This window comes from Triticum urartu, chromosome 5A, assembly GCF_056163025.1.
Source record: "Triticum urartu cultivar PI428250 chromosome 5A, HENAU_Tu73, whole genome shotgun sequence".
NCBI classification, from domain to species: domain Eukaryota; kingdom Viridiplantae; phylum Streptophyta; class Magnoliopsida; order Poales; family Poaceae; genus Triticum; species Triticum urartu.
This window is the reverse complement of record NC_141877.1, coordinates 305,730,362-305,802,450: the sequence shown is the minus strand read 5'-3', so window position 1 is coordinate 305,802,450 and position 72,089 is coordinate 305,730,362. Positions and strand designations below refer to the sequence as shown.

Here is a 72,089-nt window from a genome sequence, read left to right as displayed (position 1 = left end):
GACCCCTAAAAATGTATGAAGACATTGAAGTCAGAGGTGGTATGTGAAGACATTCACATTAAAGACTATGACAAGAGAAGACATCATGTGAAGACTATGGAGCGCGAAGACTTAGCAGTTTCGTCGTTCTGTGTTTTTCTTTGTTGAGTCATAGGAACCACCGTACTGTTAAGTGGGGTCCAAGAGAACCAGTCAGAATGACTGAAGTGATGCTTAACCAAAATCCTATGTCTTAGAGTGAAGACTATGAGAGAAAATCTTGTCCAGAGTTGGATAAGTCAGCCTTGCTTGTAGCCCAAGTAAAGTTGCCATGTGTGTTTGAAATCTGACCATTGGAACACGTGTCAGTTCCTTAGTGACCCAGGGTCATTTCAGACAAATCAGGTCGGGTTGCCTAGTGGCTATAAATAGCCCACCCCCTACAACCATAAACGGTTGGTTTCTCAGAGTTAGAGTACGGCTTTTGTCGTTTGAGAGAAAAACACCTCGAAGCCTTTGAGAGAGAATTCCTTGCGAGGATAAAGCCCTAAACACCCAGAGCCAAAGAGTGTTAGGCATCACTTAAGTCTTCCCGTCTGTGTGATCTGAAGACTTATTACACTTGAGGACTGTGAATCCTCCAGCCGGTTAGGTGTCGCGTTCTGAGCATCCAAGAGTCATTGTGGATCACCGGTGAACGAAGTCTGTGAAGGTTTGGAAGTCTACCTTGAAGACTTACCAAAGTGATTGGGCGAGGACTGGGTGTCCTTAGCTCAAGGGGAATAAGGTGAAGACGAGGTCTTTTGAGTTGAATCTCAGCCTCCCTAACCAGACGTACAGTTGTCACAGCAACTGGAACTGGTCCAACAAATCATTGTCTTCAACGAGTCACTGGTTTCATCCTTCCCTTCCCTTTGCTTACTGTTGGTTCTTGTGAAGTCATTGTATGATTGCATTATCTTTTGTCTTCACTGAGTGACTACTTGTTCTGATTGGCTTCACAATATCTTCCTACCTGATCTTTACTGCCTAGCTGCTATTAGTCATTATGCTTTCACTTCATTGAATACTTGACTATGGTTTGCCTAGTGTAGTCTACCTTCCGCTGTATGGTAATAGGTTTATTTCTATCGTTTGTCTTCGAAACTTCCATGTTTTGAAGACTTCCATAAAAATCGCCTATTCACCCCCCCCCCCTCTAGTCAATCACTAGCACTTTCAATTGGTATTAGAGCAAGGTACTCCCTTGTTCTGTGTGATTCGGTTTAACCACCTAGAGTTTTAGCTATGTCGACTGCAGGGATAATTAAAGTCTCCGCTGCTTGCCCCGTCTTCGATGGAACTAAATATCCCTACTGGAAAAATAAGATGCGCATGCATCTTGAAGCCATTGATGTCGACCTATGGTATGTCGTCAAGAACGGCGTTCCCAAGGCTGGTGAAGGTGTCACCGCTGCTGATGTCAAGAAGTTTGTTCAACTGGACTCCACTGCCAAGAACATCATTTGTGGTCATCTGACCAAAGGACAGTATGGCCGCGTGAGTGCTTTGGAAACATCTAAGCTAGTCTGGGACTGGCTCTCCAAGGTCAATGAAGGCGTCCCAACCCAGAGAGATCAGAGAATCAGTGTCCTTCGCAACCTCTTCAACCGCTTCAAGAGAAATGACAATGAGAACGTCCAGCTTACGTTTGATCGACTCACTGACATCACAAATGAGCTTCAAGCTCTCGGCGCCACTGAGATCACCAAGATGAAGTCGTCAAGACACTCCTGAGATCACTTGACAGCTCGTTTGACACCCTAGCCCTGATGCTTCAAGAACGTCCTGATTTCAAGACACTCGATCCGTCTGACATACTTGAGAGGCTCAACACACATGAGTTTCAGCTTTCTGAGAAAAGAGACATCTACGGTCCCAACTATGGGCAAACTCGTGCCTTGAAGGCAAAAGCTGTCTCCTCATCTGAAGAAGAATCTGACAGCAGTTCTGATGATCTTGAAGACATTGGAAAGGAGCTTGCTATGCTTGTGAATAAGTTCCAAAAAATCACCTTGAAGAAAGGCTTCAGAAAGTCTTCACGATCAAGCTCAAGGAATGATGAAGCTTCTGCTCATGACTACAAGAAGAGAACATGCCACAAGTGCAAGAAACCTGGCCACTACATCTCTGAGTGTCCGCAGTGGGACAATGAGAACAACAAGAAGAAGAAGAGCAAGGAATATGAGTCTGACGACAGGAAGAAGAAGAAATACTCAAAGTCTTCTTCCAAGTCTTCCTCAAAGTCTTGATCACACAAGAAGAGCTCATCTAGCAAGGCACATGCGTTTGTTGGCAAGGAAATGGATTCAGAGGAGGAGTCCGCTTCTGAGGAGGCGGAGGTGGAGTCTAAGGAGGAGTCCGATTCTGGCGTTGCAAGTCTGGCTACAGCATACGTTGCCAAGTCCATCTTCAACACTGATGACAATGACTTCATCACCGACACCGATGCAAATGACAAGGACTACTCCGCTCCTACCTACTGCTTCATGGCACGCGGTGCCAAGGTAAACACACGCACTACTCACTATCAAACATCTAGTGAAGATGACTCTGATTGTGGTTCAAAACCCAGCTACAAAACACTTGCTAAAATTGCAACTGAACAACAGAAAGCTATGGAACATATTCAAAAACTGTTAGACAAAAGCGATGATCTCTTAGACGCTGAAATGGCGATCTCAGTCCTTAATTGAAGACATAAAAAATCTTCACGTTAAGTATGAGGAACTTGAAAGTCGTCATGAAATGCTCTCAACAACTCATGAAAAGCTTTCCTATGATTATCTTCAAAGGAAGCAAGATCTTGAGAAATTGAGAGCGGCTCATGAAGATCTTCAAAAGGAAAACGAGTCACTTCGCGCCGAACAGATCAGTTCCACTCAGGAAGGATTTGAACCACCATGTCTTAAATGCATCGAGCATGACAACGCTACTTCTGTTGCTGAGTGTTGTACTGCTGCTACTGTTGCAATATCTTCAACTGTTGATGTGGTAACTAACCCCTCTACTGAGGATACCACTGCTATTGCTGATGAGAATGCTAGGTTGAAGACATTGCTGGAAACAGGGATGTACAAAAGTCTCAAAGGGCATCAGACACTATGTGATGTCCTCAAAAAGCAGATCCTGAACCGAAACCCTAGGAAAGAGGGTGTTGGGTTCAAAAGGAAAATGAATGCTGATGGCTCTTACTGGAAACCTGAGCAGTACCCCAAAACCACATGGGTTGCTGCAAAGGAACCTTCAGTGGATCCATCCACTCTATCTGGCTTCACTTGTGCTAATCCCATTGTTATTGATGAATCCTTTGATGCAAACTATAAACTGTTTAAGAATCAGAATGGTGAAGTGTTTGCCAGATATATTGGTACTAATTGCAGGAATGGACCGCCTATGAAGAAGGTCTGGGTGCCGAAAAGGTGTTTGGAGAATCTTCCTGTGAATGTCATCATGACACCACAGGTGAAGAAGACAAACCACAGACCACAGGCTTCATATGGTCCAAAGGCTTCATACAGACAGAGGACTCACCTGAGTCGCACTAACGCAAATGTTTTGCAGGGAAACCGTACTCAGGCCTGTGAATATGAGCGCGTTTCATCAAACCACCATGTTCATAAGACCAAGAACTATTCTACTTATTCTTATGAGTACTATTGTCCACCTGCAAGACTTTTTGCTAGGGCCCCAAAGCCAAAGTTCTCAGATGCTGCACTTAGACTCATTGCTTCGAAGCCACCCTTGAAGATGTGGGTGGCTAAGAAATCTTAACTCTCTTTTGCAGGGAAAGGTCTCCAGCCGAAAACCAAAATCGTCTGACGCTACTGCTGGGGACCTTAAACTTCTTGTAGGGCGCAAGATCAAATGCCCAAATGGTCTTATTATGTACTTTGTTCCTGAATCGCTTGCTACTTGCCCTATCAGTCCAAATCTCGATCTAAGCTTTCATAATCCACTGGTTCGTCAAATGTTTTTGCTTCACAATTCTCTTCGTGAAGCCTATCCCCCTAACTGCACTATAGGGTACGACACCAGCTGCTTCAGAATGGATTATTGATAGTGGGTGTACCAATCACATGACTGGCAAGCGAAGCCTTCTTATGGACTCAACACTACGTCCATATGACAAAAGTCACATCACATTTGCTGACACTGGTAAAAGCAAGGTATTGGGTCTAGGTAGAGTTGCAATCTCAAAGGATCAACACATGGATAAAGTCATGCTTGTTGAATCCCTTGGTTTCAACTTAATGTCTGTTTCAATGCTTTGCGATTTAAACATGATTGTGATATTTGGAAAACATCGTTGCCTTGTACTAATGGAATCTGACAAGTCTCTAGTGTTTGAAGGGTATCGGAAAGATGATTTGTACATGGTAGATTTCTCAGCAGGACCACAACTTCCCGTATGTCTTCTAGCAAAAGCTTCTGAATGCTGGCTCTGGCATCAGAGGCTAGGGCATGCTGGCATGAGGAACCTCCACACCCTTGCAAGGAAGAAGCATGTCATAGGCATCGAGGGCGTCAAGTTCAAGAAGGATCACTTATGCGGTGCCTGTGAAGCAGGAAAGATGACGAGGGCCAAGCATCCCTCGAAGACAATCATGACAACGACTCAACCCTTCGAACTGCTCCACATGGATCTTTTCGGTCCCACTCATTACTTAACTCTTACTACTACTGCTTGTCTCTATGGCTTTGTCATTGTTGATGATTATTCAAGATATACTTGGGTGCATATAATCCTCTACAAGACTGAAGTGCAGGATGTCTTCGGACGCTTCGCGAACAACTATGGCGTCAAGATCAAGCACATCAGAAGTGATAACGGCACTGAATTCAAGAACACTGGTCTAGACACTTATCTTGATACTTTGGGCATTACACATGAATTCTCAGCTCCGTACACACCACAGCAGAATGGCGTCATGGAACGCAAGAACAGAACACTTATTGAGATGGCCCGGACGATGCTTGATGAATACAAGACTCCAAGAAAGTTCTGGCCTGAAGCCATTGATACTGCATGCCATATCATCAACCGTGTTTATCTTCACAAACTTCTCAACAAGACATCCTATGAGCTCCTTACTGGAAAGAAGCCAAATGTCAGTTACTTCAGAGTATTTGGTGCCAGGTGCTGGATCAAGGATCCACATCACACCTCAAAATTTGCACCAAAAACACATGAAGGTTTTATGCTTGGATATGGAAAGGATTCGCACTCCTACAGAGTCTTCAACCTCTTTCATTATAAAGTGGTTGAAACAGTGGATGTGCGGTTCGATGAGACTAACGGCTCACAGACAGAGCACCTGCCAAATGTGCTAGATGAAGTTCCATCCAGTGAATCAATCAAACTTATGGGAACTGGAGAAATCATACCTTCTAAAGCTCAGCCTGAAGAGGAAATTATCATCTCCGCACCTGATCAACCTGAAGACAATGCTCAGCCTGAATACTATCCTTCTAACGATGACAATGATCAACAAGAGCAAAATCTTTGTCCTGTACATCCTCGTGTCGCAAATGAAGTACAGATTGAGAGAATAATTGATAGCATCAATGCACCAGGTCCACTCACTCGTTCAAGGGCAACACAGCTAGCAAATTTCTGTGGGCACTTCGCATTTGTCTCAATATCTGAACCCAAGAAAGTTGAAGAAGCCTTCTTGGAACCTGAATGGATTCAAGCTATGCAAGAAGAGCTTCAACAGTTTGAGCTGAATAATGTATGGGAACTGGTTAAGCGTCCTGATCCTCACAAGCACAATATAATAGGCACCAAATGGATATATCGCAACAAGCAAGATGAGCATGGTCAAGTTGTCAGAAACAAAGCTCGTCTCGTTGCTCAAGGGCACACTCAAGTTGAAGGGATTGACTTTGATGAAACATTTGCTCATGTGGCTAGACTTGAAGCCATACGCATACTACTGGCCTATGGAAATCATCATAACATTCTTCTGTATCAAATGGATGTGAAGAGCGCTTTTCTCAATGGCAAGATTGAAGAAGAAGTGTATGTTGCACAACCGCCTAGCTTTGAAGATCCAAAACATCCTGACATGGTGTACAAGCTCAACAAGGCACTGTATGGCCTCAAACAAGCCCCTCGGGCTTGGTATGACACACTCAAATACTTCTTGAAGAGCAAAGGCTTCAAACCTGGTTCCCTCGACCCCACTCTCTTCACGAAGACATATGATGGTGAACTATTTGTGTGCCAAATATATGTGGATGACATTATCTTCGGCTGCACCAATCAGAAATACACTGACGAGTTTGGATATATGATGCAAGAGCAATATCAGATGTCCATGATGGGTGAGCTGAAGTTCTTCCTTGGTCTTCAAATACGTCAGCAACGCAACGGAATCTTCATATCTCAAGAGAAGTATCTCAAAGATTTCCTGAAGAAATTTGGGATGCAAGACTGCAAAGGCTTCACGACGCCAATGCCCGCCAAACATCATCTGGGTCCCGGCGACAATGGTAAAGAGTTCGATCAAAAGGTATACCGCTCCATGATTGGTTCTTTACTGTATCTATGTGCATCTAGGCCAGATATTATGCTTAGTGTTTGCATGTGTGCTCGATTCCAAGTGGCACCAAAGGAATCGCATCACTTAGCTGTGAAGCGAATTCTTCGATATTTGGCTCACACCCCAACACTAGGATTATGGTATCCAAAGGGCTCAGAGTTTGATCTAGTTGGATTCTCGGATGCTGATTATGCTGGTGACAAGGTGGATCGCAAGTCTACATCAGGCACATGTCATTTTCTGGGACGATCACTTGTATGTTGGTCTTCAAAGAAGCAGAACTGTGTATCTCTCTCCACTGCTGAATCTGAATACATTGCTGCTGGATCTTGCTGCGCTCAGCTTCTATGGATGAAGCAAACACTCAAAGACTATGGCATTCATCTGAAGCAAGTGCCACTCTACTGCGACAACGAAAGCGCCATCAATATTGCCAACAACCCAGTTCAGCACTCGAAGACAAAGCACATTGAAATTCGTCATCACTTTCTCAGAGATCATGTTGTGAAGGAAGATATTGATATCATACACGTCAACACTGAAGAGCAATTGGCAGATATCTTCACCAAGCCCATGGATGAGAAGAGATTTTGCAAGTTACGGTGTGAGCTAAATATCTTGGAATCCTCAAATGTCCTGTGATCAGGCACACATCCTAACACTTCTGCATATTGATGACTTAGATGTGCAACACATGAAGTAAATTATATCTTCAATCGATGAAGACTTACATTCTAAGTGTGAATACATTAATGTGGAATTTGACTTCGGAGCGCCACGATAATTGTGCACCGTGTCTGGGTCTAATACTTCCTATACGGTGGGTAACGCCACCACAAAATTTTTCTGTTTGAAGTGTTTCACTCATGGCGTTACGTTTGGTATGTCTTCACATTTGGTTTGGTTTCAATCTCAACCTGTCTTCATGATTATCTTCACTATGTTGATTATATATATACTAGTGTTCTGTCCTCTACAGCATTCACTTATAGCTATGTCTTCTTGTTGAATCTTTTGAACTAAGTGAATGTGATCGGACCCTAACCTCTCTATGGTTTCTATCTCAAACTCTATCTCTCCAAACCATATGCATTCTATTGAAACTGTCGAATATCTTCTCTGTGTCCTTGTCAACAGAAGATACAGAGACAAACATTAAGTCCGTTTTCAATGCTAATTCCTTCACCTGAAACCCGGAGAAGTGGGAACGACCACCCGACAATCCAGGCGTGCGTGGGAACGTGGAACAACCTCCGATATGTTGCATGATGGCCACGTGTCCTTCAGATGTGAATCGCCAGGGGCACCTGTGTAATAACACTGTGCCGTCCCTGTCTCTATAAATACACGCCTCACCACAGTCATTATCCTTTCTTCCACTCTCACACAAACCCTAGCACCACCGCTCACCCTCGACGACGCCGGCGACGAAGCGCTTAGTTTCCGCGACCTCACCGACGCCGTCTTCACGCCGGCCGCGGACATCGTCTTCTCTGCCGTCGCCGTAGGTGTCCTCCGTCGCCAAGTTAGGGCACGGACAATCGATCTGCTCGGCCTCCTCTCCCACTCCGTCTAGCAGTTCTTCAAGTGGTAAATAAAACTTCTTTTTTACGGCCCCTTTGATTCTATAGATCCATCACTTTCTACCACAAGCAGTTTCTGTTCACACAAGTTGGATCTATTTCATACTGCATCTCATAATATGCCTAGTATGTTCACTTATGCTTCACAAAGTAGTTAGATTCCTCACTTGTACTTATTCGTGGATTCGTACAAATCTGGAACCAACTCCCTATCTATGAGTGAATGTCTTCGCACTATGAGGTCAATGTCTTCTAAACTGATTTATCTTCAAAATCTTCTGAGAATGCATATGACCTCTTCCCCTTCCTTCGCACCTTAATGCTGTCATAGGTACATGTCCGTGGGAGAATCCCTTGGTTCTCATAGTCTGCATTCATTTGCAGAATTCTTACAGCATCATATAAATTCTTCCGAAGCCAGTTCCTGTTTGACCAGCAAGTGGAAGCCTTTGAAATCTTTGAACGTGTTGAAGCCATTCAGTTTGAAGATCATGGCTACAGAAAAATCAGCAAGGAAGGGTGGCCGACAGCATCGATGTCACAGCCCTAGAGTACCTGAGTGAAATTGTTGCATCTGCACTCATGCATCATGTCTAAAATTTCTGAAAGTTGAATCGAGGTTTGTTGAAACCCTCAGATACCAGTTCAAAAATAATCAACATTAAAATGTCTTCAAAGAAGTCCAAGAAAATGTTCCTCTTAGTCTTTGAAAATATTGGCAAGAGGTAAAATTCAAACCAATGTTTTTGGTATCTCAGAAACATTTATTTTAGGCCTTTGAATTAATTCAATAACTATTTGCATTGGATATATATTCTTTATATAATTAATATATGTCCAATAATTCTAGAACATTTTATGTGGTTTTGGATATTTTAGTTCTAGCCACATAATTATTTTCAGGATTTCATAAAATGGTTTGGTGTTAAAACTAAACCCAAAACAATTGCAGAAAAATAGAAAACAGAAACAATTTAGAAAACAGAGAAGAGAGAGAGCTTACCTGGGCCACTGCTGGCCCGACACTGTGCCGGCCCAGCCGACTGGCTAGCGCCAGTCACCCCCTACCTCGCGCCAGAAGGCAGGGTCGCATGCTCTCCGCGCGCCGGCCACGCGCCGGCCACCTCCTGCCTCCCTGCCTGCCTCCTCGTCGCTCTGGCCCTCCCTCGCGACGCCACGCATCCCCCGACCTCTCTCGCACTCTCCCTCGCCCTCATCCCCTCCTCTGTCTCTCTCTCCCGCGCACGACCGAACACAGCCGTCGCCGCTGACGAGCTCCCCCACGGTCAGAGCCACCTCCGAGCCTCTCCGACGCGTCCCCGAGCTCCGCTGTGACGCCCCGGTCCTTTCCGCCGAGCCACATGACGCCGGACGCCTCGAAGCACCATCCCCGACCCCTTCATCCTCCTCGGGTCGCCAGAGATTCGCCTCGCCGCCTCGCTCGCTCTGACACCTCCCCGGCCCCGCCGTCTGCACCGGAAGACTCAACGTAAGCCCCTGCCCCTAACCCCCCTCCTCTACGCCTCGGTTGCGCCCCCTAGCCACCATCTCCACCGAGCCCGAGCACTCGGCTCCGCCGGCGACGCCGTCGTCGTGGCCACAGCCACGCGGGCTCGAAACCGAGCGCGTCACCGCGTTTGCCACACTCCCAGGAGGCCGTAGCCCCTCTCCACGCCCCTGTTGTGTATCCCAGCGCCGAACCCGAGCACGCCCGAGCTCCGGCCGCCGCGGCCGAGCTCCCCGCCGTCGCCTCCGGCCGCCCCAGGCCCGGCTGGCGCCACCATCCGACGCGCGCTGGTTTGGGCTCTCAAACGAGGCCAACCACGCTGCGAACGGGGCCCCAGAGCCCGTTCCCGTGGCCCTCCGCCACGTCTGGTCATCGCCAGCGGCTAAACGCCGGTGGTTTAGCCCCGGTTGACCAGGGGTTTGACCTCCCCTGACGTGTGGGCCCAGGCGCCTGCTTAATTAGTGTTAGGTTTAGTTAGTGTTAATTAACTTAGCTAATTAGATGAGCCACTGACATGCGGGCCCCGCCCGGCTAACTAAGTTAGTTAGGGCTAATCCTATTTAGGTTAGTTAGGTTAGTCGCTGACCAGTGGGCCCAACCCAGTTAGTTAGGGCTAACTAACTTGGTTAGTTGACTGGGTCACTGACCAGTGGGTCCCACTGGTCAGATTTGACCTGGCCGACCAGTTGACCCTCTAACATCACCCTTGCGCAATGCTGACACAGTAAAGCTTTTCTGGGATTTTAAATAAATCAGAAATGATTTATTTATTTCAGAAAATAGCTAAAACTTCTAAAAATCATAGAAAATAATCTATAACTCCAAATGCAATAAATTATATATGTAAAATTATCAGAAAAATCCAAGGAATCTGATTATGGCATTTTCATGCATGTTTGAACAACTTAACCTCACTGTTTAGTCCAAAACATGATAATGCACTATTTGAATTCATAGTTTGAATTTGATTTTGAACCTAGTGTTCAAACCAACTCCATTTAACTTGTTGCTAGTTGCATTAGCTCAATCAACAGCATATTGCCATGTCATGATCATGCATCATATTGTTGCATCGCATTGATTGTGTTCTTCCTTGTTTGCCGGTGATTGTCCCCTGTCGGTAGACGCTGCTCCGATGCTGTGATCGTTGACACTGATGAAGACTCAATGTTATCTTCAGAAGTGCCAGGCAAGCAAAACCCCCTTGTTCATTCCGATACAATCCCACTCTCTCGCTCCTGCTCTCTTTTACTGCATTAGGACAACAACGATTCATCTGTTACTTGTTGCGGTAGCTGAATCCCTTTATACTTTGCATGACCTGTCATTGCCACAGTAAATAGATGAAACCCACTAGCATGAGTAGGAGTTGTTTGAGCCCTGATGTGCCTACTCATTCATGCTTGTTGTCATGCCTGCTACTGCTTAGAGTTCAGTCAGGTCTGATTCATCGGGGATGAATTGGAACAGTGATGAACATGTCCTACTGTGTGTGAGCTAAGTGTGTGAACACGATTTGGTAAAGGTAGCGGTGAGAGGCCATGTAGGAGTACATGGTGGGCTGTCTCATTGAAACCGTCCTTAGGAACTGAGTTCTGTGTTTGTGATCCATGAAACAGTTACTACCACGCATTGGGCCCGAAACCAATGGACCCTCTCGGCTTCTTGATCACCCTTGTCCCCTGTCCAGGAGTTGCAACTAGTTTCTGGTGTTTATAGGATATGTGTTGGTGGCCGTGCGTAACGCTGACCCTAGGGGTGGGCTATGATGTGGTAGATACACCGTGGCCGGGCATGCCGCGCGCCCGTTCGGTGTCTCGGAACCCTGTACACATCGTCCGGGGCCGTATGTGGAAACCTCGGCTGCACTCCCTGCGGATGGAACCTGGATAGGCGATAAACCTGGACTAGAGACTTGAGTGTTTAGGTAGGCTGTGGCCGACACCCTCGTTGGGCCTCCGGTTGAAGGTTGCCGAGTACATGTCGTGTAAACGGCGGTAAGTGGTGAGAGCGTGTGTGAAGAAGTACACCCTTGCAGGGTTAACATCATCTATTCGAATAGCCGTGTCCGCGGTAATGGACTTCTGGGTTGCCTATAACAGTTCATAGACGAGTGAAAGTGGATACTCTAAAACTCGCAAGATAAGTGTGAGTGCTATGGATGGCCTTCTCGTAGGGAGACGAGAGCGGATCCATAGTGGTGTATTGAATGGTGAACATGTGGACTCGTGTGCGCCACCTCAAAAGAGTTGCTTGCATTCGTAGTTCAGGATAGCCACCGAGTCAAAGCTGGCTTGCTGCAGTTAAACTCCACCACCCCTTTGTTGATACCGATGCATATGTAGTTAGTTCTGATGTAAGTCTTGCTAGGTACATTTGTACTCATGTTTGCCTATTTTATGTTTTGCAGAGAGACGTCAGTCTCGCTAGTAGTTCCGCGTGGACTTCGACGTTTAGCTTGATACCTCAACTACGATCTTGTGCCCTCGGCAGGATCTGGTAGATAGTCAGGCTTCTTAGCCTTTTTCATTTGTAGATGTCTGTACTCAGACATGTTAAGCTTCCGCATGTGCTTTGACTTGTATGCTATGATTGTTGGGTCATGAGACCCATGTTTGTAATATCTCGCTCCTCGGAGCCTAATGGATAAATACTTGAGTTGTAGGGTTATGTTGTGATGCCATGTTGTATTTACACATATCGAGCATATTGTGTGTATGATTGAAATGCTTGGTATGTGTGGGATCCGACAATCTAGTTGTTTATCCTTGGCAGTCTCTCTTATGGGGAAATGTAGTCTAGTGCTTCCATGAGCCATAGTAGTCCGCTACAGCCCGGTTCACCGGAGTCCTATTAGCCCAGCACTACTGCTCGGGACACTTGACTGGCCGGCATGTGTTTCACTTCGTTCCTGTGTCTGTCCCTTCAGGGAAATGTCACGCGGTGACATCCGGAGTCCTGCCTAGCCTGCTACAGCCCGGGTTCCCGGAGTCCTGTTAGCCCAGTGCTACAACCCGGATTCACACGCTGCTGACCGACACGCTCGATGTGATTCATGTATGCCTGTCCCCATAGGTTAGTGCCGCTTTGGGTTCACGACTAGCCATGTCGGCCCGGGTTCCCTGTCATATGGATGCTAGCGACACTATCATATACGTGAGCCAAAAGGCGCAAACGGTCCCGGACCATGGTAAGGCGACACCCGTGGGAATATCGTGCGTGAGGCCGCAAAGTGATATGAAGTGTTACCGGCTAGATCGATGTGACTTGGAATCGGGGTCCTGACAGCATTGGTATCAGAGCCTGACTGCCTGTAGGATTGCCAAGCCAAACGGGTCGAAGTTGTGTCTAGAAATGCTTTAGTTATATAAGGGAATTGATTGTGGAAGGGAACATAAGGCTCTTTTTACTCCTTATACCTCATGCCCTCTGATCTGAGTCATCCTCTTCCTTCCTACGGGGATTAAGAACTAGGCCTTCTCATCTATCTATTAGGATGACGAATTGCTATGATAGAGACTTATAAGATTGTTGGATTCAAGCCTCAGTTCAGTTCCTATTATTTTGTATGTTGACCATTGATCTCGGAACCTTGTTATTGTGATGTTGAGTGGTTATGCCACCATTTTGCAGGATGTCTTAAATCTTTTGAGCATTTACAGCCGTTATGCTGTCCGAGTCATCCCAGGTTTCTAAATAATCTGATGCATTTGCAAATCCTTCCTCCCAGTTCCGGATGTCCTTTTGGGCCAGTTTAACCACACTAATCGGTGAGTTGAGGTACTCTGTTGCCTCGACATATATGTTGGAACTATTATTATGGCCATAGGTGTCTTAGGGAATCACCCAGTAATCTAGCAATGCTTTATATTCCTAGCGTGATGATTCTGGCCATTCTTCTCGAAAGCATCCCGTGATGTTATTAGTTAGTAGGTATTCTACTCCTGGGTTCTTGACCCAAGATTCACTCTACTTACCTCGTGTTGATAGTGTTGCTCGTACCTTTAGGATATTAGTAACCTTTGCGATAGTCCTCAAGATCCATGGTATTTCCTTCTTCCAAATACCATGAACCATTAAGGCAGAAGTTCTTTGAACCAAAAGATCACCATTAGAGTACTCCTGAGGAGTTCTCCATTCATAATTGTGTCTCCGCCAGTCCTACCTCTCAGCATGGGTCATCCGGAAGAAATATGTTGAACTTGTTCGACATACTAACCTATGCATCCACAACTCAGAAAGATATATGTTCCTTGAGTTGTCCCTCTGTAGTTGTATTCCGATCCTTGTCTATTAGTTGATAGCCAAGTTTATGTCGTGCATTCGTGTTATCAATGCCTAGTATTCTTGTGGTTCGTCAACCCGTTCTATTTCAGAATGACTAGGAGAAACAAACTCCAGTACCTCATCCATATCCAGGATTGGGTCAAAGCAGTTGTATTCCGTAGATCAAATGCAATCAAGCTTTGATTCTGTTCTACCCTGAAGTATTACCCACTTTTATGTCAGGAACGTCATGAGAATTGCACCTTATCTTATGAATTCTTGATGCAGTGATACTCTAGCCATCATCGTTCATTCCTTGGTCCCGTGTTGCCATAACCGGAATGCCGACAAGTGAACTGTAATGTGTGAAATCAATACTCCTAGCAACCTCGATACTTGGTAGTTAATGGACAATATTCTCATTCTTAGCGTGTTGGTTATTGAATCATCATTCTAAGATTGATTGTGCTACCTAGTCCATTTCCCTGGTGCACTCTTCGATCAAGAGTTGGGACTGTGTCTATCCTTGCTTATTTGATCATATTGTCTTGCCCTGACAAGCAAGATTTTTCTTGAGCTTAATAACATATCGGTGGTTCGTGATTTCCGAAGATCTTCTCGGAAGTATTACCTGGTTGTCACCTGACCGGTATGTTGAGTTCGTGATTAAATGGGTTTTCTTATAAATCACCCCTTCTCCAAGAATCTGTGTTGGATATCCCTGAGCTAGTTGGTTGAGCTAAACAACAACTTGGAGAGTTGGAAGATAAAGCTTGTCCGACTTAGTTCATGTTAAGGGATATCTTTTTGTGTGTGTGCGTGTTGAAGAAAGATGATATCTCCATCAATTGGTCCTCGTGATCAGTTGTTGGATCTATTGCCTTGTCAAAACCTTGACTTGAGTATGGGCTATCGTCAAGTCAAATCAGAACCAATGATGTTCGTAATGTTGTCTTACTCGTGGTTGATCCCTCGAGCATACATCATTACATCTTCTAGTCTGACCAATACTATCACCGTGTTCACATGATGGTGGAAGTCCAGTGATATGGAAATTCAGATGAGTTGCTGTTGAGCCCATTAGCAACATTCTGTCTTCCCCCATGACTCATGTTGAACATCAACCTAGTGTTGGAAACTTGTGTAAGCATTTCTTCGTGTTTCGTTCATGAAGCATATGTTTGGATGAAAGAAGCGACTTTCTCTGATTCATGTGCATTTGGTGCAAGTTGCCGCTATAAATTCGAGAAAGCTTGTTTTTGCTCCCTCTGGAATCATCCCAAGTTAGTCATGCCTATGTGCGAAGTACTCTATGGTATGATAGGTTGGCCGCCTCCATTCTGTATGTGTTCCTAGCACACCAAGCCACTGATTGATTTGTTCAAGGAGAAGAAGTTCCTTCTTAAGAGCTAATGATGACTTATGCAAGGACTTTGTTATCCTTGATGATGGTTCCCCACCTGAACTCGGTAGTGTTTTATTATAAGACTACCATGTGGTCATGCTTGTCTGGAACAGTGTGTTCACAGGTTTGTAGCAGAACCAGATCATGTTTTGGAGCCTGCTATCGCAGTTCATTCCCCGAGAATCTCACAACGTCATCTCGTCAAATTGTGTTGCAAACCTTCATTTTCCTTTCTAGACTCGATGAGTCTGGAATATCCTAACACCAACCAGATCTGAATCTCAGGCAGATATGATGGTTGGAGCATTTTCCAAGAACTATAATATCGGTCTCTCAATAACCGGTAAAGTGGATGTTGTGGCCAACACACCCAGTCGGAAGATCTATTATTGTAGTATCTTGATTGAAGAAGTTGGCCACCTCTCTATAAGGATTTCGTAGGATTTTCTCCAGAAGTTGTTCCTTATGGATCCTTTGTATTCCGAAGTCCGACCACTACTTGATGGCTATGTTGATGCTTTAAAGCATGACCATGGTAACCAGTACATCAAGGGGAACATTAGAAGCGGAGTGCTAAATGTCTCTCGGTCGATTATCCAGATTTTATCCCCTTGGCCTCGCTAAGGTGAAATCTGAGAAAGTGTTATCTTCCTTTGCATCCGCATCCTCCACCAATATCCATCATGGTAGTATGTTGTGTTGCCAGGATCCTTGTCACGGATATTGGTAAAACCTTGATGAATATGGAAATGCTCAAGTTCTTGAGAGCACGTGCAAGCACTAGGATTTATCTTCGGCATTAATTGGGATCCGTTCTCAGTTTCTTCGATTATGCCATAACCTTTCAAACAGTGGAATCTCTCTCTACTGTTGGGTTCCTCCCCAGTTACTAGAATCATTCCCAGCATTTGCATTTTGTTCCCAGCTTGCACCTCCATTGTGTCCTCCTACTACGGACTACCCTTCTCAGTAATTACTGATCAGGATCATCTTCAAAGTGGTCCTACCACGGGTTCCATCCATTTCCGGTGATAAGCAAAAATCATCCATTGCGTTGTCTTCAACAAGGTAGTCCACATCATCCATCCTAGTCCAAGTATGCCATCTCTTCGAGCTATCTCAAACGATCAATTGTAAATTTCCTTAAGCCAGTATGAAGAGTTTCAATGATCTCTGATTCAAAAGTAATTCTTTTTGCCACTTAAGGGAATATTTCTGCGAGTCACCTTCCTTAAGATGTCTCGTTATGGTATCATGGCAATTATCTCCTCACTACCTTGAAAACCATGCACCATCCTACTCCAGCATGGAATTATCGCCTACCAATTTGAACCTTTGTCATATGTTTCTCTTCCATCATCTCCGATGCATGTTTTGCCTCTCAGCTCCAGAGATGTTTCTATGTCTCATTCCATGAGTTGATCTTGTGATCATTAATATGTTGCTCGAACCTCAAGAAGATGTTTCTTCTTAAATTCTCCCTTTCTACTCGTTGTCATGTTGGATGTAGTTCTCAAAGCAAGACGTCGAGATCAAGATGATGCAATAAATCAACATCCTCGAGAAGACATCTGGATCATGAAGATTTTGTTAGCTTGTGTTTCCCCCTTCACCTTACCCTACGCTTGAATCTCGGGATGAGATTCTTGTTTAGTAGGCGTGAGTTGTCACAGCCCTAGAGTACCTGAGTGAAATTGTTGCATCTGCACTCATGCATCATGTCTAAAAATTCTGAAAGTTGAATTGAGGTTTGTTGAAACCCTCAGAAACCAGTTCAAAAATAATCAACATTAAAATGTCTTCAAAGAAGTCCAAGAAAATGTTCCTCTTAGTCTCTGAAAATATTGGCAAGAGGTAAAATTCAAACCAATGTTTTTGGTATCTCAGAAACATTTATTTTGGGCCTTTGAATTAATTCAATAACTATTTGCATTGGATATATATTCTTTATATAATTAATATATGTCCAATAATTCTGGAACATTTTATGTGGTTTTGGATATTTTAGTTCTAGCCACATAATTATTTTCGGGATTTCATAAAATGGTTTGGTGTTAAAACTAAACCCAAAACAATTGCAGAAAAATAGAAAACAGAAACAATTTAGAAAACAGAGAAGAGAGAGAGCTTACCTGGGCCACTGCTGGCCCGACACTGTGCTGGCCCAGCTGACTGGCCAGCGCCAGTCACCCCCTACCTCGCACCAGAAGGCAGGGGCGCATGCTCGCCACGCGCCGGCCACGCGCCGGCCACCTCCTGCCTCCCTGCCTGCCTCCTCGTCGCTCTGGCCCTCCCTCGCGACGCCACGCATCCCCCGACCTCTCTCGCACTCTCCCTCGCCCTCATCCCCTCCTCTGTCTCTCTCTCACGCGCGCGACCGAACACAGCCATCGCCGCCGACGAGCTCCCCCACGGCCAGAGCCACCTCCGAGCCTCTCCGACGCGTCCCCGAGCTCCGCCGTGACGCCCCGGTCCTTTCCGCTGAGCCACATGACGCCGGACGCCTCGAAGCACCATCCCCGACCCCTTCATCCTCCTCGGGTCACCCAAGATTCGCCTTGCCGCCCTGCTCGCTCCGACACCTCCCCGGCCCCGCCGTCTGCACCGGAAGACTCAACGTAAGCCCCTGCCCCTAACCCCCCTCCTCTACGCCTCGGTTGCGCCCCCTAGCCGCCATCTCCACCGAGCCCGAGCACTCGGCTCCGCCGGCGACGCCGTCGTCGTGGCCACAGCCACGCGGGCTCGAAACCGAGCGCGTCACCGCGTTTGCCACACTCCCAGGAGGCCGTAGCCCCTCTCCACGCCCCTGTTGTGTATCCCAGCGCCGAACCCGAGCACGCCCGAGCTCCGGCCGCCACGGCCGAGCTCCCCGCCGTCGCCTCCGGCCGCCCCAGGCCCGGCTGGCGCCACCATCCGACGCGCGCTGGTTTGGGCTCTTGAACGAGCCCAACCACGCTGTGAACGGGGCCCTAGAGCCCGTTCCCGCGGCCCTCCGCCGCGTCTGGTCATCGCCGGCGGCTAAACGCCGGTTGTTTAGCCCCGGTTGACCAGGGGTTTGACCTCCCCTGACGTGTGGGCCCAGGCGCCTGCTTAATTAGTGTTAGGTTTAGTTAGTGTTAATTAACTTAGCTAATTAGATGAGCCACTGACATGCGGGCCCCGCCCGGCTAACTAAGTTAGTTAGAGCTAATCCTATTTAGGTTAGTTAGGTTAGTCGCTGACCAGTGGGCCCAACCCAGTTAGTTAGGGCTAACTAACTTGGTTAGTTGACTGGGTCACTGACCAGTGGGTCCCACTGGTCAGGTTTGACCTGGCCGACCAGTTGACCCGTTGACATCACCCTTGCGCAATGCTGACGCAGTAAAGCTTTTTTGGGATTTTAAATAAATCAGAAATGATTTATTTATTTCAGAAAATAGCTAAAACTTCTAAAAATCATAGAAAATAATCTATAACTCCAAATGCAATAAATTATATATGTAAAATTATCAGAAAAATCCAAGGAATCTGATTATGGCATTTTCATGCATGTTTGAACAACTTAACCTCACTGTTTAGTCCAAAACATGATAATGCACTATTTGAATTCCTAGTTTGAATTTGATTTTGAACCTAGTGTTCAAACCAACTCCATTTATCTTGTTTCTAGTTGCATTAGCTCAATCAACAACATATTGCCATGTCATGATCATGCATCATATTGTTGCATCGCATTGATTGTGTTCTTCCTTGTTTGTCGGTGATTGTCCCCTGTCGGTAGACGCTGCTCCGACGCTGTGATCGTTGACACTGATGAAGACTCAACGTTATCTTCAGAAGTGCCAGGCAAGCAAAACCCCCTTGTTCATTCCGATACAATCCCACTCTCTCGCTCCTGCTCTCTTTTACTGCATTAGGACAACAACGATTCATCTGTTACTTGTTGCGGTAGCTGAACCCCTTTATCCTTTGCATGACCTGTCATTGCCACAGTAAATAGATGAAACCCACTAGCATGAGTAGGAGTTGTTTGAGCCCTGATGTGCCTACTCATTCATGCTTGTTGTCATGCCTGCTACTGCTTAGAGTTGAGTCAGGTCTGATTCATCGGGGATGAATTGGAACAGTGATGAACATGTCCTACTGTGTGTGAGCTAAGTGTGTGAACACGATTTGGTAAAGGTAGCGGTGAGAGGCCATGTAGGAGTACATGGTGGGTTGTCTCATTGAAACCGTCCTTAGGAAATGAGTTCTGTGTTTGTGATCCATGAAACAGTTACTACCACGCATTGGGCCCGAAACCAATGGACCCTCTCGGCTTCTTGATCACCCTTGTCCTCTGTCCAGGAGTTGCAACTAGTTTCTGGTGTTTATAGGATATGTGTTGGCGGCCGTGCGTAGCGCTGACCCTAGGGGTGGGCTATGATGCGGTAGATACACCATGGCCGGGCATGCCGGGCGCCCGTTTGGTGTCTCGGAACCCTGTACACATCGTCCGGGGCCGTATGTGGAAACCTCGGCCGGACTCCCTGCGGATGGAACCTGGATAGGCGATAAACCTGGACTAGAGACTTGAGTGTTTAGGTAGGCTGTGGCCGACACCCTCATTGGGCTTCCGCTTGAAGGTTGCCGAGTACATGTCGTGTAAACGGGGTAAGTGGTGAGAGCGTGTGTGAAGAAGTACACCCCTGCAGGGTTAACATCATCTATTCGAATAGCCGTGTCCGCGGTAATGGACTTCTGGGTTGCCTATAATAGTTCATAGACGAGTGAAAGTGGATACTCTAAAACTCGCAAGATAAGTGTGAGTGCTATGGATGGCCTTCTCGTAGGGAGACGAGAGCGGATCCATAGTGGTGTATTGAATGGTGAACATGTGGACTCATGTGCGCCACCTCAAAAGAGTTGCTTGCAGTCGTAGTTCAGGATAGCCACCGAGTCAAAGTTGGCTTGCTGTAGTTAAACTCCACCACCCCTTTGTTGATACCGATGCATATGTAGTTAGTTCTGATGTAAGTCTTGCTGGGTACATTTGTACTCACGTTTGCCTATTTTATGTTTTGCAGAGAGACGTCAGTCTCGCTAGTAGTTCCGCGTGGACTTCGACGTTTAGCTTGATACCTCAGCTACGATCTTGTGCCCTCGGCAGGATCTGGTAGATAGTCAGGCTTCTCATCCTTTTTCATTTGTAGATGTCTGTACTCAGACATGTTAAGCTTCCACATGTGCTTTGACTTGTATGCTATGATTGTTGGGTCATGAGACCCATGTTTGTAATATCTCGCTCCTCGGAGCCTAATGGATAAATACTTGAGTTGTAGGGTTATGTTGTGATGCCATGTTGTATTTACACATATCAAGCATATTGTGTGTATGATTGAAATGCTTGGTATGTGTGGGGTACGACAATCTAGTTGTTTATCCTTAGTAGTCTATCTTATGGGGAAATGTAGTCTAGTGCTTCCATGAGCCATAGTAGTCTGCTGCAGCCCGGTTCACCGGAGTCCTGTTAGCCCAGCACTACTGCTCAGGACACTTGACTGGCCGGCATGTGTTTCACTTCGTTCCTGTGTCTGTCCCTTCGGGGAAATGTCACGCGGTGACATCCGGAGTCCTGCCTAGCCTGCTAGAGCCCGGGTTCCCGGAGTCCTGTTAGACCAGTGCTACAGCCCGGATTCACACGCTGCTGACCGACACGCTCGATGTGATTCATGTATGCCTGTCCCCATAGGTTAGTGCCGCTTTGGGTTCACGACTAGCCATGTCGGCCCGGGTTCCCTGTCATATGGATGCTAGCGACACTATCATATACGTGAGCCAAAAGGCGCAAACGGTCCCGGGCCATGGTAAGGCGACACCCGTGGGAATACCGTGCGTGAGGCCGCAAAGTGATATGAAGTGTTACCGGCTAGATCGATGTGACTTGGAATCGGGGTCCTGACAGTTGAGGGGGAACATCAAGAGATTTGCCTGATGACCTCTCAGAGTTGTACAAGACAGACCTAGAAGAGGATTACAATCAGCGCAAGACACGAATCCAATGGATTCGAAGGTACTGGGCTGAGCAATGGTTCAAGTACAGATTTGTGACCCAGGAATATGCAGAGAAGAATGCCATCAAGCGACCATGGGGAGACATCCTATACAGAAATCTTCAACCCAGGTCCAGAGATGAAGCCATTGAACAAGGCTTCTATCCCTGCATGGTCCATGGACCACAACCTGCAGATGCTGATCCATCGTCATTGCTATGGTGTCGTGATGACAATCTGTTCAAGCGCAACTTCCAGTTTGCCAAGAACTTGGCTAAGCAAAACAAGAAGACATTGGGACTAGACTTCAACCCTGGTCCTTCTGCTCCCCGTGCCGATGGCACCCGCGAAGCTGAACCCAATCTTGTTGGGCCTTCTACAACCTGGAAGGTCTCATCACTCATATCATGGTTCAAGGGACAGCCGTGGATGAGCCTGCAGATGACGCTGAATCTGATGAAGCGCCTGTACCACCGAAGCCAAAGAAACTGAAGAAGCCTAAAGCTTCAAAGCCTGCTCCTGCACCAAAGGTCTTACATGCGAAGCCACTGGCTACTGCACCTCCTGAAGACAGTGTGCAGTCTGAAGATCTATCACATATCTCCAAGAAGACTGAGATGAGAAGGAGTACTGATCAGGCACTGACTGCTGCTGCTATTCTGCGCAATGACGCCATTGATCTCTCCAGCGATGAAGATCTTGCAGATGACGCTCTTGAGCAACTGACCAAGAGCAAGGAAGAAGCAGAGATATTCAATGATCTGCCTCTATTTGATGTGGCAATCCTCCATAACTTCATTGATGAGTGGTTTGACACGCCCAACCTCAGCTTTGAAGATCTGCAACTTCCAATTGGCCTCACTGTCTCCTTCACTGGCGCCATTGCTTCTGAGCTATCTCTAGCTCAGCGCATCGTTGAACTGAAGCAAAAGATCGACTATGAGAAAGCTCAGTTCAAGAAGCACATGGCTAAGCTTAGCGTGCAAGATGTGAAAAACTTCAAGATTATGCTGCACGAGCTCAAGGAAGCCTTTCTCAAAAAGCGTGAAGAAGCTCAAGGTTCTCGTGAACACATGAAGAGCCTGGCTGACAAGTGTGTGCAAGCCTACAATGAGGCTGAGAAGCGCAAGGCTCTTGGTCGTCCTGGCATCGACCCAAGAATGGCTGCAAAGAATAAGAAGCCCTCAACTGACCAATCTGCACCTTCAAGGCAGGAAGAACCTCGCATAGTCTTCCCAAGCAGCATGACTGGCTCGAAGCCCAAGGTCAGGTCAACCGCTTCAGAACTGAAGAAGACGAGGACTGCCAAGGCTGAAGCCAGAAAAAGGAAAAATCCTGAAGCTTCTAATGTCGCTCCCTCTATGAAGAAGCGCAAGACCAAAAAGGATCGGGCTGCTCCCACAAAGCCCTTAGTTGTTGAACCCATCTCAATGGTTCTCCCTGCATCTGAACACCATGAGCGCCAACTGGTTGTTCATGAGCCTGCTTCCACAGAGGCTCATGATGCTGAAGACATTCCAGCAGTTGATCCCACCGCTGCTGAAGACATTGGTCACCATGACAATGTTGAAGATGATGAATTCCTTCCTCAGATCAAGCACCAACTGGTATCATCACCTGTGCTCACGCACAACAAACTCATCAGCATTGGCCGTCCTCTGACGCCAACTGCTCAGGATGCATCGTGGGCTGATCACGCACAGAGACAAGACACTCCATGCTCTCCCCAACCGCAAGCAACCCCATCAGTGCAAGAAGAAGATGACTTTGAGGCCCAGCCAACTCCATCTCCACAGGCGTCTCCAGCGCTACGCAGGCTTCGCAAAGGACCAAGGCCTCAAGTCCCTCTTTCGAGCGTTCCAGAAGGAGAAGTGCCCCACCAATCTGTTGCACGTCAAGTGTTTCCAGATGCCACTCCTACTATGAATGTCTCCGAGTCTGAGGCTAAAGCTGCTGAAGACATTCCGGCTGCATCAGCCGACGACAGACAAGAAGAAGAATGTGTCCCTACTCCCCCCCATTATTGAAGAAGCTGTTCTCGAGGAGAACGTGTCTGTGCCCGACCCTTCAGCTCATCAAGTGGAGGTTGAGAATCTTGATGCTGCCACCACCAACACAAATGAAGCCAATGACGTAGTCATGGCTGAAGCAAATGTGGAGCCTGCACCAACCAATGTGCCAGAAGTCAATGAAGCCAATGATGCAACTGCTCCTGAAGCCTCTGCTGTGCAGCCTAACACCTCTGTTAATGCCACTGCTCCTGTTCCGCCACCTCGGCCACACACTATCAAGCAAGCATTCAACTATGGCCAACTTGTCACTGTCAAATGGCCTTTCCTGACTCCTCCACCTGCTGCTGGTCCTCAATTTGACTATCACGTTGAGCACAGGCCTCAGGTTCAGAAGCCAATACCGAGGTTGCCCAGGTTTCTAGGCACTGCATCTGCACTCGGATCATTCAATATCAATGGCTTCAAGGCACACAACACCTTCTTCAATAGCGCCAAGAACCCCTACTCAAAGGCAAGAATATCTTCTGGTCGGTTCTGGAGCTATCAGCAGTGAAGTTATTACTCATGCATTCTGTACAATCAAGGTCGCATTTTCCCACATATGCGTCTTCACACTGAAGCCATAACTGGTCTGCCCTGTTTGGAAGAAGCTCTGGATTGCTTCAGAGAGTCAGGCTTGCTGCAGTTCGTCACTGATAAGGAGCACTGAAATGAAGAATTGTTGCTCCAATTCTATGCCACTTTTCATATCTGTGGCTATAACAGGGATCCGAAGACTTGGGTCCTTGAGTGGATGACAGGCAATGTTCATCATGAAGCCAAAGCCTTTGATATCATTGAGCTTACTGGCTTGCCCACTCCAGGAGATCTGTATGAACCTGGTTGTCAGCTTCATAGTGCTGCTATGGAAAGCATCTTCCACAAGCCTGAGCCCAATATGAGTCAGATGCTTAGCATGATGAAGTCTTTGCCTCCAGATGCTGAATATCCTAAGGAGTTCTATGTTGAAGACCTTGAGTATCTGCCACGTACCATCTATCACATCATAAGGTGAACTCTCTGGCCCATCAAAGGACATTCTCCCCATGCCAAGCTCGAAGGCGCAATGAAGACATTGGTCTTTCATATTCTTCATGGCAAAAGCTTCAATGCACAAGACTTCTTTATTCGCCAGCTTGCTGCATCAGGATCTGACATTTTTGGCTTGAAGTTTTACGCTCCATGGATAATGCGGCTGATCAAACTACACTCAGCTGTCACCTATCAGTCCTCTGCTTGCAATCATCGGATCTTTCTGCCTGACGTCGATATGTCAGTTGAAGCCATCTATCTAGAGCCTGCCAAGGAGCCTCTTAGTCTTCAGAATGCTGAGAATCAAAGCTCCTCTCAAAACATTGAAGGAGTTCAACCAGTCTCTCATGTTTATCCTCTGGCTGGCACTACACGTGCACCTCACCGTGCCCTCACTGAAGCCACTGACAGCACCATTGCCCAACGGCCCAAGAAGCGATCCCGTGTTCTCAATGATCGAGAGCTTCTGGTTGCCCTTCATCAGAAATAGGATAAGCATCATGACTGGCTGAAGCGCCAAATGCAAAGCCTCATGGTGGACGTAAACAGGATTCGCAATCTTGCCACCAAGAATGCCTTTGTTTCCCATGAAACTTGTCGGCATACATGGAAAGGGCTGACGCTTATGTGTTTTGAAGATGATCTTCAAGAGGACGGCTTCTCTGAACGCTTCAAGTTTGACTCAACACCTTCAAGAAGGACTGTGCTGCGACGAACTCCGTCTCTTGAAGACTCTGAGTTCTCCTCCTCTGCTGCAACCGTGAATGCCAGAGTGATCGATGATGAAGACGATGCTACTTCACCGCCCCCTACTTCTGCATGCATCGACACTGCCCCAAGTTCGTCTGCACCGCCTAACAACACCGACGACCCTGCTGCTTCACCTACTCCTCATGGGAACGAGTAGGTGCTCTATGTCTTCAAACCTTTTTGGTCCTTACTGAAAAAAGGGGGAGAAGCAGATGAGTTTGATAGTCTTCAAGCGGGTTCATATGGGCGGTAGTTTTATATTTTGCCTAGTGTTTACAACTCTTGCGTTTTGATACATTTGGTTCTTTGAGTTGTAACACTCAAACTCGATGGTCGTCTGCTACTTATTTGCTTTACTGTGATGCGATGATAAATTCCGCATGTGCGACGATAAATTCCGCACTTAGATCATTTTGCAGACGTCCATTTTTCATTATGCATGTCATTATCTTCACATACTTTTCATGCATGATGAATTGTCATCATAAGTTGAAGAGGATCTCCACAAGTACAACCTGCCATGTGCATTTGCATACCAAAAGCAAATTACTTATATGCACATCTTCAGGGGGAGCCTTTGCCACTTATGAAGACAATAACCTATCCTTTACAATTTCACATACTTTATTCCCCGTTGAAAACTTCAACTAGTTTGTCATCAATCACCAAAAAGGGGGAGATTGTAAGTGCATCTAGTGCCACCCCTAGTTGGTTTTGGAGTATTGACGACAAACCTAGTTGAGGGACTAATGTGTTTGTGAGAAAGGATAACACAGGTAGAAGTCCCTCATTGATTCGGTTTTCCTACCAGAGATGACCCCTAAAAATGTATGAAGACATTGAAGTCAGAGGTGGTATGTGAAGACATTCACATTGAAGACTATGACAAGAGAAGACAACACGTGAAGACTATGGAGCGCGAAGACTTAGCAGTTTCGTCGTTCTGTGTTTTTCTTTGTTGAGTAATAGGAACCATCGTACTATTAAGTGGGGTCCAAGAGAACCGGTCAGAATGACTAAAGTGATGCTTAACCAAAATCCTATGTGAAAGTGCGTTATATCGACTAGAGGGGGGTGAATAGGTGATTTTTATGAAAGTATTCAAAACGTGGAAGTTTCGAAGACAAACAATAGAAATAAACCTATTACCATGCAGCGGAAGGTAGACTACACTAGGCAAACCATAGTCAAGTATTCAATGAAGTGAAAGCACAATGACTAATAGCAGCAATGTAGTAAGGATCAGGTAGGAAGATATTATGAAGCCAAACAGAACACGCAGTCACTCAGTGAAGACAAAAGATAGTGCAATCATACAATGACTTCACCAGGACCAATAGTAAGTGAAGGGAAGGGAAGGATGAAACCAGTGACTCGTTGAAGACAATGATTTGTTGGACCAGTTCCAGTTGCTGTGACAACTGTACGTCTGGTTAGGGCGGCCAGGTATTTAAACCTAAGGACACACAGTCCCGGACACCCAGTCCTGAACACCCAGTCAGATTCTTCTTCAGATGAGGAGACAGCTTTTGCCTTCAAGGCACGAGTTCGCCCATAGTTTGGACCGTAGATATCTCTTTTCTCAGAAAGCTGAAACTCATGTGTGTTGAGCCTCTCAAGTATGTCAGACGGATCGAGTGTCTTGAAATCAGGACGTTCTTGAATCATCAGGGCTAGGGTGTTAAACGAACTGTCAAGTGATCTCAGTAGTGTCTTGACGACTTCATGCTTGGTGATCTCAGTAGCGCCAAGGGCTTGAAGCTCATTTGTGATGTCAGTGAGTCGATCAAACGTGAGCTGGACATTCTCATTGTCATTTCTCTTGAAGCGGTTGAAGAGGTTGCGAAGGACACTGATTCTCTGATCTCTCTAGGTTGAGACGCCTTCATTGACCTTGGAGAGCCAGTCCTAGACTAGCTTAGATGTTTCCAAAGCACTCACACGGCCATATTGTCCTTTGGTCAGATGACCACAGATGATATTCTTGGCAGTAGAGTTCAGTTGAATGAACTTCTTGACATCAACAGCAGTGACACCTTCTCCAGCCTTCGGAACGCCATTCTTGACGACATACCATAGGTCGACGTCAATGGCTTCAAGATGCATGCGCATCTTATTCTTCTAGTAGGGATATTCAGTTCCATCGAAGACAGGGCACGCAGCGGAGACTTTAATTATCCCTGCAGTCGACATAGCTAAAACTCCAGGTGGTTAAACCGAATCACACAGAACAAGGGAGTACCTTGCTCTGATACCAATTGAAAGTGCGTTATATCGACTAGAGGGGGGGTGAATAGGCGATTTTTATGAAAGTCTTCAAAATGTGGAAGTTTCGAAGACAAACGATAGAAATAAACCTATTACCATGCAGCGGAAGGTAGACTACACTAGGCAAACCATAGTCAAGTATTCAATGAAGTGAAAGCACAATGACTAATAGCAGCAATGTAGTAAGGATCGGGTAGGAAGATATTATGAAGCCAAACAGAACACGCAGTCACTCAGTGAAGACAAAAGATAGTGCAATCATACAATGACTTTACCAGGACCAACAGTAAGTGAAGGGAAGGGAAGGATGAAACCCGTGACTCGTTGAAGACAATGATTTGTTGGACTAGTTCCAGTTGCTGTGACAACTGTACGTCTGGTTAGGGCGGCTAGGTATTTAAACCTGAGGACACACAGTCCCGGACACCCAGTCCTGAACACGTAGCTCAGGACACCCAGTCCTCACCGTATTCCCCTTGAGCTAAGGTCACACAGACCTCGCCCAATCACTCTGGTAAGTCTTCAAGGTAGACTCCCAAACCTTCACAGCCTTCGTTCACCGGCGATCCACAATGTCTCTTGGATGCTCAGAACGCGACACCTAACCGGCTGGAGGATTCACAGTCCTCAAGTGTAATAAGTCTTCAGATCACACAGACAAGAAGACTTAAGTGATGCCTAACACTCTTTGGCTCTGGGTGGTTAAGGCTTTATCCTCGCAAGGAATTCTCTCTCAAAGGCTTCGAGGTGGGTTGCTCTCAAACGACAAAAGCCGTACTCTAACTCTAAGCAGCCAACCGTTTATGGTTGTAGGGGGTGGGCTATTTATAGCCACTGGGCAACCTGACCTGATTTGTCCAAAATGACCCTAGGTCACTAAGGAACTAACACATGTTCCAACGGTCAGATTTCAAACACACACGGCAACTTTACTTGGGCTACAAGCAAAGCTGACTTGTCCGACTCTGGACAAGATTCGCTCTCATAGTCTTCACTCGAAGACATAGGTTTTGGTTAAGCATCACTTCAGTCATTCTGACTGGTTCTCTTGGACCCCACTTAACAGTACGGTGGTTCCTATGACTCAACAAAGAAGAAAAAGAACTAAGAAAGACCTAAGTCTTCGAGCTCCATAGGCTTCATGCGATGTCTTCTCTTGTCATAGTCCTCAATGTGAATATCTTCATATACCACCTTTGACATCAATGTCTTCATACATTTTTAGGGGTCATCTCTGGTAGGAAAACTGAATCAATGACGGACTTCTACCTGTGTTATCCTGCAATTCTCACAAACACATTAGTCCCTCAACTAGGTTTGTCGTCAATACTCCAAAACCAACTAGGGGTGGCACTAGATGCACTTACACTATGTCTTCGAGTGAAGACTATGAGAGCAAATCTTGTCCAGAGTTGGATAAGTCAGCTTGCTTGTAGCCCAAGTAAAGTTGCTGTGTGTGTTTGAAATCTGACCGCTGGAACACGTGTCAGTTCCTTAGTGACCCAGGGTCATTTCGGACAAATCAGGTCGGGTTGCCTAGTGGCTATAAATAGCCCACCCCCTACAACCATAAACGGTTGGCTGCTCAGAGTTAGAGTACGGCTTTTGTCGTTTGAGAGCAACCCACCTCGAAGCCTTTGAGAGAGAATTCCTTGCGAGGATAAAGCCCTAAACACCTAGAGGCAAAGAGTGTTAGGCATCACTTAAGTCTTCCTGTCTGTGTGATCTGAAGACTTATTACACTTGAGGACTGTCAATCCTCCAGCCGGTTAGGCGTCGCGTTCTGAGCATCCAAGAGTCATTGTGGATCGCCGGTGAACGAAGTCTGTGAAAGTTTGGAAGTCTACCTTGAAGACTTACCAGAGTGATTGGGCGAGGACTGGGTGTCCTTAGCTCAAGGGGAATAAGGTGAAGACGAGGTCTTCTGAGTTGAATCTCAGCCTCCCTAACCAGACGTACAGTTGTCACAGCAATTGGAACTGGTCCAACAAATCATTGTCTTCAACGAGTCACTGGTTTCATCCTTCCCTTCCCTTTGCTTACTGTTGGTTCTTGTGAAGTCATTGTATGATTGCATTATCTTTTGTCTTCACTGAGTGACTACTTGTTCTGATTGGCTTCACAATATCTTCCTACCTGATCTTTACTGCCTAGCTGCTATTAGTCATTATGCTTTCACTTCATTGAATACTTGACTATGGTTTGGCTAGTGTAGTCTACCTTCCGCCGTATGGTAATAGGTTTATTTCTATCGTTTGTCTTCGAAACTTCCATGTTTTGAAGACTTCCATAAAAATCGCCTATTCACCCCCCTCTAGTCGATCACTAGCACTTTCACAAACATGGGGAGCTTGTTAGCCAAAGAGGAATCGCCAATCTAAACACCCTCCCAAATTTTTTTGCCTAGAAACCTCGCAACAAACTATTGGAAAATACACATTATTGAATTTCATTAGACCCCGCCAGAATGATAGCCACTAGACCCAGGTCCCATGCTTGACAAGGTTTGAGAATGAAGATACTTATCTATGAACAATTTTTGTTACACACCTTTAGTATTATCAAGTTTCCAGAGCCACTTGAAAAGCAAAATATGATTCAAGGTCTAGAGGTCAAGCACCCCAAGGCCACCACAATCCTTAGGCAAACAAACTATGCGCCAATTCACCAAATGGTATGTCCTTCAAATGGTCATTCATATGATCAGTCCAATCAGGCAAATGCCCCTTGGTTGTTGCATGATAGGAGGTTGCAGAACCGAAGGCATTGTATGGGCTCTCTCCATCTTAAAGGTGGCAAGTGCTCTGTTGAAATATATTGTCGGCCTCTCTTCATCAGTTTGGAATTTTGGAGTAACTAGTTGGAGCACGAATATGATATTAGAACCAAGAGGTCTTGAGTTCAAGACCTTGCCAAAGTAGTATTAAATGATTCCATGGTCTACATTGATCCACCGTCTAGGGACTAAATAAGCCTAGACATTAGAAAGAGTGTTGAAATATATTGCATGTCTCTCTTCATCAGCTTCGACTTTTGGAGTAACTGGCTGGAGCATGAATTCAATATGCTCAGCTGCAGGAAGACCACCTAGCATATTGTGGCCCAATATGAATATTGGAACATATCATGCCTCTGACCGATGTTTGGAGCCAGGAGAAACCACACAAGCCGGATAGCGACATGATGGAGGAAGAAGAGAGATGACGTGCGCGGCCAATTCAGGAACACCAACGACGTGAGGCTAAAGCTTGGTGTTGTAGACAAGCTACAAGGCGGTCACCATCAATGTAACATGGGTCATGTTGCAAATCTCCAAGCACAACATGGATTAAGTTGCAATATATCTTTTATTCACAAGCGTAACATGTGTCATGTTGCAAACATTATTTGCAATGTCCCATGTTGCAGTCTCCCAAGCGCAACATTGGCCATGTTGCAAGGAGAGCCGCAACATTGACCACTCGATTATCCGATCCAACGGCTTGGGTCCCGGCCGATCCTTGCAAAAGACCAGCCAACTGAAAATATTTCTGCGGCAAGGTCGGAGTGATACGATCATTCGTGTACTACAAGGAAGAAGAAAAGAAGAACGCGGCTAGAAAATCAATGGGTAAAATTTTGTTTCTCTTTTGCAGCGGCAGTATAGTGCTTCGATTTCATGAGTAAACATTTGCAGGTTTGAATCACCGAATATGTCGATAAAAGGAACAAAAAAGAATGCTACTGCCATGTTTAAGGCTCTTTCGTTCTTGCAACAGCACAGGGGAAGGTCGGAGAAGGCCAATGGTGAAAGGCTCCTGACCCCCGCGTCGTCCCCCTTTCGGGCGACACGGGTGGTTCTCCAACCCTAGACGCCGCCGGGGCCGACTCTCATCCCTCCCTTCCTCCCACCACCACCGGAGGACACCACTGGTCTGCGCCCGGTGGCCGACAGCGGTGGCGGGGGTTCTCCTCGCTCCTGTGTCTCAGGGGCGGTGCGGGCCCCCTATGCGCGTGGAGGCGTGATCGATCTAGCGAAGTGGCGCCGATGGCTGCGGCGATGGCGGCGAAGGCCACTCCTGCCTCGCGGCGGGCGGTTTATGTTGAGGCGGCGCATCATCTGGCTTTGGATCGGCAGCGACGTCGAGGGCCTGGTGGACTGCTTGGCGGCACCTCCGGTCTGATCTAATCTGGATGGTGCAGCCGGTGGTGGTGATCTTCTTCTTCGTGGAAGGTGGCCGGCCAGAGGCGGGGTGGTCAGATCTCGAGATCCGACATCTAGTCCCGGCTGCGAGTTGGGGAGAAAGAGTTGCCGGTGAAAACCGAGCCGACGACAGGCGATGGCGGCGTTCTGCGTTGTTACCTTGATGAAGGCATCATCGTGTAACTACTGTCGACCCACCCGTGCTGATCCGGGGAAAACCCTAGGATATGTTTTTCCTGATCGGATGATGGCGGCACTGCGGCATCGTTCCTCTCTTGGGAGCATCGTTTGTGGAGCAGTGCTGGAAGTCAAAGGTAGGAGGTGAAGCGGCTTCGTCTTGCACGGAGCTTCGGTGGAGATGTCAAGTCATGCCTGGCCGACAGGTGCTACGCTTTGTCATGCCTGGTCGGCAGGTGCTACGCACGACAGATCTTTCAGATACTTCAAGCTGTGTCAGCTGGTGGTACTTGGCGGCATGATGCCGAGGTGTACCGGCGATGACCGCGACGTGCTCAGCAGTTCGTTCGCAGGGAGGTGGTGGCGTTGGGCGCCGTGGTGGCATCGACCACAGCTAGACCGGGCAAGGATGATGTGTCGGTACAGCTCTGAAGTTGGAGTGGTGGCAGTTGGCGGCGGCGACCTCTGAGAGCGCGCCGGACCGGTGTGTGCCCCATACCCAACAAATGGCTTGGTTGGGGCCTCAGGTCTTAGATGTTAAGCTTGACTGCGAGGTCTGTGGTATTAAGCCCGGACTATCAGCATCCCTTCATTAATTGAATATAGGAGTAGCGATAGATGTTGCCTATACGGTGGATTCAGACTTACTGTTATATTTCTTTGTAAAGTCTTGTATGATTAATTAATAAAGTGACTGCATGCATCATTCAGATGTAGAGGCCGGGGTCTTCCTCCTTTTGAAAAAAATGCATGTTTCTTTAGGCAGACACCCCGTTGCCGTCGAAGGCATCCTCGAGAGCGCCCTTTCCATCGAGGTGGCCGACGTCGCCGAACCTCGCTAGGGCCCACTGCCTGGTGACACCCGAGACATGGAAGACGTTGAGCGAGGTGTTGGGGAAGTTCCGGTGAACCGAGCTGCCGGGGGGATCGGTGTGCCGGCAGAGCTCCACTATCGCCGCGCCGTGAGAGACCACGATCACCCGCTCCCCTGTCGTCAAAGAGCTCAGGGCTCAGTTAGAGCGCGATGTGACAACACTAACAGACATTGCTGAATCTGGTTTGCTAACCACACATGAATATATTCGGGAGATGAAATTGCAAGGATGGGGTGATCACTGCTCGCTTACCGATGTGTTGCTGGGCGATTTTGTTCAGGTAGGTGACGCACTGCTGGGTTAGCTGGTTCAGGCTGTCAGCGATCCCGAAGTGGGCCAGAAGCCAGCGGAAGAGATGACCAGGCCCAGGAGGCAGCCTCGCCTACCGGCTCGGCTAGCTGGGCCTGAATAGGCCTAGAACGCTTCGCTACATATACCCGGCTTCAAGGCGGATGAAGGAGGCGAACGAATAACGGCTAGTGTGGCGTGTGATGTGTGCTCCTGCGTGAGTGATCCTCTTGTAATCCCTCCTTGTAGCTTGAATCCATGGCGATGGTGGAATATAAACCCTAGACCTCACAATCTGGTATCAAAGCCGTTCAATCCTGGAGCCGCCCACCCTTCCTCGCCACACCCGTCTCGCCGCACGCCGTCGGGCAAAGGCCATGGAGAAAATTTCCCCGGAGACCCGCGCGATCTACGAGTTCCTGCATGCAGATTTCGATGCCGCCCTCGCCAAGGCCTCGACGGAGCGCAGCAAGGAGGTGGTCACCGCCTTCACCAAGCTGGACAGTAAACTGGATCGGCTGTCTGGTCGTATCGACGACATGAAGCTCGCCATCGGCGTCGACCTCGACGAGTTGCGCGGCGAAATTGGTGTCGATCGAGGATCCACCCCGACGACATCGACGCCCGTTTCGTCAAGGGAGCCTGGTCAAGTACATCCGCCAGCGCCAGCGAGCGGTGGTTCGCATGGATCCGACGGAGTCCGAGCTGATCTGGAGCAGAGGAGTTCGGGCCCCCATTACGTTCCTCCACCAGTTCGAGGTATGCACAGAGATCCAGCTCAGTCGCGCCAGTTGATTCCTGCTGCTGAAAATTTTCGGGCCTTCCTCCCGGATGCGGTGAATTTTGGTCCTAGAATTGAACTTCCGTGATTTGATGGTTCGAATCCAAAACTGTGGCAATCTCGTTGTGAGGATTACTTTCGGTTTTGGAATACTCCTTAGCACCAGTGGATTTCCTTTGCTTCGTCGCAATTTGAGGGAACCACAGCTCGTTGGTTAGAGTCAGTCCAACGTCGTGCACCTAATGTTAATTGGTCTGAATTTTGTGGGTTGTTACAGTCTCATTTTGGACGCAATAAGCACCAGAACCTCGTCCGTCAGATGTTTCATATCCGACAGACGAGTACAGTGGAGGATTATGTTGAGCGTTTCTCAGAACTGTATGATCAGTTGACTGCGCATATGAATCTAACCCGAGTGATGTGCATTATGTCACTCGTTTTATGGAAGGGCTGGTACCGTCAGTGCGTCTGTTGGTTGGGATTCAGCAGCCAGTCGATTTGGACTCTGCTTATGCACTGGCGCTTTTGTCGGAAGAACTGGGTGATCAATCTATGTTCACAGGAAGCAGTACAGCCAGCAGTAAGCGTTCCATGGCTCCAACAGCAATTCGTCCAACTGTAGCTCGAATCACTGATGAAAAGAAGCTACCTGACACCAGTCGATCAACAACAGTTGAAGATGACCGTTGGGCTCCGCTTAGAGCTTACCGCAAGTCCAAAGGGCTTTGTTTCATCGGTGGAGAACGATGGGCTTGCGATCATCGTTGCAAGCATGAAGTGTAGCTACATGTTGTGCAGGAGATGCTTGATTATGTTCAGAGTATGCCATTTGATGTCAGTGAGTCTGAAGAGGAAGTTGTTCATGAGGCCAATGCAATTTTCCTGTCTGCTGCTGCTTTAGGGGAAAATTCTGCACCTACAATTACAACTATGAAACTGAAAGTGCAATTACAGGGTCAGCCAATGATATTTTTGGTGGATTCGGGCAGTACACATTCATTTGTGGATTGTACTGTGGCCAGTAAATTGCAAGGTGTTGTTCCTATGACTGTATCCATGGTTAAGGTGGCTAATGGATCACTGGTGCCCTCTAGTCAACAACTGCAAAAAGGGCAATGGTATTGTGCAGGACATGAATTTGTAAGTGATTTTAAAGTTTTTCCTCTTGGCTCTTATGATGGGATACTGGGCCTGGATTGGTTAGCAGGTCATAGCCCTATGCAGGTGGACTGGGTTGAACATTGGCTTTCTTTTCAACTGCATGGTGAACTGGTGACACTGTTTGGACAGGATGCAGCTCCTCAGGTTTTTGCTTTGATTGAGTTATCTGCACTGCTCATTGGCACTGAGACAGCTCCATCTGAGTTACCTGCAGAAATTCAACACGTGTTGTCAAAATTCAGTTCAGTTTTTCAGGTACCAAAAGGATTACCTCCAAGGAGAAAGTATGACCATACCATTCCCTTAATTCCTGGGGCTCAACCATTTTCTATCAGACCCTACAGGCTGGTTACTGTGCTTAAGGATGAACTGGAAAAGCAGGTTCAGGAGATGCTGACCTCTGGTATTATCAGACACAGCAACAGTCCATTTTCTTCTCCTATGATTTTGGTACAAAAGAAGGACAAAACTTGGAGGCATGTCATTGACTACAGACATCTAAATACCTTGACAGTTAAGAGTAAATTTCCCATTCCAATCATTGATGAGTTTTTGGATGAGTTGGCAGGATTTTGTTGGTTCTCTAAGTTGGATTTGAGGGCTGGGCATCACCAGATAAGATTGGCCCCTGGAGAAGAATATAAAACTGCTTTTCAGACACACACTGGTCATTATGAATTCTTGGTGGTTTCTATGGGTCTGACTGGAGGGCCCAATACTTTCAACTTTGCAATGTGTGACACACTGTCACCTGTGTTGAGAGAGTGTGCAGTAGTTTTCTTTGATGGTATTCTCATATTCAGCAAAACTTATGCCCAACATTTGGAACATCTAGCTCAAGTGTTGTCCTTATTGGAGCAGCATAAGTGGTATGTTAAACTCTCCAAATGTGCTTTTGCTCAGAAAAAAATCAGTTATCTGGGGCATGTTATTAGTGGAGAAGGAGTAGCTACAGATCCTGCCAAGATCTCTACTATTCAAGAATGGCCAGTTCCAGTTTCTGCTAAGGAAGTCAGGGGATTTTGGGGGCTAGCTGGGTACTATAGAAAATTCATCTCGCATTATGGAATGTTGAGCAAGCCACTATCTAATCTTTTGAAGAAAGGTGTGCCATATCATTGGACAGATGTAGAGTAACAAGCTTTTGTTTTGTTAAAACAGGATCTAATATGAGCTCCAGTTTTGGCTCTTCCTGATTTCTCCAAGACTTTTGTTGTGGAAATAGATGCTTGTGTTGTTGGCGTGGGTGCTGTGCTTATGCAGGATGGTCACCCTCTGGCTTATGTCGGCAAAGCACTGGGGCCTAGAAACCAAACACTTTCAGTTTATGAGAAAGAGTATTTGGCTATCCTGTTGGCAGTTGAGCAGTGGCGCCAATATCTTCAGGTTTCTGAGTTTATTATCCGGACTAATCAACACAGCTTGGCCAGTCTAACTGAGCAAAGATTACACACTAAATGGCAGCAGAAAGCACTTACAAAGTTACTGGGTTTGTAGTATACCATTGCTTACAAGAAAGGCACTGAAAACAGTGCAGCTGACTCTCTGTCTAGAAGGCCACATGTTGATTCTGATGTACTGCCTGAGTTACATATTGTCACCTCTGTTCAACCTGCATGGTTACAAGAGATTGGGCATAGTTATCAAGCTGATCCGTTTGCATCTGAATTGTTGCAAAAGTTAGCTGCTGCTCCCAAGTCTGATGACAAGTTTTCTCTTTGGGCTGGGATCCTCAAGATAGGCAAATGTGTTTGGGTGGGCCACTGCCCTGAACTGCAAACCAAGATTGTTGCTGCATTTCATGACAGTCCTATTGGGGGACACTCTGGATTTCCAGTAACTTACAAAAGAATTCATTAGCTGTTTCATTGGAAAGGTATGAGGGGTTTTGTGAAAAAATATGTACAACACTGCTTAGTGTGTCAGCAAGCGAAGCCCGAGCGAGTGCCCTGCCCAGGTTTACTGCAGCCTCTGCCTGTTCCAAACACACCTTGGGAGATGGTCACAATGGACTTTTTCGAGGGATTGCCAACATCCGGTCGTTACAATTGTCTGCTGGTGGTTATCGATAAACTGTCAAAGTATGGTCACTTTGTTCCACTGCACCATCCGTTTACTGCAGAAACTGTGGCTGAAGCGTTTCTGAATACAATTTATAGGTTACATGGCATGCCTCTATCGATCGTTTCTGATCGGGATCAAGTGTTTACCAGCAAGTTTTGGAAGGAGCTGTTCCAAAAATGTGGTGTTCTGCTCAGAATGAGTACAACTCGTCATCCACAGTCTGACGGACAGACAAAACGAGTTAATCAGCAGGTCGAATGCTTTCTTCGGTGCTTCGTCAGTGCTCATCCCTCTCGGTGGGCCAAATGGATTCCTCTATGTGAGTTTTGGTATAACACTAACTGGCACTCCGCTACTGGGAAAACTCCATTCGAAATCATCTATGGTCATGCACCGCGGCAGTTTGGGTTGGCTGCGGAAGATGCAATTTAGTTTGAAGATTTACATCAGTGGGTTGCACACTGTCAAACCATTTTGGAGTCAGTATGACAACATTTGCTGTGAGCACAACAGCGTATGAAAACACAAGCGGACAAACATCGGAGTGATCGTGAATTTGTAGTGGGTGAGCGTGTGTTCCTGAAGCTTCAACTTTACTTGCAGTCATCCGTTGCTCCTCGGGCCAACCATAAGCTGGTGTTCAAGTTTTATGGACCATTTGAAATTTTGGAACGCATTGGGGCAGTAGCTTATCGGCTTGAATTGCCAGGAAGCAGTAAAGTACACCCAGTGTTTCATGTGTCGCTTCTTCGCAAGGTGTTACACCCAAAACACCAGGTATTGCCTCAGTTACCTACTCCTGATGATCAATTCCAAGTCCCTGAGCAGATTTTGGATCAAAAAGTGGTTTGTCGAGGGTCTGGGTCTCTTGTCCAAGTACCGGTTAAATGGAATACAGCTCCTGCCGAGATGGCTACCTGGGAAGACAAGGTGACTTTGCAGCAAAAGTTTCCGCGGGCACCGGCTTGGGGGCAAGCCGTTTCTAAGGAGGGTGGGATTGTTAGCGATCCTTGTTAGAGTTATAATATAAGTTATGTACCCCTTTGTATTTGTCTCGTTGAATAAGGGGTTTCCTGCATATGTTCCACACCTGTACATGTATATATATCGGCCTATGGCCTCATGGGAATACAAGTTGCATATTTCCTAACATGGTATTAGAGCCAGGTCAATTTTTTCCCACGCCGCAACTCGTGTGATTGATCCTCCCGTGACGCCGCGGCTGCTTCTCTCTCCGCCGTCGGTTCCCCACGTCCGCTCCTGCTGCTGGTCCCCCACGGCCGCTCTACTCTTTCCCAGATCGAAGCCGCCGACGCGAAGTCAGTCTCCTCTCGCCTTGTTGCGAATCAGCCGGGATCGACGCTGCCGGCCCGCTTGCTTCTTGCCCGACTACTGCTCCAACTTGGATCGAAGCCCGCGGCCCCATCTCCCAATTGGATCGGCTCTCGTTGCGAAGCAGCCGGGATCGACGCTGCCCGCCCGCTCGTTTTCTTGCCCGACTACTGCTCCAACTCGGATCGCAGCCCGTGCCATATCTCCCGATTGGATCGGCCTGTTCTGGCTCGTTCCGCTCCCGGCCAGATCGGGATTCTGCTTCCGAGGCTCGTCTACGGTCTGATCGAGCCTTCCGCCGTTGCTGCAGATCGAGACTCCTGCCCGTCTGCCTTCCGTTGGTAAAAAAAGAAGAAAAAAAAAGAAAAGAAAAGAAAAGAAAGACGATGTCTCAATCCTCAGGTTATGTTGCTGTTCCTCGTTGTCCGCTGATTTTCGATGGTACTAACTACACCGAGTTCACTGGCTTTATGCGCATTCACATGCGTGGCATCCGTCTCTGGGGTGTTCTTTCTGGCGAGGTCCGCTGTCCGCCACGTCTAGTTTCTCCGGTGGCCCCTACTCTGCCGACTCCAGTGGTTCTTCCTACGGATGCTAATCAGGCCGCCAAGGATGCGGCTAAGCTTGCTGATGAGGCTGCTAATCATGCTTATGATGAGAGGGTTTTGGCTTATGAGGAGGCTCTTCAGACTTATCATGGTGCTCTGTCTGTTTACACCCAGTGGCTTGATGATGATGCTCGTGCTGCAGCTGTTCTCACTGCTAGTGTTCTGCCTCAGTTTGCTTCTGAGTTTCTGGGTCTTCCTACTGTCTTTGAGATGTGGACCCGTCTTCGTCAGCGCTATGAGCCCTCTGGTGATGCCTTATACCTTTCTGTGGTCCGTCAGGAGCATGCTCTTCAGCAGGGTGACTCTACTGTTGATGACTTCTATGCACAGAGTTCTGCTATCTGGCGCCAGCTTGATTCTCTCCGCAGTGCTGGTTGTCGTACTTGCCCCTGTTGCCAGGCTGTCCAGGCCAATTCAGAGTTTCATCGCGTCTACGAGTTCCTGTCTTGGCTCCGTAAGGAGTTTGAGCCCCGGCGTGCTCAGTTGTTTGCTTGTGGCCGTATTTCTCTCATGGAGGCGCTTTTTGAGATTCGTGCTGAGGAGACTCGCTTACGTGGTGCTGGTTTGCTGGAGGTTCCCTCTGTGCTTGCTACTCGGGCTCCTTCTATGCCACCTGCTGCACTAACCCCTTCTCGCTCGAGTGCTCCACCACTCTTGCCCACTCCTTCTGGAGGCTCAGGTCGCCCCCGTCCACATTGCGACTACTGCAATAATGATGGTCATGTTGAGTCCTAGTGCTACACGAAGAAGCAAGACCTGCGCAAGGCGCGATCATCATCTTCAGGGACTTCGTCATCTACCTCGACAGCTTCCGCCATTGCTTTGACTGAGCAGGATATTCTGAGACTTAAGCGTCTTCTCGCGGCTTCAGGTTCTTCCTCGACGGGTACTGCTGGTTCTGTGACTGATGCTTCCCGCACTGAGCAACCACCCTCTACACAGTCAGGTACATCACCATGGGTTCTGGACTCTGGAGCTTCTTTTCATATGTCTTCTCATTCTTCCCCTTTGTCCTCTCTTCGATCGCTGGATTCTCCTGTTCATGTACTCACTGCTGATGGTACTCCACTTTCTGTCGTTAGTAGAGGCAATCTTACCACTCCTTCTTACTCTATTCCTGATGTTGCTCATGTTCCTCGACTTACCATGAATCTGTTTTCTGCTGGTCAACTTACTGATTTTGGTTGTCGCGTCATCCTTGACATTGACTCTTGTTCTGTCCAGGACCGTCGCACGCACACTCTGGTTGGGGCTGGCCCTCGCCGCCGTGATTCTCAGGGTCTTTGGGAGTTGGACTGGCTTCATGTTCCTTCTGCTGCCACCACTATCGCCAGTTCCTCCACTTCAGTTGCCTCCGTTACTAGTTCCTTTAAGCAGTGGCATCATCGACTTGGTCATCTGTGTGGTTCTCGGTTGTCGTCTTTAGTTCATCGAGGTCTTCTGGGGTCTGTCTCAGGAGATGTCTCTTTAGAGTGTCAGGGTTGTCGTCTTGGCAAGCAGATTCAGTTACCATATTCACATAGTGAGTCAGTGTCTAAGCGTCCTTTCAATTTAGTCCATTCTGATGTATGGGGTCCGGCCCCTTTCGCTTCGAAAGGTGGTCATAAATACTATATTATTTTCATAGATGACTTCTCTCGTTACACATGGCTTTATTTCATGACTTCTCGTAGTGAGGTGTTGTCTATTTATAAGCGTTTTGCTGCCATGGTTCATACTCAGTTCTCTTCACCCATTCGTGTTTTTCGTGCTGACTCTGCTGGCGAGTATATCTCTAAGATGTTGCGTGGTGTTCTTGCTGAGGAAGGAACTCTCTCTCAATTCTCTTGTCCTGGTGCTCATGCTCAGAATGGTGTGGCTGAGCGAAAGCACCATCATCTTCTTGAGACGGCTCGTGCATTGCTGATTTCTGCCTCTCTCCCGCCTCATTTTTGGGCCGAGGCTGTCTCCACCTCCACCTATCTTATCAATCTCCAGCCTTCCGCTGCTCTACAGGGTGGTGTTCCTTTCGAGCGTCTTTTTGATCGTTCTCCCGATTATTCGATGCTTCGCTTGTTTGGTTGTGTTTGCTATGTTCTTCTTGCCCCTCGCGAACGCACCAAACTGACCGCTCAGTCTATTGAGTGTGTCTTCTTAGGCTACAGTGATGAGCATAAGGGCTATCGTTGTTGGGATCCTATCGGTCGTCGGATGCGTATCTCTCGAGACGTGACTTTTGATGAGTCTCGTCCCTTCTACCCACACCCATCTTCCTCGACCTTTTCCGTGGAGGATATCTCTTTCCTCACTTTTCCTGACTCACCTATCACCCCCGTCGAGCCTGTGCCTATTCGTTCCGCTCCCTCTGCTTCTCCACCTCTAGTCGATTTGCTGCCACCATCTTCCACGGTCTCCTCGTCTAGCATGTCACCGGATTCTACACCTTCATCTCCGGAGACTTCTTCGTCGCCACCCCTCGATTCTACCTTGGCGATTCCTCCTTCTATTGTTCCATCTTTTCCTCAGTATTACACTCGTCGTTCACGTCCTGTGGATGCCTCCGTGGATGTGTCGTCATCTTCCTCTCAGCCTACTTATGGCTTGTGTTCTCGTCCTCGTCCGCCTGTTGACCGCTTTGGATTTCCCACTGCTGGTGCTGCTGTTCTTGAGCCGACTTCTTATCGTCAGGCTGTTGTTCATCCTGAATGGCAGTTTGCGATGGCCGAGGAGATTGCTGCTCTTGAACGCACTGGTACCTGGGATCTTGTTTCTCTTCCTCCCGGAGTCCGTCCCATCACTTGTAAGTGGGTCTACAAGGTTAAGGCTCGCTCCGATGGTTCTCTTGAGCGTCACAAAGCTCGTCTTGTGGCTCGTGGTTTGCAGCAGGAGCATGGTCGTGATTATGATGAGACTTTTGCTCCTGTGGCCCATATGACCACTGTTCGTACACTTCTTGCTGTTGCCTCTGCACGCCACTGGTCTATATCTCAGCTTGATGTTAAGAATGCTTTCTTAACGGTGAGCTGCGTGAGGAGGTGTACATGCAGCCACCACCTGGGTATTCTGTTCCTGATGGCATGGTATGTCGTCTTCGTCGCTCTCTCTATGGCCTTAAGCAAGCCCCCCGTGCCTGGTTTGAGCGTTTTGCCTCTGTGGTCACTGCTGCTGGTTTTTCAGCAAGTGCTCATGATCCAGCATTGTTTATTCATCTTTCTCCTCGTGGTCGGACTCTTCTTCTTCTCTATGTTGATGACATGGTCATCACTGGGGATGACCCCGAGTATATTGCCTTTGTAAAGGCCCGTCTTAGTGAGCAGTTTCTTATGTCTGATCTTGGACCTCTTCGCTACTTTCTTGGGATCGAAGTCTCTTCTACCTCTGATGGCTTTTTTATATCCCAGGAAAAGTATATCCAGGATCTTCTTGCTCGTGCTGCTCTTACTGACGAACGCATTGTTGAGACTCCTATGGAGCTCAATATTCACCTCCGTGCTACTGATGGTGATCCCCTCCCTGACCCGACGCGTTATCGTCATCTTGTTGGCAGTCTTGTCTATCTAGCTGTCACTCGTCCGGATATCTCTTATCCGGTTCATATTCTGAGTCAGTTTGTCTCCGCTCCCACATCGGTCCACTATAGTCATCTCGTTCGTGTTCTCCGATATCTTCGGGTCACAATCTCTCACCGTCTATTCTTTCCTCGCTCCAGTTCTTTACAACTTCAGGCTTATTCGGATGCTACGTGGGCTAGTGATCCTTCAGATCGCCGTTCACTTTCTGCTTACTGTGTTTTTCTTGGTGGTTCTCTCATTGCCTGGAAGACAAAGAAACAGATTGCAGTTTCCCGTTCGAGTGCCGAGGCTGAGTTGCGAGCAATGGCTCTTTTGACGGCAGAGGTGACTTGGTTACGGTGGTTACTTCAGGATTTTGGTGTTTCTGTCACTACACCGACTCCGCTCTTATCTGACAGTACAGGTGCTATTAGCATTGCGCGTGATCCTGTGAAGCATGAGCTCACCAAGCATATTGGTGTTGATGCTTTCTATGTGCGCGCTGGTGTGCAAGATCAGGTTATTACTCTTCAGTATGTGCCTTCCGAGTTACAGTTGGCGGATTTCCTGAGGAAGGCCCAGACTAGAGCACAACATGGCTTTTCTCTCTCCAAACTCAGTGTTGTTCATCCACCATGAGTTTGAGGGGGGGGGGGTGTTAGAGTTATAATATAAGTCATGTACCCCTTTGTATTTATCTCGTTGTATAAGGGGTTTCCTGCATATGTTCCACACCTGTACATGCATATATATTGGTCTATGGCCTCATGGAAATACAAGTTGCATATTTCCTAACAATCCTAAAGTGGGGCAGAAGCCAGCGGAAGAGATGACCAGGCCCAGGAGGTAGCCTTGCCTGCCGGCTTGGCTAGCTGGGCCTGAATGGGCCTAGAACGCTTCGCTACATATACCCGGCTTCAAGGCGGACGAAGGCGGTGAACGGATAACGGCTAGTGTGGCGTGTGTGGTGTGTGCTCCTGCGTGAGCGATCCTCTTGTAATCCCTCCTTGTAGCTCAAATCCATGTCGATGGTGGAATATAAACCCTAGACCTCACACAGGCTCTCTCCACCACCCTTAACACGAGGTAAACAAGAAAAAATACAGGATCAGCTGAGAACCACACTAACATAAAGCTATAACTAGATCATCGATGGCGCGCGTTGCCGCACCTGTCCATTATGGCAATAGAATGACAGGTATATCATGGCACAAAAATAAAATTTAAAAATAGATGTTTTTTTTCTGAACCGCTAATATAAAAAAATAGATGTTAGTATCAACAATAACCATACATCTAAGTAGAAGTGTCTAGCAAATTGTATTTTAACCAATATCATAAGAATATAGTCTCTTCATTTCCAAAATAATAGCAACATAGATAATTTAACAATACACATTGGTGGAAACAAACCGAAAGATAGAAGATTTTTTGCTTGAGAAACAGCTTTAAGCAACAAGCGGAAACATATTATCATTGAAGAACTTGAGATAAAATTCATCAAAAGTATAAGTTAAAATCATGTATACTATATTGCAATGTGTTGTGCAAAAATAAAAAAATGTAGGTATCCCTATCCTAGACTACACCATTGTGTGATGCTATCCTTCACTTGGTTAAATAATGAAGAAAATTCCAATGCCATCCTTCACTTTTGATGACATCCTTCACCGAATGAAGATGTAATGTGCTGAAGGCATGCATAGAAGTTCTACTGACTAAAAGAATCTTCATATGGTATGCCATTAAAAAGGGCCATATCTCATGACACGATATCTAGTAATTTCTACCTTTTTCACAAGCCCAAACAGTTCAACTTTGTTCACAACACAACGATGAAGGTGATAAGTAGCATGTACAATGTAATAGTTCTTACTCATTTGCTGCACAAAATTTAAGAAAAATAGATATCACATAGAGTTGAGAACACAAAGAGAAAAATGACCAATGGAAATCGAAGAATTGTATAATCAGTAAATATATCAGGATTGTTTTGAAGCAAACGGTGCAGCATACCGTTGACTAATCCGGTAGATTTCTACAATACATAGCGCGATGAGCACTCACACTCCCAACAAATGAGTACACTACAACTGTTTCTAACAGGCCAAACCACTGGAGCAGTGAAAACTTATCATTTAGAGCAAATTATGAGATTGGTCACGAACTGAAGGCTAAATAGCCTTAAACCGAGACAAAGAAAATCGTCTCAAATTGGTAATGATAAAACCGAGGAGATGCTTAAGAATATCGGACACTACATTCAACTAATTAGCTTTCCAAACTATGCACGAACCTTTTCAAGGCATGTTGAGCTCAGCCTTTTATCTAAAAAATTCATTTATATCGTCACATGCAAAAAAATGGATAGATAAACCTCATAACATGAAAAAATTATGTTAGCAGAAGAAAGTTTTAGTGCAATCAGAACAGGCGATATAGAAAATTGCACAAAAATTACAATAAATAATGATCTGATAGGGGTAGTAAAAACATAAGCCCAGGCCAAAATTTAATATTGTATAAGGGAAAGGAGGAAATAAAGACATGTCAAATATTGGCCCAAAGGGATTTCGGCAAATAATACTGCGCCAATGAAGTAGTAACTATTTATTCATGGACTATAAGACAGTCACAGATGCGAGGATACATGTTTCAAATTTATGATTTGCTACTCTTCCCCAACGCTTAATTGAAATATACAAAAACTAATAACTAATTGATGGATAGATGGAACTAAATGTTAACAACACAAACAGGTGAATGTCAATAAATGAAAGTACCTAGTAGAAGCAAAGGTTGTTCTTCTCATTCTTAATCGGGTACAGTTTGCGTCTCCTGAGAAGCAGGCATGTTATTGATAAAAGGACACACCAGCAAGAAGTGTGTTGGCATAAAAATATTCAGTTGTCGGTCCCTTATTTCACTGCATAGTAAAAAAAATACATTGTTGTAGTGGCAAAAAAAAGAAGTCTAGCCTCTCCAGGAAAAGGAAGCAACATTAAGGACATATGCAAATAAGCAGAGGTTGAAGATAAGAAACCGGTTGGCACAAGTGAAGAACCAAAGGCTATAATAATAAATATGGGCCAATAAAAGGAACACCATGTTGCTAGCTTCAAGAAGGTAATAACAGATAATGTTGCTGACAGGTTATTTACAACCCATATTGCATCAAAGTGGTCTGCTTAGATGTAAGTAATCCTTTCTTGAACAACATTCTACAGTGTGTGCAGTTCAGAATTCTTATTGAATTTAAACTTCAATACTTCTAAATTAGAAAGTCCAAAGCGAATTCTAAACTTGTAATTTCAAGTCTATATTAACCGCTTCACCAAATATACAGTTTAGGATTGAATTGTTTTCTTTTGAGAGACTTGCCTGAACATTACGGGTGCAGTACGTTGTCCCTTTTCAGTTTGTTTCTATACAAATTTGGGACTTTCATTGTATTGCTCTTATCATTACATAAATGCATCTCATGAGGTTTTGGGGGATGCAGGGTGGAGAATCGGACAAAGGAGGACAAGTTGCAGGTGGCGGTGTCGCCTCAGATCTGGTGCGCTGCGCACCGTGCTTGGATGCTAAATAATGTTCATTCAGTTTGGTTATTTGCATCAAATTAGGAACCAATGTATAAAGTTTCTTTAACTGATATATAAATGAAGAATAAAATGTAAGCAGTTTTTTTAACTGTCCTACTTTTATAAAAAGCAAAATTTCCAGCCTCGACATGATCTCTATTGTATTGTCTCAGCCCATGATCTCTACTGTATTTGCCAACATCATGTCCAGACGCAGTGAATAAAAATAATCAAACAATACATATAACAATCTCAAGAAGGGAAGGGGGTTTATCATGTTGACTTGGACGGATAGTTCGCTGCTAGTTGGCCGAAAAGCTCTTGCTGGAAATTGAAATCAAAGGGAGTAAAGAAGGAGATGGATTTCGGGATGCACACCTTGCAAACGATCTGGCCGGACTCTGACTTCATTGTATAGTTTGATGCCACGCTGACGAGCTCACTCCGCTGGCTTCTGCCGACGCAGTGGAAATGGCCAGCCCAGCGTCGCCTCTCCCGCTCGCGGGTCCTCGTCTCCAGTGCCGATGCTTGACCTCCAACTATCTCCTCGCAACGGCCCCCTCCCTCCTCGATCTCCTCTACCCTCCTTCGTCTTACATTTCTTTTTAAGGATACCCTGTCTTAATTAAGGAGAGGGTTCCATGGAGAATAACATAGGAAGCTAACACTAATAAGTTGAACTTTTTTTTTGAAATCCCACTAAGATGTTCTTTGTACCTGGTGAACCCATATCTTGGATATAATTGACAGATTAAGAACAGGATGTATGAGAGGACATACTCTGCATACCTCGAAGAAGCTGCAGTGTAGTTGCACTTTCATTCTGGTTGCACATTTTGATGACATGAACAACCTCCTGATGCTAGCGTTAACAGTGCCACAATGAATTGTATATTTTCTTCTCCCTGAACAGAATCACCACCAGTCAGGACGTCTGTATAGAGATGAGTTGGGTCAGAAATCACAGGAAGTTTGTACAGATTACAATATTATCATTTGGATCAATGAAATTCAGTTACTAAAGTATGAAAACTCAGGTTCAAATTTCTTGGATATTGACATCATAAATTACAAAAGGAGCTCTTGGGAAAATTCAGTCATAACTAAAGAAAAGATCTCAATACAGAAACAAACCTTAGTGTCTTTGGACAGATTCTTAATGCAGGAATCAATCTCTTCCCATCTCTTCTCTCGAACGATGATCTAAGAAATATGAGCGCTTGAACATCCCATAAAAGAGATGGAAAGGAGGGGGAGGGGGCGTTCAAAATGGACTCACCAGTACAAACAATAGACAGATCTGGGCTCTGACGGGCAAAGAAGACACGGCATCCATGAAAGAAAGGAGGTGGAAACAGAAAGGGCTCCTCATCGGTCGTCGCTGTCACTGCAAGAAACGTCGTTCATACTCTCCTCTCCTACCGCAGGAGTCTGGCGTGAGATTGGATGGCGCCGAAGGACTGCAGGAGCGACGGCTTTGGCGAGGTTAGAGCAAACACGGGGACGGGGGTGGAGAGACCCTTCACTAGGGTTTGAGGCCCAGTAGTGTAACACCCCGAGACCGATGTGCCAGGTGTCCTCCAGTTATTCGCTGTTGTTGCCTTGTCATTGCTTGCGTGTCATGCATTGCATATCATGTCATCATGTGCATTTCATTTGCATACGTGTTCGTCTCATGCATCCAAGCTTTTCCCCGTTGTCCGTTTTGCATTCCGGCGCTCCTATCTCCTCCGGTGGCCATTTCTACCTTCTTCTAGTGTGTGGGGAGTAAACATTTCCGGATTGTACCGAGACTTGCCAAGCGGCCTTGGTTTACTACCGGTAGACCTCCTGTCAAGTTTCGTACCATTTGGACTTCGTTTGATACTCCAACGGTTAACCGAGGGACCGAAAAGGTCTCATTTGTGTTGCAGCCCAAAACCCCTCCAATTTGGCCCAAAACCCACCTAAACATCCTCCATCATCTCGGTCGTTCGATCACGATCGCGTGGCCGAAAACCGCACCTCATTTGGACTCTCCTAGCTCCCTCTACCTATAAAAGAGCACCCCTCCCTGAAATTTCGGATCATTTCACGGATGAACCCTAGATCCACTCCTCCCCGCGCCGCCTGACATGTCTGCCCGGTGGCCGGACGCGTCCGCCGCCTCCCGCGCCCTATCCGCAACTGCCACCTGTCCTCCGCCGCCGTCTCCACCGCGCCGGCCCGCGGAGCCCATCGCGGGCCCGCCCGGCCCATCCGTCCGCCGCCCCGCGCCTGGCAGCGCCCGCCGCCGCCGCCGATGCTGCGCCTCTCCCGCGCCGCCGTCCAAGCCCACCGTGCCACCGAGCCACTCCACCGGCGGCCCGCACCTCGCCGCTGCTCCGGCCACCTTGGGCCGCCTCCGCCGCCGCCATGTGCCTCGCCCCCGTCGCCGCTCGTCGCGGATCCGGTCGGGCCGGACCGGATCCGGCGACCTCGAGCCCCGCCGTCGTCCTCTCCTCCTCCGGCGGAGTTCCGGCCAGATCCGCCGCCATCCTCGTTCTCCGCGCCGCGTTGACTTTACCGTGGGGTGAGAATTTCACTAAGTCCCCGAGATTTCCATGTTTCATATGCCCATATTCATCATGTCGTAACTTTGCACCCGTAACTCCGTTTTGCGCTTATAGCATATTAAAATGTTCGTCTCAGAGAGCTCATCATTTCATCTCATTGCATCATTTTCATTTGAGTTCATCTTGATGCCAGAAATGCTGTTGGAAGAGTGCTATTTGAGATAGTTGCCAGATCTGCTGCTCCAATTAGATATTTGTCATTTTTGCCATGATTAATGTGTGCATGATATGCCCCTGAGCTCTTCATGAGTTTTGTTATATGCCATGCCATCTTTCCAGAGGTGCTATACATGTATTTTTGTGATGTGTGTGGTGACTAGCACAAGCTTGCAAAGTGGAGCATTCGTTAATACTGATTTCAGGGACTTAGCAATTCCACTAAGTCCTTGATCTGTTTATCTCAATATGCCATATGTTCATGTTGTTTCCTAGTGATCCGTGCCTCTTTTGAGAATGATCAGTAAGGATGTTTTGTTAATATTGTAGTGCTCTATCCATCCATGTCCTTGTTTGCAATTATGGAGCACCCTAGCTTGAGTCAATCGAGCTCTACTTTTGCTATTTCGTGAATGTGGGCAGATTGTCTACTTGTTAGCGATTTTGCCGAGGATGTTAAAGTTGATACATGCATGCTATGTTAATGTTCTTGCCATGTCTAGCTTGTATAATGTGTATTCTTGATGGGTGTATGCTTAGATTGTCATGACTTGCTCTGTAGTGAGTGCATCGAGCTCGTAAATATGCCTACTTGATATCTATTTCAGCATGCTCCAGTTTTCACTAAGTCTGAGAACTGATTATGTTTTTGCCTTGTTCACATGGTTGCAATTGTATTTTCTGATCCCTTTTGGCTCAAGGTCATTAAGGGATTTTTGTTAATCTCTTTGAGTAGCTCCATGTCATGCTTTACTTTGCCATGTTCAGGCCCTGTAGCATATAGTTTTCATGCTCCAAAGTGTGCTACCTGATCTGAAATTCCAGGCTTGTGTTAATTTCACTAAGTCTGAAACCTGTTTACCAATTGCACTTTTGCCATGCTTGTTTGAACCTGTTAATGGATGAATTGGCCGTAGCTCAGTGTTCCTTTTTGTTAAGCATCATGAATGGATCCCTTCCATGTATTTTGATGCCATGTTTGGGTGCTGTAGCATGTTCATCTTGTTGCATTTAGATGGCTACTTGCTGTATATCGCAGACCGATGCCATATTTGAATTGCTTGCCATTTCCAAACCGTAACTCCGATTCCGGCGTTCTTTATATCGTTTTCAAGCGATTTCACCTCACCTTTTCAGTGGCACACTTGAAATTCCAAGTTGAGGCCAGGTTCTTTCATTCCCTTGCAAATCATGCATATGCATCGCATACCGCACCTCGCATATCATATCATGTTCATGTGTGGTTTGTTTACTATGTTCTGTGCTTCTTTCCGGTGTTTGCTTCTTTGGGTTGATTCCGGTAACGTCGCGTTTGTGAGGACCCGTTCGTCTACGTCCGTTTGTCTTCTTCATGGACTCGTTCTTCTTCCTTGCGGGATTTCAGGCAAGATGATCATACCCTAGAAATCACTTCTATCTTTGCTTGCTAGTTGCTCGCTCTTTTGCTATGCCTATGATGCGATACCTACCACTTGCTTATCATGCCTCCCATATTGTTGAGCCAAACCCCTAACCCACCTTGTCCTAGCAAACCATTGTTTGGCTATGTTACCGCTTTGCTCAGCCCCTCTTATAGCGTTGTTAGTTGCAGGTGAAGATTGAAGTTTGTTACTTGTTGGAACATGGAGATGTTGTTCCTTATTGGAACATGTTTACTTGTTGGGATATCACTATATATCTTATTTAATTAATGCATCCATATACTTGGTAAAGGGTGGAAGGCTCGGCCTTATGCCTGGTGTTTTGTTTCACTCTTGCCGCCCTAGTTTCCATCATATCGGTGTTATGTTCTCGGATTTTGCGTTCCTTACGCGGTTGGGTAATAATGGAAACCCCTTGACAGTTCGTCTTGAGTAAAACTCTTCCAGCAATGCCCAACATTGGTTTTACCATTCGCCACCTAGCCTTTTCTTTTCCCTTGGGGTCGCGCGCCCAAGGGTCATCATTATTTTAAACCCCCGGGCCAGTGCTCCTCTGAGTGTTGGTCCAAACTGAGCGATGTCCAGAGCTACCAGGGGCAACTCTGGGCTGGCCCACCCGACGTCTGGCTCATCCGGTGTGCCCTGAGAACGAGATATGTGCAGCTCCTATCGGGATTTGTCGGCACATCTGGGTGGCTTTGCTAGTTTAGTTTTACCTTGTCGAAATGTCTTGTAACCGGGATTCCGAGTCTGATCGGGTCTTCCCGCTAGAAGGTATATCCTTCGTTGACCGTGAGAGCTTGTCATGGGCTAAGTTGGGACACCCCTGCAGGGATTTGAACTTTCGAAAGCCGTGCCCGCGGTTATGGGCAGATGAGAATTTGTTAATGTCCGGTTGTAGAAAACCTGAAGTTGACCTTAATTAAAATGCATCAACCGCGTGTGTAGCCGTGATGGTCTCTTCTCGGCGGAGTTCGGGAAGTGAACACGGTGTTGGAATTATGTTTGACGTAGGTTGTTCTAGGATCACTTCTTGATCATAGTTTCTCGACCGTGCTTCGCCTTTTCTTCTCGCTCTCATTTGCGTATGTTAGCCACCATATATGCTAGTCGCTTGCTGCAGCTCCACCTCATACCTTTTACCCTACCTATAAGGTTAAATAGTCTTGATCGCGAGGGTGTGAGATTGCTGAGTCCCCGTGACTCACAGATACTTCCAAAACCAGTTTGCAGGTGCCGATGTAACCGAGTAGGTAACACAACCGAGTTCAAGGAGGAGCTCAATAAAGATCTTGTCCTTTGTGTTGTTTCGTTCTAGTTGATCAGTAGTGGAGCCCAGTTGGGGTTGATCGGGGATCTGTGTAGCTTTTGGGGTAGTCTTTTTTTATTTTGGTTCCGTAGTCGGACCTTGTGTGTAACTGGATGATGTAATGCTTTATTCATGTATTGTGTGAAGTGGCGATTGTAAGCCAGCTATGTATCTCTTTTCCCTTATTGTATTACATGGGTTGTTTGCGAAGATTACCTCACTTGCGACATTGCTTTCAATGCGGTTATGCCTCTAAGTCGTGCTTCGACACGTGGGAGATATAGCTGCATCAAGGGCGTTACAAGTAGGCCAGTAGGCCAATTGAACGTGAGACACCCAAAAAAGCCACCGGAGCAGCGGCCCGAAAAGGCCAGCGCTGCCTGACGCGCGAGTTAGTCCTGCGGACGAGATTCAGGTGGGACTAACAGCGAATCCGATGGCCAAAAACGACTAAAAGTGACGATCTAATAGTTAGAAATGCTGATGGTCTGAGAAGATTGGGAGGGTGCTCAATTTTAATATATCTAAATTTCTCTAAAGAATCGTGCTTCTTACCGGGATTTCTTGGTCTCTGTCGTTGAAATTCAAGCCCCCTTTAGGCTCAAAGATATTGAAACCTTTGAAAGCCCCTGGGTTTTGAACAAACGCATCGTCCCACTTCATACCTTGGAGATGTCCCATGTGCCTCTCTCTTAGTTCTTCAGTCAACACTAATTGAAAATCCCAAAAGAGAGAGCATACATGTATCGGTGAGATATGGAACCATGATGAAGCAAGCAGCAAAAATGTGCCATGGAGCTTAGTGTCGTGATGACTTCGAAACTTCGATCGGTATGTTCTTACGTTTGATACATCACAAGCTTTAGCTATGGCTTGTGCAGTCTCGGCAGCACGCTTGAGGTCGGAGGAGTATACATCAGCCGGCTTGGCCTCTGCCGACAGACGACGGGCCACCTAATGGTCGAGTCCGCATCATATTTAGACGAATTTAAGAAAATGTCAGTGGCTCAGTGCTAATGAGCAAATGAACTATAGTACATACCACAACAGCTTGCTGCCTGCCGGTCTCATTTAGTTCTGGATTCATTTGTCCGTGTTGCAAGATTGATTACAACGTGTGTTGTGTCAGTTATTAGAGAGAAAATGACCACATAATTACGGCTGTTCATAGTTCATACGGGAATCGCACTAAGGAGAAACGGCCCAGAATAAAAGATGCTTGAGCTTCCACATCTGAATGCAGAACTGAGGATATATCTATACTAGGATCGGCGGATAGGACCTGAACGATGCGGGAGGCGTTCCACGACGTCTCCCCGTGCCGGACCACCACCACCTCCGCGAACCGCTCGCCGTCATCGCCGCCGTGCTGCGGCGTGGTTGGTGGCATGGCTCAGCTGGGCCGTGGTGGCCGGCCGGCAACACCCGCGAGGGAGTGCCACCTGACGTCGTCTCCCGCTCCGGCTGGCCGGACTAATGCCGTATTGGTAAAGCCAGGCACCCCCCACCAAGCCGAGAGGTGAGTGGGCTCTCCTTTGCTGGCATGTGGTTACCGAATCAACGTCGAGATCTTCTTGTCCTACTGTGGCCATATTTGTCAACATACGCACTGATTAACTCACGACGCACCATTTGGTCAATGGTTTGCATTTACGCCTGCTTCAAGTTCAAGATGCGAGCAACTTTTTTATTTTGTTGTTTGGTGTCTTCCTTTCACAAATCACGTAGTTCGCATATGAAATGGACAATATTTAACAACCATCTGCCTCCACTAGAAAATTATGAAGAATCAAACGGTCTATCAGCAAGTAGCCTCCATTAACTTTCTTTCTTGACACAACTAGCCTCCACCTACCTAAGTAGTTTGGTTCAGTCTCCAACACTTAAGGTTACACCAACTTTTATTTAAAAAAAAACTTCTAATCTATTCATCAAATATCACGGTCGTATAAAAAACATCAGAAGTAACAAAAAATACATGAATGCCAATAAACCAACTAACGATGATTACAAGCATTGGAGCAAGCCGAAAGCGCGATCATCATCGCCCCTCCCTCACAGGAGCGGGGCAAACCTTATTGTAGTAATTAGTCGGAAACTCATCGTGCTAAAGCCTCAAAGCACCAGCGCACCAAGACAACAACCGTCGTTGATGAAAAGAAGTGTATAGATCGAAATGATCCAACCTGTAGATACACAAACGCAGGCGAACGAAGACCGGATCCACCGCAAACACCGGCTGAATCCCATGAAATCCGTCAAAGACATACCCCACACGCTCTCCGATGACACAAGACACATAGCCAGGGTGAGGATTAGGCAGGGAGAACCTTACTCCACTTTCGACGCTGCGGCCTCGTTTTCCTAAATAGGACACAAACCATAAACAAACTGAAAAGAACACCTAAAACAAAGGAGAAGCCCTCCCCTCGGCAAGGGCCGGAATCCACCGTGCCTTCATGGCCTAAGACCACAGAAGACGAGGCAGATCAACGATGGCACCGACGGAAGGCGGGGAAACCTTCGATGCCTAAGAGTTGCTGTGGGGGAGAAGTAAAATATTTGGTCAACCCAAAATTATACCAATTTCACATCACTAATAGCTAAATCGTTAGCAACCGAACTCCTAGAAATGTCTCACATATTTGTAAGCGTCGGCGTCTATATTTCACACACACACACAAAATCCGACCCTCTTACCAGAACATAGGCAACTTGAAATCACCCACGTTTATATGACATGAAATTGGAGTATTTACAGTACTTGACAATACATGGCGTTGTTTTGTCAAAACTACGTAAAAGTTGGGAATGACTAAAAATTAGTCAGCTGAATTTTTCATGTGTGGTCAATCGATTTCTCAAACATTGGATGCGAGATCAAAGGCCCACGATGCTTCTTCAACCTCCATCTCCCCTTGAGCCGCCAGCCATCACCGGCCCCCGCTGCCTCACCGTCCCGTCCTCCCCGAAACCACTTCTCATCGCCGGTCCTCCGCCGCCTCGGCCATCCCTCTAGGCCCGCCACGCTAAGCTTTTTCTCCGGCGAATCCCCACGCCACCGCCCTACCACTGCGCCCCGCCATCGCCCCCATCATGAACCCTAAGATAGATACTGGGGTAGCCTCTCCGGCGAGCCCCCTCCACTGCGGCTGGTTCTTCCTTCCCTCCGGCGAGCCCCCCATGAAAATCGACTGACCCAAAGTCGGATCAGTCGACTGAAATGTAGCTATTCTGATAAAAAATAACCAAATCATTTTGTTTTGTTTAATGGAGATCCTGACTTGAATTTCAAACAAGCAATCAACTCCGCCCTTTGCCGGTGGGGGCACCACCGCACCGGCACAGTGCCCAACGGCTGGCCCCCCACCTTCTCAATGCCCAATCACAATCACAACCCATCTGCTAATCTAAATTCTGATAAATATATTTAACTAATAAAATGTTCATGCATGTCATAAAAAATTATATTATTAAAAACTATGTTCAAATACGAATCCAACTATATAATTTTTGTTGACATGCATTAATATTTTATTAGTGAAACCTTTGGTCAAAATTTGACACAAATTAGAAAAAAGACCAATAAACCAGGACGGAGTCAAAATTACATAGAAAATAGCCAAATCGTTTTATTTTATTTAATAAAAATTCTGACTTGAATTTCAAACAAGCAATCAACTCCGCCCTTTGCTGGTGGGGGCACCGCCGCACCGGCACAGAACCCAACGGCTGGCCCCTTTTTTCTCTTCACGCCCAATCGCAATCACAACCCATCTCCTAATCTAAATCGCACTCAAAATCTAACCCAAATCCACGGCCCAACTCTGACGGTACGGCCATGGACTCGTAGAAGTACTCACCATCGGCGAATGCAGCACCGCGACCCCGATCCACTCCGGCGAGCTCCCGAGGCCACTGTCATGGCCGCGAACAGCTACCACTCCCGCAGCATGTCGTGGTTCGTCAAGTCCTGCATCCCTGCCGACCCCGACCGCCACATCTCCGTCCCCGTCCCAGTCCCCGCTCCTGTCGCTGCTTCATCCACCACCAGCCTCTGCTTCCCCGCCCAACCACCACCGCCCATCTCCGCGCTGCCCGACGACCTCATCCTCGAGTGCCTTGTCCGCGTGCCCAGGGTCTCCCTCCCGCCGCTCCCCGCCGTCTGCCGCCGCTTCGCCGACCTCCTCGCGTCCCACGCCTTCCTCCAGCTCCGCCGCGCGCGCGGCCAGCTCCAGCCCTCCCTGCTCGCCGTCTCCGTCCCCGACCACGGCGGCGCCTTCGCCCAGGCCCTGCTCCAGTTCCGGCCGGAGCAGCAGCAGCTCCAGGTCACCGCGCTGCCGCTGCCGCTGGCTCTGCTGCATTGCGGCCGCTCCGTGTTCGCGCACGCGCGCGCCGTCGCGCTGGGCCGCGACATCTTCCTCGTCGGCCGCGGCGCGACGCTGCGGGTGGACGCGCTCACGGGCGCCGCGCGCGCGTGCGCGCCCACGCTGTTCCAGCGGAAGAAGTTCGCGGCGGCCGCCGTGGGAGGGCGGATCTACGTCGCCGGCGGGTCCGCGCGGACCGCGGCGGTCGAGGAGTACGACCCGGTGGCGGACGCGTGGCGCGTGGTCTCCGAGGCTCCGCGGAGGAGGTACGGGTGCGCCGGGGCCGGGGCAGGAGGTGTGTTCTACGTGGCCGGCGGGGTCGCGGTGTCCGGCGACGGCGCGCGGGCGCTCGGGGCGCACGTGTGCGCCGGGTCGGTGGACGCGCTGCACGTCGCGTCCGGCAGTTGGGCGCGGCCGCGGGCGCTGCCCGGCGGCGGCTGCGTCGTGGGCGCCTGCGGCGTCGGCGACCATCTCTACGTGGTGGCCAGCCACGCGGTGGAGCTCTCCTTCTGGAGGTGGCACGGCGGTGCAGGTCGAGGCAGCGATCTCAGAGCTGGTGGCGGGTGGGTGGCGCTCGAGGCCCCGCCCATGCCGAGGGGGTCGGTGGGGCTGGGCATGGCGGTGCGCGTGACGATGGCGGGCATCGGGCGTGAGACAGTGACAGCCGTAATGAGCGCGGCGGCAGTCCGGGGCCACAATGCGGCGGGGGCCGGCCCGTTCGAAGGGATGGTGCTGGCGTACGACATCGCCGGCGGCAAGTGGAGCCGCGCGCCGGACCTGCCACCCGGGTTCCGGCGAGCCGCCTGTGCGGGCGTCGAGTGCTGACAGCGTGGGCCACTGACATTTGTGCCTGTTCGGTGGGTTTCACATGGTGTGCAAGTAAACACTGGGTTTGTTTGATTTGATTTGACTTGATGCTACATTTTCGTGTATTGTTATTGGGCGGAGGCTGGTTTATTCGAGTACAGTTCTTCACTATTGATGCCGAAATTTGGCGTCGTATTCAGTTTTCCAAACTAGCCCGGGCCATCGTTATGGGTCGTGGCCATGTATGAAGCGACTCGAGTTTGACGCCTTCCCACCGTCTGTTGTGCGAGGACTGTTAGAGCAACCCACATAGGTCACCCATATTGTATTGTCTGCCTCTATATCTTTTCTTCTTTTTCTTCTTCTTGTTGTTACACCAACCAAATAATCAAATGCTTACATTGATTTAAGCTAACGTTGCATTACGATGTTCTTACATGGAGGATGAAAAGTCAATTAGCACTTGAGTCCACACACCCCTAAGAAAAGCCTAGGGTTCCTTTGCCTCCTGCCGGCGCCCCACCTCCACCAGTCCGCCTTGTCTTCGGTGGCTTTAGGACGATGGCGGCGCGGTGGATACCAGCCCTTGCCGGCGGGAAGACTCTGTTTTCGGATGTTCCTTCGAATTTTGTTAGGATCCGTGTCTTGCTCCCGAAGACGAGACGACGGCGGCTCCCTTAAGATGGAATAAGGTTCTTCCGGCTAGCCCCTGTCTTGGTGGTGTGTCTAGCATCATCGGTGGACGTGTGGAGGTGTGTCTTCGGTGGATCTGTCCTTGGTGGATTTTCTCGAATCTGGTTGTACTTCTATGTTTGTGTCATTTTAGGTTGGATCTTTTCAATCTACACTACTCTTCAGTGGCACTTGATATTCTGTTGTGCTGGTCCTTGTAACGCCTTCGATGCGGCTATATCTCCCACGTGTCGAAGCATGACTTAGAGACATAACCGCATTGAAAGCAATATCGCAAGTGAGGTAATCTTCACACAACCCATGTAGTACAAAAGGGAAAGGGATACATGGTTGGCTTACAATCGCCACTTCACACAATTACATGAATAAAGCATTACATCAACCAAATACATACAAGGTCCGACTACGGAACCAAAATAAAAGAAGACTACCCCAAATACTATACAGATCCCCGATCGACCCCAACTGGGCTCCGCTACTGATCAACTGGAAACGAAAACAACATAAAGGACAAGATCTTCATCGAGCTCCTCCTGAGCTTGGTTGCATCATCTGCATGGTTCAACGGCACCTGCAAGCTGGTTTTGAAAGTATCTGTGAGTCACGGGGACTCATCAATCTCACACCCTCGTGATCAAGACTATTTAAGCTTATGGGTAAGGTAAAAGTATGAGGAGGAGTTGCAGCAAACGACTAGCATATATGATGGCTAACATATTCACAAAAGAGAGCGAGAAGAGAAGGCAAAAGCACGGTCGATGAACTATGATCAAGAAGTGATCCTAAAACAACCTACGTCAAGCATAACTCCAACACCGTGTTCACTTCCCGGACCCCGCCGAGAAGAGACCATCACGGTAATACACGCGTTTGGTGCATTTTAATTAAGGTCAACTTCAGGTTTTCTACAACCAGACGTTAACAAATTCCCATCTGCCCATAACCATGGGCACGGCTTTCGAAAGTTCAAATCCCTGCAGGGGAGTCCCAACTTAGCCCATCACAAGCTCTCACGGTCAACGAAGGATATTCCTTCTAGCGGGAAGACCCGATCAGACTCGGAATCCCGGTTACAAGACATTCTCGACAATGGTAAAACAAGTCCAGCAAGACCGCCCGATGCGCCGACATCCTGATAGGAGCTGCACATATTTCGTTCTCAGGGCAACACCGGCTAAGCAATTCGTACAACTAAAACCAGCCCTCGAGTTTCCCCGAGGTGGCGCTGCAAGGGGCTCTAGTTTAGACCAACACTTAGACAAGCATTGGCCCGGGGGTTTAAAATAAAGATGACCCTTGGGCTGGCCCAACCCAAGGGAAAAAAGGCTAGGTGGCAAATGGTAAAACCAATATTGGGCCTTGCTGGAGGAGTTTTATTCAAAGCGAACTGTCAAGGGGTTCCCATTATAACCCAACCGCGTAAGGAACGCAAAATCCGGGAACATAACACCGATATGACGGAAACTAGGGCGGCAAGAGTGGAACAAAACACTAGGCATAAGGCCGAGCCTTCCACCCTTTACCAAGTATATAGATGCATTAATTAAATAAGAGATAATGTGATATCCCAACAAGTAAACATGTTCCAACAAGGAACAACATCTCCATGTTCCAACAAGGAACAAACTTCAATCTTCACCTGCAACTAACAACGCTATAAGAGGGGCTGAGCAAAGCGGTAACATAGCCAAACAACGGTTTGCTAGGACAAGGTGGGTTAGAGGTCTGGTTCAACAATATGGGAGGCATGATAAGCAAGTGACAGGTATCGCAGCATAGGCATAGCAAAAGAGCGAGCAACTAGCAAGCAAAGATAGAAGTGATTTCGAGGGTATGGTCATCTTGCCTGAAATCTCGCAAGGAAGAAGAACGAGTCCATGAAGAAGAAAAACGGACATAGTCGGACGGGTCCTCACAATCACGACGTTACCGGAACCATCCCGAAGAAGCAACACCGGAAAGAAGCACACAACATAGTAAACAACCAACACATGAACATGGTATGATATGCGGGATGCGGTATGCGATGCATATGCATGATTTGCAAAGGAATGCTTGAACCTGGCCTCAACTCGGAAATCCAAGAGTGCCACTGGAAAGGTGAGATGATTTCGGTTGAAATCGATATAAAGTTCACCGGAATCGGATGCACGGTTTGGAAATGGCAAGCAAAACAAATATGGCACCTGTCTGCGATAAACAACAAGTAGCCATCTAAATGCAACAAGTTAAATATGCTACAACACTCAAACATGACAATAAAATACATGGCAAGGATCCACTCAAGATGCTTGACAAAAGATGAACACTGAGCTACGGCTAATTCACTCATTAACAGATTCAAACAAGCATGGCAAAAGTGCAAATGATAACAGGTTTCAGACTTAGTGAAATTAACACAATTCTGGAATTTATTATCAAGAAGCACACTTTAGAGCATGAAAACTACATGCTACAGGAACTTAACATGGCAAGGCAAGGCATGGCATGAAGCTACTCAAAGTACTTAACAAAAGTCCCTTAGTGACCTTGAGCCAAAAGGGATCATAAAATACAATGGCAAGCATGTGAACATGGCAAAAACATAAACAGATTCAGACTTAGTGAAAAACTGGAGCATGCAAATCAGTTAACGAGTAGGCATGTTTACGAGCTCGATGCACTCACTACAGAGCATGGCATGACAAACTAAGCATACACCCATCAAGAAGACATGGCATAGAAGCTAGACATGACAAGAACAACAACATAGCATGCACGGATCAATAGCAACATCCTCGGCAAAATTGCTTATCATGTCAACGATCTTCCAGGAACATTAAATAGTAAAAGTAGAGCTCGATTGACTCAAGTTAGGATGCTCCATAATTGCAAATAAAGATATGGATGGATAGAGCACCACAATATTAACAAAACATCCTTATTGATCATCCTCAAAAGAGGCACGGATCACTAGGAAACCACATGAACATATGACATAACGACAAAATCAGGGCAATGACTTGGTGAAATTCTAAGTCCCTGAAATCAGCATTACCGATTACGCTACTTTGCAAGCTTGTGCTAGTCACCACACATATCACAAAAATGCATGGCAAGCACCACTTTAAATATGGCATGGCATATAACAAAACACATGTAGAGCTCAGGATCATAGCATGCACACATTAATCATGGCAAAAATGACAAAATGTCATTTGCTGAAACAGATCTGATAAATACATTACATAGCCCTCTTCCAACAGCATTTCAGGCATCAAGATGAGCTCAAATGAAAATGATGCAATGAGATGAAATGATTTACTCGTCGAGAAGAACATTTTTATATGCTACACGCATGAATCGGAGCTACGGATGCAGAGTTACGATGCGTTGAATATGGGCATATGAATCTGAAAACTTCGGGGACTTAGTGGAATTTAACCTCTGCGAAAAGTCAACGCGGGATGAGGATATTCGGGACGTGGGGAAGGAGCCGTTTGGTTGGAGGGATGGGTGGATCTGATCCACCCTCACCAGATCTGGCCGGAGTTGACTCTGGTGAGGGCGAGGATGAACTCCGCCGAGGAACGCGGAAGCCGAGGCGGCGGCGCACGGCAATCGAGGCAGCGGCGCGCGGCAAGCAAGGCGGCGGGGCACGGCGAGCGGCGGCGCGGGAGACATGGCGGCGGCCGGCGGCGGCGATGCGCGGACGAGCGACGAGCGAGAAGGGCGGCGGTGGTCGCGGGCGCACGGGAGGCGAGGAGCGGAGGCGCGGCTTGGGCCCGGAGGGTCGGATCCGGGCCCGCGGGCCTGGCACGGTGGGAGGGGAGCCGGCGGGCCAGGTGGCGCGCCGTGAGTGGCTTGGGGCGGCGGCGCAGGTGATGTGGCGAGCGCTGGTTGGTTGGAGCGACGTGGTGGCGGCAGCGGACATGTCCGGCCGGCGCGGGAGGAAGTGTCCGGCGACGCGCGGAGGAGTTTTTAGGGTTTCATCTACGCGAGAATTTCGGAGGGAGACACATATTTATAGGTAGAGGGAGTTAGGAAGCTCCAAATGAGGTGCGGTTTTCGGCCACGCGATCGTGATCGAACGACCGAGATGATGGAGGAGGTTTAGGTGGGCTTTTGGGCCACTTTGGAAGGGTGTTGGGCTGCAACACACACGAGGCCTTTTCAGTCCCTCGGTTAACCGTTGGAGTATCAAACGAAGTCCAAATGATACAAAACTTGACAGGCGGTCTACCGGTAGTAAACCAAGGCCGCATGACAAGTCTCGGTCCAATCCGAAAACGTTTAACACCCGCACACGAAAAGAGGTAGAAAGGGGCACCGGGTGACATAGGAGCGCCGGATTGCAAAACGGACAGCGGGGAAAATGCTCGGATGCATGAGACGAACACGTATGCAAATGAAATGCACATGATGACATGATATGCAATGCATGACACGCAAGCAATGACAAGGAAACAACAGCAAATAACTGGAAGACACCTGGCACATCGGTCTCGGGGCGTCACAACACTCCACCACTACGAGAAGATCTCGTCCCGAGATCTAGAATGGCACCGGAGGGACAAACGGAGGAGAAAGAGAAGAGGTAAAACTAAGTTGCTTCTTTGACCAATGAGTGAAACCAAAGAACCTTGCAAAGGTTAAGCCATCTCGAGAAAAGAATACAACGGAGATGAACGAAGTTGAAAACACTCCGTTAGAAAAGAGGAACAATGAAGAACAAATTCGTATGGCACTCCGGTTAAAAGAGATGCAAGACTTGATATGGCGAAAAGAACTTGAGCAAAAGGGCACAACACTCCGGTTAAATGGATAGGCATGAAAAGAACATGATCTTTGACAAAACGAGATGATGGGTGAAAAGAACAACATCGCAATGCCTTCGGAATGAAAGAATAGAAGATAGATAATTGAAATAGGAGAATGGAGAAGAAAATGTCAATTTCTGCCACAAAAGAGCTTGAAAAGGCATACTTAGGATAAGGTTCGGACGGAGTTGTTGGAAAACCAACAACGAAAAAGGATAAGCTTGATATGGTCTTATGGAATACATCTCAAATTATGAGGTGACAACCTGCCACTCACGGGAAAAAGAATTGGATTGGTATGAACAAGGAGACGAGAAAATATTTCACCGGGAGGATAAAGAAGAACTTGCATCATTTATAAGCACCACAAATAGTAACATCCTTACAGAAGGCTTTAGGTGAAATATAACCCAAGGTAAATCCAATGAAGAGATTGATGGATTTAAGATACCTCATACTTGACAACATGTGAATCATGAACATGAACTCAAGTTATGAAGAATGACATAGCACCACCTCAAATGATACGGTAGAAGGAATTACACTTCGAAATGCAAGATGAAGAATGCTTGAGCTCCTTTGAAAAGAATCTTGATGAACACTTCGAGAAGGAATTAAATCTTTGATGAACCATCATGTAGAACCTCCATGAAGAACTTCGGTAATAAAAGAATGTTCAAACGAAAGGAAAGAGAAGTAGAAAACACAAGGTGAATCCTTGTGACGATTTAGATGAATCTCCGTGGTGATATAATTGAAATAACTTGGAGCTCCAGAAAATAAAGATGAACAAAAGAAATCAAGAATTTTGATGAACCTCCGGAATAAGGAATTAAATCACTTAGATGAAACAAGAATAAGAATTACATTATGCTTATCCTTCACCAATTTAAATTGATGACAATCAACGGATTTGGCATATTACTTATTCTCGTCAAAAAGATTAAGATAGATATAGCACAAACTTTGGAAGATCTTCAACGAACCACCGTAAGAATTGAAACAACGAATAAATTGATATGATAAATGAAGGAAGAAGAATCTTGAGTGAACCACCGTAAGAATTAAAAATGAACAAAGAAAAGATAAGGAAGACACCGGGAAGAATTTAGCAAATGAATGAAGATGCTTGAGAGAATTTAGATACATGAGAACGAAGGGATCACGAACTGATTAGAGATCACTTGATGCACCGGTAAGATTGGAGAATGACAACTGAAAGCCGAGAATGAATACACCTGAATTGATGGACTCCGGATAATCAAACTGAGAAGACTCTTGAATTGCTCCGGATAGGTGAAAAGAATTCTCACAATCAAACAATTATGAGAGGATGGCCTCGAACTAGAACCATGAATCTCTGATAGAACGGATAAGATATGGAGGTAAAACTCTTCTTCGGGCTTCAAATGTTGAGAGTGACGACGAGAAACACCACCGTGAATTGTTGAGATACTCCGAAAGAATCAAAAATGAAGAGATTGAGCCAACGATGAAAAGAATTTAACCTATCTTGGAGAAAGGCATTTGACTGATGATAAATCATTCTTACGTCAAACTTCGAAAAGAATTTGATGGTAGCTCCGGGGAAAAATAGAAGAGTCAGGTAAGATCCTGGAGAAAGACCTGTGGGTTAGGGCCCACTCAAAAGATACACCGTTGAACGATTTGAAGGAGAGATTGCACCAGTTGAATTAAATGGCTTGAATGGGATAATAACCTCGAAATAGGTTGAATGGATCTTGGATGACAAGACGAGCCTTATGAGATATCTTGAACACTCCAGAACAAAGAATAGCGAAAAGTGAATGATTATGATGTGCACCGGTTTAAGAAAAGCATTGGGCAAAATGAAAGAACTATGCTCAATACAAAGCTTGAATTGAATCCACCGGAGAAGAAAAATAATGAATAATGATGAACTTGAGGTTCCGTTAGAATCTTCATGAGAATCACCGGATAAGAACATTGAAGGAAAAGAATGGAGAGACTTCCATCAATAAAATGATACTTGATTGAGAAATCTGAGTCCCTGAAGAAAAAGGGTGGGTGGGCGGGAAAAACAAAGGCAACTTGGAGACGGATGAAACAAACACCATTGAGAAGAACTGATACTTGATCTTGCGGATGTTGAAATGATCGGATCCACTAGAAGAGAAACACACCGGTTGAACAGGATTTACATGACAATCTCGATTATCAAGAAGGATTAGTATTCACATCGGAGTATGAGAACACCTCTTAGGAACAGGTATGGAATCAACATTTGACTTCGAAGCAACTCAAATACCACAACTCAAAACAAAACAAAGAATTGCCTTGCAGAATAAGCCGGAACAAACATATGATAGAGATTTCGTCCGAAGTTTTCGTGGTGGGGCCTACACGGGCTCGATCGTACAGCACCATCATGTACAAGGCAGTGCACATGACATATGAAGCATCCCCGAGTTGGCATAGCCAAGGACTCTTTAAGACACAACGAGACCACTGTAAAACCAACCGTGGATAGGCGGACCACTAGACGTCGAACCCCAATTTCATATCATACATCCGTCGGAAAGATATCCTAAGAGCTACTTGAATTCCCACTTATAAACTCCCGAAACTTTCCGATTATGCAATCAAGTGTTGGGGATACAGGGGAAGCATAATATCTCACCCAAAACTAACAAATCCTACATCCAGCTGTATCCATCCTTCAACACATAACCAAGAAACCTTCAGAAATCGTTTACCTCAACCTTCGAAAAGCATCCATTATACGAGTTATGGCAATACTCCCGAACTCTCGCCCCAGTACTGGGTGGCGTCGAGGTTATCTCACCAACAACTGCATAAAAGAGACTTTTGATGTCGGCGAAACTAAACTCAGGTATTCCAGAACTGCAACGATAAAATTGTGATGACAACACCTCGGAGCTCAACTCCCCGGGACACTGCCACAACCCCTAAATGTCAGGAGGCACCAAGAACAATGTTCTCATCACAAAACCATCAGAACGATTCCAAGATACCAGTGTGATCCTAATTTTTTTAGTGAAATCTGAGAAGAGAAGAGTCAAAACTCTACATCATGATGCCTCACCAGAGCCACGAAGGGACTGAGGAGTAAAAATAAGTCCTAACTCTCCGATATATATAATCCTAAATGACTCAAAACATTTGTAGACTCAATAACGCCAGCGATTCGATCAAGCAGGGGGCTCCTAAGGTCGGGGAAGGCTCTGATACCAACCTGTAATGCCCTCGATGCAGCTATATCTCCCACGTGTCGAAGCACGACTTAGAGGCATAACCGCATTGAAAGCAATGTCCCAAGTGAGGTAATCTTCACACAACCCATGTAGTACAAAAGGGAAAGGGATACATGGTTGGCTTACAATCGGCACTTCACACAATTACATGAATAAAGCATTACATCAACCAAATACATACAAGGTCCGACTACGGAACCAAAATAAAAGAAGACTACCCCAAATTCTACACAGATCCCCGATCGACCCTAACTGGGCTCCGCTACTGATCAACTGGAAACGAAAATAACATAAAGGACAAGATCTTCATCGAGCTCCTCCTGAGCTAGGTTGCGTCATCTGAACGGTTCAACGACACCTGCAAGATGGTTTTGGAAGTATCTGTGAGTCACAGGGACTCAGAAATCTCACACCCTCGTGATCAAGACTATTTAAGCTTATGGGTAAGGTAAAGGTATGAGGTGGAGCTGCAACAAATGACTAGCATATATGGTGGCTAACATATTTGTAAAAGAGAGCGAGAGGAGAAGGCAAAAGCACGGTCGATGAACTATGATCAAGAAGTGATCCTAAAACAACCTACGTCAAGCATAACTCCAACACCGTGTTCACTTCCCGGACCCCGCCGAGAAGAGACCATCACGGTAACACACGCGGTTGATGCATTTTAATTAAGGTCAACTTCAGGTTTTCTACAACCGGACGTTAACAAATTCCCATCTGCCCATAACCGCGGGCACGACTTTTGAAAGTTCAAATCCCTGCAAGGGTGTCCCAACTTAGCCCATCACAAGCTCTCATGGTCAACGAAGGATATTCCTTCTAGCTGGAAGACGCGATCAGACTCGGAATCCCGGTTACAAGACATTCTCGACAATGGTAAAACAAGTCCAGCAAGACCGCCCGATGCGCCGACATCCTGATAGAAGCTGCACATATCTTGTTCTCAGGGCAACACCGGATAAGCAATCCGTACAACTAAAATCAGCCCTCGAGTTTCCCCGAGGTGGCGCTGCAAGGGGCTCTAGTTTGGACCAACACTTGGACAAGCATTGGCCCGGGGGTTTAAAATAAAGATGACCCTTGGGCTGGCCTAACCCAAGGGAAAAAAGGCTAGGTGGCAAATGGTAAAACCAATGTTGGGCCTTGTTGGAGGAGTTTTATTCAAAGCAAACTGTCAAGGGGTTCCCATTATAACCCAACCGCGTAAGGAACACAAAATCCGGGAACATAACACCGACATGACGGAAACTAGGGCGGCAAGAGTGGAACAAAACACTAGGCATAAGGCCGAGCCTTCCACCCTTTACCAAGTATATAGATGCATTAATTAAATAAGAGATAATGTGATATCCCAACAAGTAAACATGTTCCAACAAGGAACAACATCTCCATGTTCCAACAAGGAACAAACTTCAATCTTCACCTGCAACTAACAACGCTATAAGAGGGGCTGAGCAAAGCGGTAACATAGCCAAACAACGGTTTGCTAGGACAAGGTGGGTTAGAGGTTTGGTTCAACAATATGGGAGGCATGATAAGCAAGTGGCAGGTATCGCAGCATAGGCATAGCAAAAGAGCGAGCAACTAGCAAGCAAAGATAGAAGTGATTTCGAGGGTATGGTCATCTTGCCTGAAATCTCGCAAGGAAGAAGAACGAGTCCATGAAGAAGAAACACGGACATAGTCGAACGGGTCCTCACAATCACGACATTACCGGAACCAACCCGAAGAAGCAACACCGGAAAGAAGCACACAACATAGTAAACAACCAACACATGAACATGGTATGATATGCGGGATGCGGTATGCGATGCATATGCATGATTTGCAAAGGAATGCTTGAACCTGGCCTCAAATCGGAAATCCAAGAGTGCCACTGGAAAGGTGAGATGATTTCAGTTGAAATCGATACAAAGTTCACCGGAATCGGATGCACGGTTTGGAAATGGAAAGCAAAACAAATATGGCACCGGTCTGCGATAAACAGCAAGTAGCCATCTAATGCAACAAGTTAAATATGCTACAGCACTCAAACATGACAACAAAATACATGGCAGGGATCCACTCAAGATGCTTGACAAAAGATGAACACTGAGCTACGGCTAATTCACTCATTAACAGGTTCAAACAAGCATGGCAAAAGTGCAAATGATAACAGGTTTCAGGCTTAGTGAAATTAACACAATTCTGGAATTTATCATCAAGAAGCACACTTTAGAGCATGAAAACTACATGCTACAGGAACTTAACATGGCAAGGCAAGGCATGGCATGAAGCTACTCAAAGCACTTAACAAAAGTCCCTTAGTGACCTTGAGCCAAAAGGGATTATAAAATACAATGGCAAGCATGTGAACATGGCAAAAACATAAACAGATTCAGACTTAGTGAAAAACTGGAGCATGCAAATCAATTAACGAGTAGGCATGTTTACGAGCTCGATGCACTCACTACAGAGCATGGCATGACAAACTAAGAATACACCCATCAAGAAGACATGGCATAGAAGCTAGACATGACAAGAACAACAACATAGCATGCACGGATCAATAGCAACATCCTCGGCAAAATCACTAATCATGTCAATGATCTTCCAGGAACATTAAATAGCAAACGTAGAGCTCGATTGACTCAAGCTAGGGGGCTCCATAATTGCAAACAAAGACAAGGATGGATAGAGCACCATAATGTTAACAAAACATCCTTACTGATCATCCTGAAAAGAGGCACGGATCACTAGGAAACAACATGAACATATGGCATAACAACAAAATCAGGATAAGGACTTAGTGAAATTCTAAGTCCCTGAAATCAGCATTACCGATTACGCTACTTTGCAAGCTTGTGCTAGTCACCACAAATATCACAAAAAATACATGGAAAGCACCACTGTAAAGATGGCATGGCATATAACAAAACACATGTAGAGCTCAGGATGATAGCATGCACACATTAATCATGGCAAAAATGAGAAAATGCCATTTGCTGAAACAGATCTGACAAATACATCACATAGCCCTCTTCCAACAACATTTCAGGCATCAAGATGAGCTCAAATGAAAATGATGCAATGAGATGAAATGATGTACTCGTCGAGAAGAACATTTTTATATGCTACACGCATGAATCGGAGCTACAGATGCAGAGTTACGATGCGTTGAATATGGGCATATGGATCTGGAAACTTCGGGGACTTAGTGGAATTTTACCTCCGCGAAAAGTCAACGCGGGATGAGGATATCTGGGACGTGGGGAAGGAGCCATTTGGTTGGAGGGATGGGTGGATCTGATCCACTCTCACCAGATCCGGCCGGAGTTGACTCCGGTGAGGGCGAGGATGAACTCCGACGAGGAACGCGGAAGCCGAGGCGGCGGCGCACGGCACCCGAGGCAGCGGCGCACGGCGAGCGAGGCGGCGGGGCACGGCGAGCGGCGACGCAGCTGCCAGGCGGCGGCGCGGGAGACATGGCAGTGGCCGGCGGCGGCGATGCGCGGATGGCGCGGCAAGCGAGAAGGGCGGCAGTGGTCGCGGGCGCATGGGAGGCGAGGAGCGGAGGCGTGGCTTGGGCCCGGAGGGCCGGATCCGGGCCCGCGGGCCTGTCGCGGTGGGAGGGGAGCCGACGGGCCAGGTGGCGCGCCATGAGTGGCTCGGGGCGGCGGCGCAGGTGACGTGGCGAGTGCTGATTGGTTGGAGCGACGTGGCGGCGGCAGCGGACATGTCCGGCCGGCGCGAGAGGAAGTGTCCGGCGACGCGCGGAGGAGTTTTTAGGGTTTCATCTGCGCGAGAATTTCGGAGGGAGACACATATTTATTTGTAGAGGGAGCTATGAAGCTCCAAATGAGGTGCGGTTTTCGGCCACGCGATCGTGATCGAACGACCGAGTTGATGGAGGAGGTTTAGGTGGGTTTTTGGGCCACTTTGGAAGGGTGTTGGGCTGCAACACACATGAGGCCTTTTCGATCCCTCGATTAACCGTTGGAGTATCAAACGAAGTCCAAATGATACGAAACTTGACAGGCGGTCTACCGGTAGTAAACCAAGGCCGCATGACAAGTCTCGGTCCAATCCGAAAACGTTTAACACCCGCACACGAAAAGAGGTAGAAAGGGGCACCGGGTGACATAGGAGCGCCGGATTGCAAAACGGACAACGGGGAAAATGCTCGGATGCATAAGACGAACACGTATGCAAATGAAATACACATGATGACATGATATGCAATGAATTACACACAAGCAATGACAAGGCAACACCATCGAATAACTGGAAGACACCTGGCACATCGGTCTCGGGGTGTCACAGTCCTGTAGGGCCTTAGCATGACGACTTGACAACTGTCTACTACAACAACTTTTTCTCGGCTCCGTCGAGGGAGGGGTGATGATGGCGGTGCGCCTTTGGCTCGCTTGATCAGGATGTAATTTTTTTATTATTTCTGGTGTTCGTTGTGCTGTCATGATTGAAGATGAATAGATTCAAAGTTCTCTGTCAAAAAAAGAAAAGAAAAGTCAATTAGCGATATTGTTGGGTAACGTTGCATGGAAAACAAAAAATTTCTACACACACGTAAGATCTATTCATGAAGATGTATAGCTACGAGAGAGAGAGAGTATCTACATACCCATGTAGATCGCTAAGCGGAAGCGTTTATCGACGCAGTTGATGTAGTCGTACAACTTAACGATCCGTTCCGATCAAGCACTGAATGCATGGCACCTCCGCGTTCAACACATGTTCAACTCGATGACATCCTCGCCTTCTTGATCCAGCAAGAGGTGCGAAGTAGTAGATGAGTTCCGGCAGCACGACGACATGGTGACAATGGCGGTGAAACTATTTTCGCAGGGCTTCGCCAAGCACAGTGGATTTAGAGCAGAGGATGAATTAGAGGGAGAGGGGGCGCCGGCACACGGCTTGTTGAATCATGGTGTGTTCTAGGGGCTAGCCCTGCCCCTCTATTTATATGTTGAGCCCTAGGGTCGTAACTTGGAGAGAGGGCCTCCCTAAAGTCGGTTGAATGCAAGGAAGAATCCTTCTCGGATTCCAGCACCAGACGTCATGGGCCTCGGCGTCTGCCCCAGACATCAGGGTCCCTGGCGTCTGGTCCTCGATCTCCGCAAAACTTCCTTTTGCACCAACCTAAAGCCCCGTGGGCCTTACCCCTTGGCCCAACCAAAGTTTCCTCGCACCAGAACATTTCTGGAAACATCTGAAACCCTTCCGGTGTATTCCGAAACCCTTCTGGTGTATTCCGAAACCCTTCTGGAGACCAAACACTATCATCCTATATATCAATCTTTACCTCCGGACCATTCTGGAGCTCCTCGTCATGTCCGTGATCTCATCCGGGACTCCGAACAATATTTGGTCACCAACATACATAACTCATATAATACTATATCATCAACGAACGTTAAGCATGCAGACCCTGCGGGTTCGAGAATGATGTAGACATGACCGAGATGCTTCTCCAGTCAATAACCAATAGCGGGGCCTGGATGCATATTCTACGAAGATCTTTATCGGTCGAACCTTTATGACAACATACGTAGTTCCCTTTGTTCGTCGGTATGTTACTTGCCAAAGATTCGATCGTCAGTATCTCCATACCTAGTTCAATGTCGTTACCGGCAAGTCTCTTTACGCGTTTCACAGTACATCATCTTGTAACTAACTCCTTAGTCACTTTGCTTGCAAGATTCTTGTGATGCTATATTACCAAGAGGGCCTAGAGATACCTTTCCGCCATAAGGAGTGACAAATCCCAATTCCGGTCCATGCCAACTCAATAGACACCTTCAGAGATACCTGTAGAGCAGCTTTATGATCACCCAGTTATGAAGTGATGTTTGATACACACAAGGCATTCCTCTGGAGTCCGGGAGTTGCATGATCTCATGGTCGAAGGAACATGTATTTGACATTAAGAAAGCAGTAGCAATAAACTGAACGATCATATGCTATGCTAACGGATGGGTCTTCTCCATCACATCATTCTCCTAATGATGCGATCTCGTTATCAAATGACAACTCATGTCTATGGTCAGGAAACCTTAACCATCTTTGATCAATGAGCTAGTCAAGTAGAGACTTACTAGGGACTTGGTGGTTGTTTATGTATTCAAACATGTATTTAAGTTTCTGATCAATACAATTATAGCATGAATAATAAACCTTTATCATGATTAAGGAAATATAACAATAACCACTTTATTATTGCCTCTAGGGCATATTTCCAACAGATATAAGTTCAAAATTTGTCACTTTTTAGCGACTACATCATGATTTTGAGCTCTACCATGTCAATGTTGAATGCTATGCACGGGGCATATGCATATGCGATGAGTTGACTCATTCTCTAGGCATCACGGTGTGACGGTCTGGCGATTTTGTCTTCGATCCATTCATCCACACAGTCGTTGAGAGGGGCAAGGCCAATATGGTGCCATTCGTGTCGGCGAATGTCACCATCTCCATGTCGAGTTTGTGTCATCTAATGTGCTCCCTCTCTGTCGCCAAGTTCGTCCGTTTCGTCTTCGGTGTCCGGACAGTCGACGATTTGGTTCTTCTTAGTGAGAAACCTGTTCCAAAGCTTTCGGGCGGACTCTCCGGGCTGTTGAATTATATGGCTTAAATCGTCTGCATCCGGAGGTCGGACATA

The 72,089-nt window shown here is 47.0% G+C and overlaps 2 protein-coding genes across 2 annotated transcripts; one reads left to right on the top strand and one right to left on the bottom strand.

Moving 5' to 3' along the window:
- Positions 1–32,557: 32,557 nt before the first annotated feature.
- On the bottom strand, positions 32,558–53,161 carry LOC125508612 (phosphoglycerate mutase-like protein 4). The gene is made up of 7 exons (XM_087523845.1): positions 52,785–53,161; positions 52,545–52,595; positions 52,345–52,456; positions 52,058–52,215; positions 43,497–43,513; positions 32,927–32,988; positions 32,558–32,787 (listed from the first exon to the last, which is right to left on the bottom strand). The coding sequence occupies exons 1-7, from the start codon at positions 52,890–52,892 to the stop codon at positions 32,558–32,560; spliced, it is 738 nt and encodes a 245-aa protein (XP_087379971.1). The 5' UTR covers positions 52,893–53,161.
- Positions 53,162–55,117: 1,956 nt separating this feature from the next.
- On the top strand, positions 55,118–57,086 carry LOC125555894 (Galactose oxidase/kelch repeat superfamily protein). Its single transcript, XM_048718701.2, has one exon. The coding sequence runs from the start codon at positions 55,375–55,377 to the stop codon at positions 56,692–56,694; it is 1,320 nt and encodes a 439-aa protein (XP_048574658.1). The 5' UTR covers positions 55,118–55,374; the 3' UTR covers positions 56,695–57,086.
- The last annotated feature ends 15,003 nt before the right edge of the window (positions 57,087–72,089 follow it).

Excerpts from the sequence above, each read along its gene's own strand:
- LOC125508612 (XM_087523845.1), bottom strand. The coding sequence starts at position 52,892 with ATGCCACCAACCACGCCGCAGCACGGCGGCGATGACGGCGAGCGGTTC. Across the intron at positions 52,596-52,784 it reads ACGCCTCCCGCATCGTTCAG|GGACAAATGAATCCAGAACT; the intron begins GTCCTATCCGCC and ends ATCTTGCAACAC. Across the intron at positions 52,216-52,344 it reads AGCTTGTGATGTATCAAACG|TAGTGTTGACTGAAGAACTA; the intron begins TAAGAACATACC and ends GGGATTTTCAAT.
- LOC125555894 (XM_048718701.2), top strand. The coding sequence starts at position 55,375 with ATGCAGCACCGCGACCCCGATCCACTCCGGCGAGCTCCCGAGGCCACT.